Source organism: Diospyros lotus, chromosome 12 (genome assembly GCF_014633365.1).
Source record: "Diospyros lotus cultivar Yz01 chromosome 12, ASM1463336v1, whole genome shotgun sequence".
NCBI lineage: Eukaryota > Viridiplantae > Streptophyta > Magnoliopsida > Ericales > Ebenaceae > Diospyros > Diospyros lotus.
The window spans coordinates 8,887,384-8,948,972 of NC_068349.1; the positions used below are offsets into that span (position 1 = coordinate 8,887,384).

The 61,589-nt window shown below is 34.3% G+C and overlaps 4 protein-coding genes across 5 annotated transcripts; 1 reads left to right on the forward strand and 3 right to left on the reverse strand.

The window, feature by feature from the left end:
• Positions 1-3,138: 3,138 nt before the first annotated feature.
• On the reverse strand, positions 3,139-16,865 carry LOC127787414 (AT-hook motif nuclear-localized protein 8). The gene is made up of 5 exons (XM_052315453.1): positions 16,191-16,865; positions 15,705-15,757; positions 9,224-9,355; positions 3,837-3,998; positions 3,139-3,674 (listed from the first exon to the last, which is right to left on the reverse strand). Exons 1-5 carry the CDS (start codon positions 16,705-16,707, stop codon positions 3,396-3,398), a joined length of 1,143 nt encoding a protein of 380 aa, XP_052171413.1. The 5' UTR covers positions 16,708-16,865; the 3' UTR covers positions 3,139-3,395.
• A 4,122-nt stretch (positions 16,866-20,987) lies between these two features.
• On the reverse strand, positions 20,988-36,518 carry LOC127786861 (AP-2 complex subunit mu). 2 transcript variants are annotated; one of them, XR_008020059.1, is made up of 14 exons: positions 36,165-36,518; positions 33,889-34,066; positions 33,454-33,544; positions 30,302-30,396; positions 30,013-30,102; positions 29,877-29,925; positions 29,665-29,803; positions 27,740-27,856; positions 25,467-25,557; positions 25,247-25,389; positions 22,531-22,645; positions 22,019-22,393; positions 21,405-21,449; positions 21,223-21,316 (listed from the first exon to the last, which is right to left on the reverse strand). XR_008020059.1 is itself a non-coding variant. In XM_052314566.1 (13 exons), exons 1-13 carry the CDS (start codon positions 36,245-36,247, stop codon positions 21,236-21,238), a joined length of 1,317 nt encoding a protein of 438 aa, XP_052170526.1. In that variant the 5' UTR covers positions 36,248-36,515; the 3' UTR covers positions 20,988-21,235. The 2 variants fall into 2 exon arrangements, 1 of the variants encoding a protein (XP_052170526.1); XM_052314566.1 differs by lacking the exon at positions 22,019-22,393 and having other exon boundaries at positions 20,988-21,316; positions 36,165-36,515.
• Positions 36,519-43,285: 6,767 nt separating this feature from the next.
• On the forward strand, positions 43,286-50,058 carry LOC127787211 (uncharacterized). Its single transcript, XM_052315140.1, has 2 exons — positions 43,286-43,664; positions 49,711-50,058. Exons 1-2 carry the CDS (start codon positions 43,467-43,469, stop codon positions 49,948-49,950), a joined length of 438 nt encoding a protein of 145 aa, XP_052171100.1. The 5' UTR covers positions 43,286-43,466; the 3' UTR covers positions 49,951-50,058.
• A 2,775-nt stretch (positions 50,059-52,833) lies between these two features.
• LOC127787212 (late embryogenesis abundant protein 18) lies at positions 52,834-53,525 on the reverse strand. The gene is made up of 2 exons (XM_052315141.1): positions 53,405-53,525; positions 52,834-53,282 (listed from the first exon to the last, which is right to left on the reverse strand). The coding sequence occupies exons 1-2, from the start codon at positions 53,489-53,491 to the stop codon at positions 52,995-52,997; spliced, it is 375 nt and encodes a 124-aa protein (XP_052171101.1). The 5' UTR covers positions 53,492-53,525; the 3' UTR covers positions 52,834-52,994.
• Positions 53,526-61,589: the final 8,064 nt, after the last annotated feature.

The following is a 61,589-nucleotide window of genomic DNA, read 5'->3' on the forward strand; positions in this document are numbered from 1 at the left end:
GCCCCCCTCGATTGCCATGGTGGTCCACAGGGGCTACCTTTCTCAATGGCCCCGAGCAGCCTTCTCTGCCAACCTATAAGCCGCAGTGGTAGTCTCCCGTGACCTTCTGTCACTAGGTCAACCCAGTTAATTTGGGTTTACCCGTTTATTATTATTTATTAATTAATTTTTTAACATGTATTTTTTGCCATAACATATCAATTAGTATTTGGTAATGTATAACTTTTACCTTTAAGCAAAAGTCATGTCCTATTTTTCATAAAATGTAAGGCAACTTTTGATCGAACTTACAGTCATTAATAATACTCTTTGTAATTATTTCACATTTAAAATAATTATTTAATATCTTAATATCTTTTTTTATTCATTTTACATATCTACAACACAACAATAAAATATAAACTAAATACTTATTATTTATTTTTAACATTAATAAACGCATCACATTCAATTGTCAAATACTATTTTAATAATATTACTTTCATAATACCCAAAAATCAAACAAAGCTAGCCTATTTTGCTCCAAAATCTCCCCCAAATGATGATGATATATGTGTACAAAACCCCCTCAAACACACTCTGATGATACATCTACAGGGACAATCCCTTTAATATTCACCTCCCGTGAAACAATCCCTACATTTGGCCATACACCTTTAGCCATCCCGTAGAACCAGAACTAGATCAAGGTAATGATGATGCAAACTCCGATCACCATACAGCCCATTTAATCTCTATACAGGTTGGGAATCCTACCCACAAGAACTACAAGAATTCCAAAGGTGCATTTCAGTCATAAACCAAGTCATTCCACCACAAATCTGACTGCAGATAAGAGAAGATGTTTCATGAGAACAATACCTAGTCCAGTACTCTCATCCCAAGAGATACAATAAGTCCAATTGGTATATCTTAACAGAGATCCATCAACAGAATATCTTAACAGAGATCCATCAACAGAAGAGCATGCCTTTGACCAACCATCTAGTAGCCAAACCCAAGGAAATAGGTTGTCACCAAAAAATGAAGATCTTAACCTATGGTGGAAGAGAATGGGCCTCCACTGATTAGGCCCCTCCAAGCCATACTCAAAAAGGATCTAGCCAAATGGTCTAGCATCCAGACCAAAGCCATACAGAAATTCAAACAAATTGTTCCACATCTGCCACCACTCCAGATTCCGTCTGATGGAACTAGAATTCTCCAAACATATGCAAGTGATCATTATTGGGCAGCAGTTCTCTTAGAAGAAAAGAATGGGAAAACTCATATTTGTGGATACAAGAATAGTGTCTTCAAAGAAAGTGAACTCCATTACCACTCCACCTTCAAAGAAATTCTTGCAGTCAAACGAGGCATTGAAAAGTTCCAAGCATATCTAATCGGCCATCACTTCTAGATCCAGATGAATATGTCAGACTTCCCAAAACTGCTCCAATTCAAACAGAAGAACCTTCCTCCTAGTATTCTTTTAAGATGGCAAGAATGGTTTTCCAAATACTCATTTGAAGTCAAGCACATCCTGAGAAAAAAGAATTTGTTAGCATGAGGTATGCTTGGAGGATAGGTAAGGCTAGGGATGGTAGTCTGGATAGGAAGTCTGCTAACAAATTCTTTTTTCCTTGGATGTGCTTGATTTCAAATGAGTATTTGGAAAACCATTCTTTCCATCTTAAAAGAATGCTAGGAGGAAGGTCCTTCTGTTTGAATTCGAGCATTTTCAAGAAGGTTGACATATCCATCTGGATTTGAAAGTGACATAATAAAGGAGATCATTATTTTATCTGTAGACTCCCTAGACATTTTGCAAAGAACTGCCCCTAGAGCAACAAAGCAAAAAATGTCTATCTCATGTCTAGATGATTAATATTACATCTCTCCAAGAGGATGACCTGGAATCCCTCTTCTATGAAACAGATGAAGATAATCCTCAAGTTTTATTTGGGATCTCATATAAATCTGATACCAACTCTATCGAAACTGATACTAACTCCCTACAGTATGAAGTTTCTCCTCTTCAAGCCATTTTACCTACCCCTTTCTCTAACTCCAAAAATGTATGCTAAACCATTTCTGATCATTGCACTTTTTGACACTAGAGCAACCACCTCTATCCTTAATCCTATAATCCTTCCAGCCTCCTAGAAACCACATAACCAATACTTTCAAACTGTCAATAGAGAAATTTTTGCTATAAAAACCAGGACTAAGTTGCAATACAATACAATACAACTAAACAGATCCAGAGTGAGCGCCCCCCACCCCCTTACTTATAAAGTAAGGACTAAGTTAGTACCTCATGCAAATAATGTTTAAACATCTAATACCATTTACAATCCATCCGTTAACAAAGATAAATCTAAATCCCAAGGAAAATTCCATTTATAGTCTATTAGGGGCGAGACCAGTTTATGGCAATATGATATTGAAAATTTTTAAAATTAAAAATCATTATCACACTTTTATTTCCCGATAAGGAAAAAAAACGTCATTTAAATATAATTTTTAGTTTTAAAAGTTAAAAGTATAATATGTAAATAGCCCTTTTTAGGAAACAATACATTACAAGTTCTTTTTTAATACAATAAATTCAGTTATAGTCTCGTTGAATCTGATATTTGCGAAGTGGTCATGTACCCCATTTCTTGTTCAATCAAGGAAGCCACGCCAAGTCTTCTATCTCAAAATTAAATAGGTCATTGAACGAAAATGAACACAGCGCCTTTACGCGGCTTGGTAGTCGCTCTGTTCAAATACGGGCAATACAGATCAATGCAAAATCTGGACTGTTTTTTCAAACTTAAAATGAGAACAGAGCTGCAGAGCTTTTAAGGAAGGGTCAAAAGCCTGCAACAGCAACAAGATACCTTGCAAACTCTAAATATTCATCTTTTTACTGCCGCATTGTAGTCTGGTGATATTTTATAATGTTGGTGAGCTGGAATCTAGAGTTTTGAGTTTTGTGATCATTAAATTCCTAGAGGTATAATCCTGTTTTATCAAGGAAAACATTCATCTCCTAAAATCCCACCAAGAGAGCCATCTAATGGCTGAAACCAATTTGTATGGCTTTATACCAGACGTATGAAGCAAGTAGGTAGCTAGTAATGAAACACCAAAGTGCTCTAATTCATAATATATAGCTAAGACATTCTGGTAAAACATGGGTGTTGTAGAAACCAAGCCCTCTATTTTTTGACAAATTAGCCGATCTTTCAGTCAGACTGTAAAGGAAGAACAAAGGAAATGCGAAGCAACTCGCAAAGAAAACACTAAATAAGTAAGAAAACTAGGGTCAACAGATGAAAGAAAATAGATCCTATGAATTGGTGGTTAGCATTTGCAACCAACCTCTAGCGTTAAACACCGGCATCAACTTGGTCAGCTAGGCATCATCAGTTGGGAAGCATGTTCGCTGTATAGTTCACCCAACCCATATTTGAAAACATGGGCGGCATATTGTGAACAGGTTGGCTAGCATTGTTGTAGGGCCCTGAGCTCCTGTTAAAAGGGCTGCCATTACCATTCTCATCAGATGACTCACTTGAAGGACCTCGAGAGGTAGGACTCGCTGCTGCAACTGGTGCGCTAAAATTGAACATATTGGATGCAGGTACAGGAGAATTTCCAGATTTTGGTTTTTTCCCATCTGCAATGAAGCTACCGACAATAACCTGGTAGTGCATAAAACATCATTCAGCATTGGGATAAAGAAATATAATTAGATCCATAATAACTCTATAAGCTAGACATTTCTTGGAAAGGACTACAAATGTAGATGTGTACATAAACAACACAAGCACCCTAGTTTTGGTTTGTCAAAAGCACACACACACCTGTACTTGCGTTGCTGCCACTAGCATTCCAGCCACACCACCACCTAAAACTCGTCCATCTGATCCTGCTAAGGATATGCTCAGACCACCCATTCTGCTGTGGTCACCATTACTTTCTGAGAGCAAGAAGGAACCTGATAAAGAGATAATTTCAAATTGTCCCTGCAAAGAAAATTATTAACATTATGCATAATCAAAGAGAGGAAAGACATTCACCTTTGATGATCCGCAGATAAAAATTCTACTGTAGCACTAAAAAGAGTTTGTAGTAAATAGACTATATAACTTGGTACTATAAATTAGAATTACAATTAGGCATTCAGTTCATGTGCAAACTTCTGAAACATGAAGTGCCTGGGGAATACTGAGTTAACCAAGGGAAAAGGGAATTGCAATAGTATAATAAATAAAGGGGAAAGGGATATTCAAGCATGCCCCAGCATGAGCTTCAACTTGTTAATCATATCATTATCCTTCACATCCATGTCAGCCAAACGTAGCAACTTTTTTCTACCAAAATTCTATGAACAAACTGTTATGTTTTTTATATTATTTTGATGATGAAAAACTTCATTATGTTTTGTTTATGGAAAATGTTTTAATATCATTTGGATTTTCAAATTGTATAAATATATGTGCTTGAAAATGAAAAATCATTCTTTTTCCTAAGGATGTTGTCTCAATATTTTCAAATTTATGTAAAGTCGTTAATGGCAATTTCTTAAATAATTAACACTTGGAATTCAAGATATATTCGTTTAAAATCAATTAACTTGGTGTATGATAAAATTCCAAGAAAATTCTTTTAAATCATACACTTCTTTTAAAAAGATCAAGGCAAAATTGTCAACTTCTTTGAGTTATCTGTTAACCGTTTTATGCCTTTGAAATATGGGCTGACTTAAGATCAAAAGTTGTCGACTTTCTTAAGGAAACAGTCAACCATTTTTTGCCTTTGACCAAAAACAGTTGACAGTTCCCATGATCTGTCCACAGGGAAATTTAATGCTCTTGATCCAAATGTTTTTAATTCAAATTCAGTCGACAATGACTATATAATGTCTGACTCTTTTTTCAAAACTGTCAACTTCGTGTTTAAAACTGTCAACCGTTAGTTTGAATAAGTAGACTTCTCTTCTAAAACATCGAAAGTTTTTTAAATTTGAAATTTCAAATGTTTCGATGGAAACAGTAAACTGATTTTGTCGACAGTTTCTTCTCTAACAAATTAAAATGGCTAGTTTTTCAGGCATTAAATGCAGCTCAACCGTCTATTGACAGCTATTCAATGCTTGGATGACCAGAAAGCTATAAATAGAGATTGAAGCTGCAAGAGAACAGCTAATGAACAAGTGCATGTGCTCAAGTGTTTGATTCTACCATTCAAGTGTTTTAAAGCTTTCATTTTTCATTCAAAGGCAAAGTTGTATCTTTGAAATTCTTGTTGATAAGTCTTTGAATTTGTATTCTGAGCTTCATTGTAATTCATTCAATTGTAATTCTTGTTGATAAATCTCTTAGATTCATTCAATTGTAATTCATTATTGGATTGCCTAGCTTGTAAGCTAGAGGGCCTACCGATTTTTGGCAAGAGGCTTTGTATTTCCTAGCATTGAGGCTAGAGGACATACCGGTTTTGGTAGGAGGATTTAGCGGGTTTAATTCTCCAACGGGATTGTTAGGGGAGTGGATGTAGGCTAATGCCGAACCACCATAAATCTTGTGCCTCATTTACTTTCTGTTGTTATATATTGTTGCACTATTTACTTGTTTGATCAAATCATTGTTTCATTGTTTTATATTTCCATTCACTCTCGAAAATTCAAAAGTTTCAAACGTTTTAAAAGACATCCAATTCATACCCCCCCCACCCCACCCCACCCCCCGCGGGTGTGTGGTGACTCAAGTGTGCTACATCACAACACAAACTAATCAGACTGTAATCAAACTATACACCAAATTATGACTATTGAGAACAATTGCCTACTATTGTGGTATAATAAGCACCAGGTAGAGTAATTTATGGTCCTAAAATCATAGTAACTGTAGTTTTATCCTATAGAAACCAGAAACAAGATGAACATATAGGCTTCAATAGATTATCAAAGTAACACAAAGAACCTAAAACAACAGCACTTTTCTCAAACAAAAATAATTTTTTGTTTGACAACAGGCCCAAAGTTGGAGTTTTAGGCCTTCTAAAATGGGGTTTCTCCTCTACCCATACAATGTAACTGCTGCACAGTTTTTTATCTGCTTTTTCTTGATCAGACTTTTGGCATGCTAGAGAGCACAGTTAAAAGGTCTAAATCTAAACAGATACTAATATCATATACAAACATATCCTAAAATCAAAATCTTATGCGAGAATGGTTAGTAAACAGTTCAACCAACAAAAACCTGACCATCCAAGGCAGTAGCCCTTCATAGAGCCAGAGAAACCCTCAAAACTCTATAGAACATTCAGATAAACATAAACCAAAACGGATTCATCTGATCTTGGGTATATTAACAGTTCTTCTGGTCCACATTTAAATTCAAAGCAGAGCTCTAAGCAGCAGCATTTCAATGGTAATAAGATAAAGAATATGGAAATAAAAATGAAGATATAAAAAGGAAAGTCTTAAAGACATTCTGGTCCTAAGATAGGGAAATGGCATCAGAAGATGGTACAACGATGCTTGCACTCATGCAAATTGAACAAAAGAAAGAGAAAAGAAAAGGCAAAAAGACAAAACTTGTGCAAATTGAACTAGTATCTGAATGCAAAATATAACCTTGCATATGCATCAAAATTCTGGAGAGAGACATTAAATGACATAAGTTGGCTCAGTTAGTCTGGATGTTCATCAAGTTCAGATCTGTAATATTTCTGCTACTGGTTAACTGAGATGGCAGTCTCTGCCGGTGGTGGTTTAGTCATATTTTTCCTCCAATCCGTAGGGCAAATAACTAAATACAACAATATTGCTAAGATTGCCAATGATAAAGGGCATTGCCAATGCACAAAGCACCCCACTTTGCAAGGGTCATATTTGTACAAAATCTTCCCCTTCTTTTTTTTTGCATAGACTGTTTCCACAACACAAACTCATAACCTTCTGGTCAATGATGATGACTGAAAACTGCTAGATGACAAAGACAATGTAACACTACCGGGGGGGGGGGGGAATAATGAACAAAAGACATTGAAGGACATTTAACCTAAAAGCAAGTGACAACCCAATCAATCCCCCCACCTTCATCCTCAAAGCATGCACCCAAGAGAGAAAAGAGAGACTGAATAATTAAGATTAAGATTAAGATTTTACATTTGTTAAGTTCTATTGCAGAGAATCAGATTTCATTCAATCACGGATCTCTTTATCAAGAATAGAAATTAACCATGTTGATAATTAAGCCAGAAGTAATGATCCATAAAGCGTCAACATTCAAAGTTCTACCATGTAAAATACCTATGGCTTGACCCACAGGTCACATCAGAGGTTAAAGGGAAAACAGAATTCTTAACATAAGCTATATCCATATATAAATGGCATGATCTATAGCAAGATACAAGATAACATATTTCCAAACAAGACACAAATAACACAAATAATGATGAAAACAAATGTTTCAACAACCTCAGTCAAGCTCTTAGGAATTTTGATGTTGTGTTTCTCACCACATAAACATTATGATCCTAAATAATAATGTGTACACCAGACAACTTCTCATACAAGTATGCAAGCATGTCCTCGAGAGATAAGATGTGAGGAACTGAAAACTACTGATCGTTTACCATCATCAACTACACCTTACCCTAATCATGTTAGGATAACAATACAAATCCATGTAAAAGAACAATGTGGCAAAATTTTAGCCGGATTCCCTTCCTAACGCAGCCCTCTAGCAAGAGAATGATGAGGTAAAAGTTCCAACACCATCTTCATATGGAAAAGTATGAGATGATGGTGAATAAAGATAACTGATATTGTCGTATTCGATCCCATAGTTAATATTATGAAACGAACTTGTACGACATAAAAACTACTATTTAAGGCAAGAAAATGATGAAGTTAATAAATCTCAAAATTTCTACATAAACATGGGTGACAAATAAATAATAACTGGGGAAACTTTTTATTGTGTAAGAAGTAAGATGGGAAACATGCCAGGGAACAATCTAAACAAAAAGCTTACTACTTGCCTCAAAGGGAGGAGAATTCAATTGATAAATAATACCTAGCAAAAAGTCCTGGAAACTTACTACAATATTTCAGTTTGTGTGAGATGGAACCAAAAACTATTAACTTGGGCAAATATGATCATCATACATTTCTTTAAAAAGATACCAAAACTTCCTGTCTAATTACATCAAAACATGGTTAAATTCATATTATCACCTATGTACTTTTAGAGTAAAATGGTGTCTAAAGGGTAACAATGTTTATTGCCCACAGATGAGAGCATCTTATATCCTAATTAAGTAGACTTGCTAGATGCATATTCAATCAGATATGTCAAATAAAAACCCTAACATGAGTATTTTATAACCCCAAAGCTCCAAAAAAAATCACTTATTATCTATACATATTTAAAGCTTTGGCAATATAAAAACCACAAAATAGGAGTGACTAGAGGCTGTAAACAAGAACAGCAGCTTAAATCAACTGAAGAAGACCAAAGATGTTCCACATGGAACCTGCAGAACTGGGTAAACTGGATGATGAGCTCTTTGGAAGATGGAGTTTGATGGAATTCTATGGAAAAAGCTTAACCATGCTAGCAGAAAAATAAACGAGTGCAGAAGCCCAATGCATAGTCACTCCTGCAGAATGTGTACTGAATGATGACCCAGATTCACATTTGTTTAGGAAGTCAAAAGGTTCATGAGACTCTCACCATGATCATTAAGGTACACTGATTGGCTCCATATCAACTACCATTTTATCCGACACAAAATACCAGTTACAGAAATAAAATGTAAAAACTTTATCATATTTTAACAAATTGGATCTAAACTTGCCACAGATGTTTTCAGATACTTTATTAGATTTGTTAAATAGTATGGAGGGATAGTTGCTTGCGTTGAGATTTTTACTGCATATTATAAGTGGGAGCCTTTGGCATCTGCTCTCAAGATACTTCAGAAGTATATGCAAAGAAAACTGAAAAGGAAATAGGGAGGATCATAAATCCAACTGTGTTAACCAGAAGACCTCATTCTCCATATTTAGCAACAAAATTACTTAAGGGAGATGTCAATGCAGGGTTCAGCAGAAGATCTCAACACACCATAATTCATATTCAATAGATTATGCATATAAATGAACTGAATATGTTTTTCATTATCACTCATCACAATTGAGCCGAATAGCAATAACAAAAGACCAGTCTGCACAAACCTCATACGTCACAATGCCACCAGAAGTTGCTGGCTGGCGAAGGGTGACATTGCAAATGGCCCCATTTGCAGAGAGAATACAAATAGTGCGTGGTCCTTGCTTTGAGAAGGCCAAAATCTTTGACGCTACATCCTACAAATGAGAAGGGAAAAATTAAATATAACTGTACTCACAATGATAATAAAGAACAATCTAGTAAAATGTCAATATGAATTAGAGAAAAATATGTAAGCAACAAGAGCAAACCAAAGAAGAAGAAGAAAACACGCACAACAACAAGATCATATCAAGCCTTTAATCTGTAGGTGGCGTTGGCTACACAGGTTCAACTTATAGCACAAGTAATAACTTAACATAGTATCACAGTTCGAAGACCAAGAAGAATTATATTTAAGTCTCGAAATGTGTGTTTTCTCTAACTATTAATCACTGACTCATCCAAAAACTTCCAATAAATAAAAAAACTTATCTAAAAACATAGACTGCTAAGAAAAGAGGCTCAACAATGTATGTCAAGCTTTCTTACATTTCCATTAATCACTAACTCAATTTAAAAATTAAACAATTAAGAAAGAGGCTTGACGATGTAAGTCAAGGTTTTCTACACTTCCATTCACATGCAATGTAGTTGCATGTGGATAGATTAGAGCATAAGAAAAGAGCACTGCAACACAATAAAAAGCAAACTGAACATCAGTCATGGGAAACAAAAACACATAACAAAACTTGAATTCAAGAACTCCTAGACTACCACTAGTCTCTAAATTTTAATTTTTTAGATGAGATGGTCACTGATAATTTGATACCACTTGTACAATTATTTACCACCATGTCATCTACAATCTTAGTCTTTTGAAGCTAGTAGTAACTTAATACCAAATCTAAGTTTAGGTTATAGAAGGTCTGACTTCAAGTCTTATTACGTTAATTTGTTTCCCTTTACTAATCTTTGGCTATGCAAGCTTGTCATGCGTGAACTCTTAAAATACCTAAACAAAACCCAACCAACTCAATGACCATTCCACAAACTTGAAACCACCTTCATAGGTAACAATTCCTCAATTTTTAGTTTTCAAGAGATAGACCGGGTCATCTTGCCATCTTTTGAAAGAGACTTATCCAAAGCATCTTATTAGGATCATCAAGTCCTGTAACATTGCAAGAAAAAATTTCAAGATTCATAAAAAAATAGGGAAAAATTCACTTACTACCCCTAAGGTTTGGTCTAATTGCAAAAGGTACCCCTCACGTTTTGGAAATAGCAGAAACTACCCCTGCCATTAAAATTCAAGATAACTAGACAATTTTACCCCTAGATGCCCTTCTCTCTCTCTCCTCCCCTGCCCTCTCTATCTCTAAACTAGATATATAAATAAATTTTATTTAACTATAAATATATTTCATTTAATATTGAAAATATAATTCTAAATTTAAAATATATTATAATTATAAAAAAATATTTTAAATTACATAAAATAATATAAAAATATATTTCTTAATCTTTAAGTAAATATTTAAAGTTTATTTAACAAAAATATATTTAAGACATATATTTAATTTAAGACATATTATATATATAAATACATATTTATATTTTACTGAAAATATATTTGATTAAGCTTTGACCAATTAAATAGAGAAAGAGAGGGAGGCAGGTAAGGCAGAAAGCCAGTGTGTGTGTGTGTGTGAGAGAGAGAGAGAGAGAGGATATTTTGGTCATTTAAAAAAAAATTAACTAAGGTTAACTAACAGCAAAGGGTTTACTAAAAGAAGGTTTATAAAGTTAAAGGGAGCTCAATGCTATTTTCAGAACCTCAAGGGTGCTATCTGCATTTAGGCCAAACCTCAAGGGTACCAAGTGCAATTTTCCAAAGAGAATAAGATCTAACACACCCTACTAAACATCCATGGACTCAAGACCCTCTACCATAATTCAACTCACAAAATTATATCCAATGTTATTAAGACACAAGGCGCACAAGGGTATTAGAGCCTGAAGCACGCACCTAGTGGAACTAGGCACATGCTAATTAAAAAGAAAAATATATGTTATAGTTGAAGAATAAAGTATAAAATAGGTCCTAAGTCCTAATAATATATTCACAAGCATGTTATCGAAAAAATTAAAAAATTCAACATATACTAACAAAGAAAAATATTAAAACAAGTTACATACCTATAAATTCCAGCAAAGCACATCCAATCATATTTCAGCAACCGACATATAAGCATCACAAAAGTTAAAAAAAATTGTAAGAAAAGTCTTTGTAAACTTAGATTAAATCTTAAAACAATTTGTAAGTCTTAAATCCTAATTAGGATTAACTAATTAAGAATTTTAAGTAATATAAAATTCATCATCATCATCAAGATCAAACATTTCCATATTTCCATCATTAAAAGCTTCATCTCCAATATCCTCTTCTTCCACATCATATCTTCATCTTCATTAGGTTCAATTGGAGCATTTGAAGTAGCAGCCCTTCTTCTACTCATTGTCAAATTTGGAGTTGAGCATTTGATCTAGTTGCATTGTAAGGTTCTTCAATGCCAAAAGCTCTAGTATTTAGTATTTAATTATAATTGGAATTAGAATATGAAAAGTTTCCTTTTGCTATTAGGATTGGATTTTATTAAAAATTACAGCAATAAACAAAATATCAATTCCAATTTAGTGTTTAGTTATAATTGGAATTGGAATTTGAAAATTTTACTTTTCATTTTAGGATTGGATTCTATTAAAAAAACATAACAATAAATAAAATACCAATTCCAATTGTTAGTGTGTGTGGAGCCTAATTATCACCTTAGCACATATTCCAAAATTTTATGTGCAATTTTACAATAAGGGCAATTTTGGGTTTTCATACATGTATTTTTCATTGCCCTAATTTTTTCTTATATAAGGGTGTATTTTCTTGTAATCTCCTATTGGATTATAGTGAAGAAACTTACAGAGACGGTAAAGTGGACGTAACTCTCACATTGAGAGTGAACCGCTATAAATCTCGTGTGTTCTTCGTGCTTGGTTTGATTATTATTTTTCCTCTGCTATTTAGGATTAGGACTTTAATCCTAACACCAATTCCAATTAGTATTTACTTGGAATCTGAAAAGTTTCCTTTTCTTATTAGGATTCCATTAAAAATTACAGTAATAAACATTTAAAAGTTAAAACAGTTAAAATTCTATTAAAAAACAACCAGGCGCGCCTTGCTTGCTTGCACCCACCTAGGACCATCCCAGGTACCAAAGGTGTGCCTGGGTGCACCTTGCGTCTAGGCACGCCATTAATAACACTGATTATATCACAAGCCCTCCTCCTTTACTTAACCAAATCAAATAACCTAGAAGCTTTTGATTCATAGCCTTCTAGGGAAAGCTCGGAGACCAAATAAGCTTCAGCTTCCTTATCATATCCATGATCCCCTTAGGTGCCTCCAACAACTTATCCTTCAAGCAAAAAAGATCGAACTTACCAGTATGATTCAGAAAAGCAGCAATCATTAGGTATCTAAGCTACGCCACTCCAAAGGTGCCTCCACTAACTCAACAACCTCTCTGGTGTCCAAAAGCAACAGCCCTACATCCCTCCACTAATAAAACCTCCTTTACCCCTTTTAGTAGATCCACATCCCTGACATCTAGAACCCAAACCCATAAAAATGCACCATTTAGGACATATCATCCCATCCCCTGTCTCAACCCTATTTGAAGAATCATATCCACCCCAAATTCAAGAAGCCTCTACAAGGAGCACTTCCCAAGTGCTCCCCCCCCCCCCCCCCCCCCCAAAAAAAAAAAAAAACACACACACACAAGACCAAAATTTCACTGCTGTGAACCAAAAGGCTCATCAGCACACAACTAGAAGTATCCTCATTAGGCTAAAAAAATGGAGAACAAAAAGGGGGAACCTCAACTTTGGGTCACTCAAATGCCAAGATGAATAAAGAGCATATCCAAAGATCCATTTCTGCTGCTCTCACTAAAAAAGACTATTGACAAAGAAAAAGAAATTGGCTCTTTCTCAGATGCAATTCATTCTATAATGCCCAAACTCATCTTTGGAAGAAGGCCCAACTCATCTATCATGTTCACCGGGAAATCTAAACCCTATGCCTACAAGTGATGCCTTTCTCTAAAGACTCACTACGCCCAAAAGCACCACCCAACTCAAGAAATTGAGTACTACTCTGTGAATGGGAAACTGTTTTATTCTCTGTATGGCACCACATCACTCCAAGAGGGGCTAGTTACTAGCAGTTTCACAAGCTCTAATTAACCTTGTACCCCTCCAACTTGAAATAGCTCCATCATTGCCCATCTTGGAGCATCAAGAAAATATGAAATATCAACTAGAGAGACCATAGATCTCACACCTCTCCTAAAATAAATAAGTAAATACTCTATGACACAAATAAATAAATCTTCATAAAGTTTCCCGTTTATAATGGGGCATCTAAAGTAGACAAAATCAAATGCAAACCCTCCCCTCCATGATTATTTATTTTTATAGGGCATAATTTAGAAAGAATTATGTAACACAACCAAGAAAAATTAAGGTGAGTGCCACCAAGAGGAGACAGCCCCATAGGTTATATTACTTTTCTGAACAAAGCCAATTTGATGTCATTTAAGTGACAAATTCAAATAAAACAGAAAGATTAGTGTCGGGACACTTCATTGTAACTTTTTCAATATAGTTTGACGTTAGGGTGTCTAAAACTTGAATGAAGCTCGCACATAACTCTTAGATTACTTCATACAGGCTCAAGAATAAGCTTGTTGACATATGTCACTGTTGTCAAGCTTGTTCAAATGCATAATCAATATTGATTTGAATTCCAAAACTACTCTAGATCTTGATTTTATTATCAAGCTACTAACTATGGGATTAGAACTACAAAAACATTCTATGTTTAATCTTTGACAATATATGAGAACATTCACCTCAGGATATTTTTGTTGGACAACATTAGGATGACTTGCACCTTTTAGGGCAACATTTTTATTTTCACTTGGATGGTCCATAAGTAAATTACATAAGAGAAAGTTCCGTCTGTTCCCTACATCTAAAGAATGGTACATTGGATTGTCTTGCTTTCTATCATCTAGACATGATTTTTCAGAAATTATTTTGATATCAAGTGTTCATTGATGAGAAAACTGGAGTTATTTTCTGCCTGTCAAGCATAGTTCACACAGAGTTGGTAACATGTTCATCTTTAGGAAAACGAGTACTTCCCTCTATTCAGTCACATCAAAATGTGTGGTAGAGCACTTATTCTTGTGGATTTAAGGTTGATGAGCAGTTGAATTTTCTAAAATATCATAGACACTAAACCTTTAAGTGATCCAGTGTAGATTTGTAAAATTTTTGCTCTAGGTTCTGGCTTTGAGTTTAGTACATGCTAGTGTACTTTTCAATTTAATTATGATAAGCTTTCGAAGTTACTAATCCAAAAAAAAATCCCGACCTATAACTATGACTCACTAATTTTATGATGAATTCAAAAGTTTTGAACAGAAGTATTTATTGTTTACAGTAACAATTGACATGAGATCTGTCTGGCTTGGCTTAGCTTGTTTAAGCTTGACATCAACGATCCTATTCATAAACACATAAGCATTACTTGGAATGAACTAAGAACTGTCCACTAAATCTAGCAACTGTATGCAAAACAACCCATCCATCTAAATCTTCTCCCAAATGCTAAAAAGATGATAGAATACCACCAGATCTCTTTTATCACTAGCCAAACACGCAAAATATATGTATGTATGTATATATATATATATATTATTTATCAGACTTAATGAGAACTAACAATCATCCAAATGATTACTTACGTATTACTTGGCCAAATGATTAAATAATGAATATCAATTATATCATTGAAGGGAAAAGGTAAAGCTTTTTCTTTCAACCAAAAAATTTACATGCATAAATATTTCAATTCACTTATTTTATAAGTTTAGCCCCTGTGTTCCTACTATGGTCCCATAGGCAAATTTAGAAAGCTTTGGGGAAATTTCAGCCTCCTCCTTCCATTAGCACTTTGTCTTAATTTTACTTTTAGACCATCGAATTTTACAGATAAAATTTAAGATGTTGTGTGTGGTGAACAAATCTCAAAAACTGTGCTCAAAGAACTGATATCCAAATCTATAGCATTTTTTTATGACCAATAAAAAGATGTTTTTCTTGATTTCAAAAATCATAACCATAAAAAAATGAAAAGTACATGAGAACTAAAATATTTTCAAAATTCCCAAAATTTTCAGCTTCAAGAATATTGAAAACAAAAAAAACAAAAAAAAAACCGAAGACACAAGATTCATAATCAAACAGACCCAAATTTCTTTACGAGTAGGAAGATTGATTTGGTACTAGCTATAACAGACACCCCACCAGGGGCTCATATCATATTTTCTACCATCCATGAAACTGAACATCATCAATATGAACCTCTGTTACCTCTCCCGCTTTAACCAGTATAACATGCGGTGTAAAGCCAACCCCAAAGGATCCTGCCAAGAAAAGAAAAAAGAAATCAACAAAGTCAACTAACAATTAAACATTAGATAACTCCACAGCAACCATTATTAGAGGTAGTTACCATACTACGTCTATGGAGTTATTTTCTAAAATTGAGGCAACATTAAGTTTAATAAAACCCCATATAATTTTTTGACTTCATTATTGGTAAAGAAACTTAATAAAGGCTGTTGCGCCAAGTTGCCAACATAAGTTCAATATTCCACTCAGACATACATTGTTGTTTCCTGCGCAAAATTTCTCTTTTTTCACCATGCTCAGTAAAATCGTAAATGCAAAACTGCCTAGATACTCACCATTATTATCACATTGTATATTATTATATCGAATGCACCATGCAAAACAAAGAAAACATTTAATCAATGAATATGGGCAATAATAACAATAAAACCACTAATCACGCACCTAAAGCATCCAATTGCTTCTTCCCTGACCCCGGTGGCCTCCCTCGGCTCCTTTTCGCCGGCGGATCCGAAGCCGGAGTCCCAACGCTAGAATCGCCCTGACCCGTCACTGGCGACGAAAAGGGGTTAACTGGGGCAGCGGTGCTAGGGGCAGGGGCTAGTCCGAGAGCAACGTTACCGTCCGGAGAGTACTTCCTCGGCCGCCCTCTCTTCTTCTTCGCCGGTTCAATGCCAAACCCGCCAGTTCCCAGCCCCACCGACTGCGATCCGCCGCCGTACTGCAAGTTTAGAGAGTTCATCGGCTGGGAGGACGGGGAGATCACGGAATTGAAGGGAAAGCGAGGGTTTTGGACCATAGAAGCGTTGGCGGCGGAATTGGGAGCGATCATGGTGTTGGCGCTCGTGGTGGCGAAATTCGGAGAAAACGAGTTTGGCTGCTGTGCCAGCATAGCCGCCATACCCGGCGGGACAGGCGGTGGCTGCTGCTGGGGAAGCGCCGGTGATTCTCTTGAATCCATTGCGGAGAATCCAAAAGGGAAGGGCTCAAACCAAATTTGCTTTTGGTTTTTTTGAAAAATTCAGGCTGGTTTTGGCACTGTTCTCTGCTCTGAGAGAGAGAGAGAGAGAGAGAGAGAGAGAGAGAGGAGAGGAGAGGAGAGAGCGAGTTTCAAATTGAAGTGAAAAACAAAAACTGATTTTTATAAGGGTTTTGAATTCTAGGGTTTTAATGATTTTTAAGTTGTTATCAAATAGCTTATACGCCACAGTCGTATCGCATGTAACCTTGTAGGTCACTAATAAGCTTCAAACACGTCAGCAGAAACAAGAAAAAAAGGAAATTTTGAGGATTTTGATTGGCTGTCTGTCGCGGGACCACCGTAGTACCATATGTAACAGATATACATCGCAAAAATTGACAAGACACCGATTCAGGGAGCCTTGGGGATTTTGGTATCTACAGACTACAAATGCGTCATCTATTTATGCCCCCTCCAACTCCAAGAACCCCACCTAAAAAAGGGCAATTTTATACGCAGCCTTTTTTCTCTCTCTACAGTAATTTTTTACGATTGCTCTTTGCAATATCACTTTATTATTTTTTTATAGTTAACTTTTTTTTAAGTACCCTCTGACATACTATCATCGTACAAAATCATTCTACAATCACTTTTTTCTCAAATTCTAACAATTCAATTGAATCGATCACGTGCTACTTTGAGACTAAGACGCGCTTCAAAGATGTAGACATCTATCATTTTCAATTACGCATAAAACAACCAAACTCTTAGGCTACCTTCTTTTTGATTTTTAATTTTTAATTTTGAATTTTAAATTCATTTTTAATTTTCTGTTTTACTTGTCTGTTTTTAAAAAATTGAAAACACGTTCTCTTTGTTATTTTGAAAAATTATTTCTGAAAATAGAAAATTAAAAAACGTGTTTCTTTTAAAATTTTGAAAATAAATTTTTAATAATATTTTATACAAAAAAATTTGATTACTAAGTAAATTATAAATATTTAATATTAATATATTATTAAATATATATATTTTTTTTTTAAATTAATGAATTTTGTAATATTTTTTTCCATTACAATAGTAAAATATGAATAAATACATAAATAAATGTGTTTTGAGTTTAGAGTTTGTTTTGAATGAAAACACTCAAAATAATTTTTTGTTGTTTTGAATTTTCTTTATAATTTTTTTTTTGTTTTAAAAAATACATTTTTAAAAATAACAAAGAGAACACGTTTTTATTATTTTAAAAAATTAAAAATGACTTGAAAACAACAAAGAGAACGCAACCTTAGATTCTAATTTTTCACATAAAATAAAATTAAACAAATAAAAGATAAAAAATTAATGGCCATGGTGAACTCTAGGGTTCAAGAGTTTTGATTTCTCCCGAACTCTAGGATTTGGGAGTAAGAGTTTATATTTTTGCTGGTTATTCTATTTTTGTTTCTATATTTTGTGTTTTTCTTCCTATTTCTCTTGGTAATTATTTTTATAAATATAAGCATTATTAAAAAAATTAGAGAATGAAATCCCTTTGCAAATTGAGAAGTCATTCGAGTATGTATTTTTTTTTTCTTATTCGATATTAAATTCTTAAGTAATCTTATAAACATGAAGAAGAAGAAGAAGTAGTAGTAACTAAATTTTGAATTCTTATTCAATATTCAATTCTTGAGTAAGTCACTAATTTTTTCTAATCATTTCCATATTTATAAAAATAATTACCAAGAGAAATAGATAGAGGAACACAAAAAATAAAAACAGAAATAGAACAACAATAATTCATAAATACACAAAAATCAAATCTCCCGAACCTTAGAGTTCAAAAGAAAGCAAAACTCCAAAATCCTAAGATTTGAGAAAAAACAAAATTCTTGAATTTTAGGGTGTGGGAAGAAACAAACTCAGCGACCTCCGAAAACTCTTGAACTCTAGAGTTCAGAAAAAAAATAAGGTGGTGTTCTCTTTGTATTTCAATTTTGAGTTTTGAGTTTTAAATTCATTTTGAGTTTTGTGTTTTGAGTATCTATTTTGAAATTTTTGAAAACGCGTTCTTTTTGTTATTCTGAAAAATTATTTCTTAAAACAGAAAACTAGAAAACGTGTTTACTTTAAAATTTTGTAAAATGCTATTTTATGATATTTTATTTAAAAAAATTCATTTAAAGTAAATTATAACAGTTATTAATAAATTATAAATAAAAAAAGAAATAAAAAATCAAATTTAGTATTCGAAAATGAAGTAAAATGAAAATTAGGCATCAAAATAAATTTAATATTAAAATGAAAAATGAATAGATAAAAGATAAATCAGAGAAGAAGAGGTGCAAAAGGAAGATGGAGATCAATGAAAGGAGCCACGATTCGAACGACAGCGGTGGCTGGGGTGGCGGTAGGCGACGGTTGGGGTTGTCGGGCGATGGCGATGTGCGGTGGCGAGCCTGATGGTCGGCCGTTTGGAAATCGAACAGAGAGGAAACGGTGATGTTGGACGCGATGCAAAGGGAGTGACGGTGGGTGGTCGACTGCTGCTCGCACGACCGGTGGTGGGCACCGTCGACGGCGGTGGTCGTGGTGGCAATGGCTGATGCGATTGACAGAGATGGCAGATGCAGGTGTTGTGTTTTCGCTTTTGCGATTTTGGGTGTTTTGGAGAGAAGTCGGAGGAGAGAGGAGACAGAAAAGATAGGGTCTACCAGCGACGGAGATGGCGGCTTTCGACAATGGCGGGCGAGGTCGACGGAGATGGCAGCGCGCGGTGCTTTTGGTCGAGGCTTGAGAGAGGGGAGAGAGAGGAGATGCGAGATTGGAGGGAGGGAGGCGCTGTGTGCAATTGTGCGTTTTCCGTGTTTTGACTTTTTGGGCGTGTTTTCACAGAAAACGCCCAAAACAACAAATGTTGTTTTGGGTTTTCTTTATAATTTTTTTTTTTTGTTTTCGAAAATGTATTTTTAAAAATAAGAAAGAGAACGTGTTTTCAATATTTTAAAAAATTGAAAACTCAAAACGGATTGAAAATAGTAAAGAGAGCAAGCCCTAAACTTTCCAAACTCTAGGATGCGGGAAGAAGCAAACTGCAAACTATAGAATTCGGGAGAAAGCAAAATTAGATGAGTAAGTGGAAGAATAGAAAGAAAAAATAACTTTTCTTATTTTAGTTATATGAGAATATTATTGTGGAGAACAAAAAAAAGTTACAGAATTTTTCCAACTTAAATTCTCTCTCTCTCTGGTTTAATTGACAAAATTGAACTATTTTACTTTTGTAATTAATTGTATTATTTTATTTCCCCCTTTGTGTGTGTGCAGAGGGGGGGGGGGGGGGGGGGGGGGCTCCTATCCTTGCTGCTTTTGGACAGCAAAATAAAACGTTACTGCACAACATTAAAAAATAATTTTAATTTCTAAATGTTAAATTATATTGATTACAGTTTATATTGTAAAAAGAAATTAATTAAAATATGAAGTACTAAAATAAAATTACATAACTATGACATTAATCTTTTATTTAGAAGGAGATGTAAATTATGAAGAAGAACCCAAAAGAAAAAGAAGAAGAATTTAATCTCAATTTGAACCAAGATTGAGTTCTATCCAATCTCATAAGGAAGAAAATTATAAAGAAGAAGAAGAAGAAGAATCCAATGTAAGTTCAAACCCACACTGAGTTATGTCAATACCCAAGAAGAAGACGAATGAAAAAAGGAAGGCTTACCTTTCAAAGTTGTCATCTTCGCCATCAGTATTGCCATCCCCAGTCATTTGAATAGAGAGAAAAAAGTGAGATTTGAGAAGAGAGAAAAAAAAAAAAAAACTAAAAATGAAAGAAAAATTAATTAAATATAAAAATATTTTAATCATTTTTAATATCTGACAAGGGTTTATTAATAATAAAGAAAAAATTATAATATTATACTAAATCTCAAAAATATTCTCTGTGTTTTCTCAAAACATCAAACATATTTTTTATAATTATCTTAAAACTCAAAAGAACGGCAACGACAAATTTTCCCTCTAATTTATACCCCTGGGCGCGCACGAGAAAAGCAGGCTAGGATTGTATTGGAAGCGTGTTCATTGGTCTAACTAAAAATGATCCATTCTTGAAATTAGATGAATAATGGCAACAAAAATTTCATTGTCTACGCCAATATATATATATATATATATTTATTCCCATAAGATGCTCTTAGTCCCAGATGCAAGCCCCACGAATTCACTCATAAATGTGTCAAAAGGACAAATTTGTGCCAAAATCTGATTGTGCACATGTAAAGGGGAAAAAAGTAAAAATAGATTAAAATACAGAAAGCAAGCCAAAGTCCCCTGATGAAGGAATACTTCTACAAAGAGAACAAAACAAGGTTTCCGAGTACTCTTCACAAATAATTCCTATCCACAATAATCTACCAGAAATGAAGAAGAATTATACCACCTCTCATACACAGCCAATAAATGCAACCAATTGCTTGCTCCTCCCTATAGCCAATGCATCCTGGCCAGTTCTTGACACAATTTATTTTTCCTAGCACCTAACCTCATATGACCCGGCTTTGGTTATGTAACGGACCCACTCGACTGTATTGTACCCGCTCTTTTCCCATACCTGCAGAAAACGTGACCAGATGATGAAACTACATCTCCATGAGAAGGATGATATAAAACCCTTTCATAAAACATTTGAGTATAAATACCTTGAGAAATCGGACACGTAATCCAGATGCAGTGAACATAGGAACCTGCAAAAGAGAAGATATTTTTGTTACTCTTCAGTTGAAGATATACGTTAATATGGCAAAAGAAAAGGCTTTTGAGCACAGTTTACCTCAATGTCATGCAATAGAAATAAACAGTAATTGAATTACAGTTACGTCCAGGAGTTCATTATTGAAAAAAAATAAAAATAAGAAGCTAATAAAAAACGTGTCCCCTGCCTTGCCCTCAACCAAAAGCTGCGACAGGAAAAAGACTACAGTAGAAAGGAAAAATAAGGGGAGGCAGCCAAAAGTACTTGAGCCTGAGCCTAAACCTAAACCACCAATTATCTCTATGAACAGAGTACGAAAATTCTTCAGAGAAAACACAGTTCAGAATACAAGGAATCAAGTCACTGAACAGCTAGGAGCCTCAGACATTTCCAGATATGAACATATGTAAGCAAAAGAATGCAGAAAAGAAGGTTGGCCTCTAGTTCTTCAGGAAAATCTTGATTCTTGTCATGGTGTCAAAAAAACATTAATTTTCTTTTATGCTTAACCATGATTTTAAAACCCAAAAATTCAAAGTTAGCACAGAAAGACAAGGTAACCTTTAGGGGATACCGCATCGTCATCATTATCAGCACACAAACAATTGGGAAGTTGGCATCCATTCTAATGCTCCTTTATAATTCCAGTAGTCCAAGTGGCATCCACTTGGTCTACCAACCTTTGAGATTAGTGGTTCAAAAGCAAGTGCAAGTGCATAAGCACACCACCCCACCCATGCACGCACACAGACAGACACAAATCAATCTCTCACTCCATGCATGAGTCTACCCATCTGGAACCTCAAACAGTAGTCAAACTTCATCTAAAGCAGTCTCCAAGGATGGCTCAGGTGGTGATCCACCCCTCATGGTAAACATGAGGCCGTGGGGTCGAACCTTCCCATGCCCCTTAGTGTGGACAATTCTTGTAATTTCCTACATACCAAAAAATAAAAAATCATCTAAAGTCCTATAAGGTTGGTTAAGAAAACATTTTGTTTCCATGATAAAGTGAACTAATAATAGAAACCAGTTATTTAGACAAAATAGGCATGCAAAACAATTTAAAGCACCTGAAATTCCATCTGAATTGGTGGCCTGGTCCAAGACTTCTTCTCCGTCATCGTGGAAATCAACTCTACTTCTGCACTCAATGTTGTCTCAGTTTGTCCAGGAAATTTCCTTATCCTACATTTTGAAAATAAGAAAAGAACTATTAATTAAATTCAAACAAAATAGAGGATAAATAAGCAAATGCTAAGCCACTGAAAGATGCATCTAAGACTATCAAAAATGAGGTTTGTCATGCCATTGACTAAATAAAAAGATATCAACACATATTTGAAAAATAAGGTAATTTCCAAAATGCAAAAGGATCCTTTGACAATCATTGATACCATAACCAAATAACCAATACTTGGCTTTGTTGAAAGTTTTAACCACTTCCAAATTGGAGCATAGAAAATCAAATTATAGAAAAATCTGAACAGAAAGGTTTTAGTTTTGTATCTTGGACCCCATCAAGGTTGAGAAAGTAAAATCTTTCAAGGTCTCCTCCTTCAAAACTATTCTGTTGCTACATATAAAATCAGACATCAAGGTCAAATGGACCCCATCAATGCCAAAGGACATGCGCAACCTTTGAGAAGTCTTATTCCATTCTATCCTCCTTCCTGTTCATTTTCTTCCCAGGAAATTAAAAACACATATATTAACAACTAAAAGTATTGTAAGTCCAAACACCCCCAAGGTGTAACAATAGACCACAAAGTGCCCAGAGAATGGTGCAAGCTAGTATCAACCTAGTGCCATGGATTGGCTATCCGGACAACCAGTATGAGATGTGACCAAGTATTTTTCCTATCATTGGACAGCTAAGTTGAAGCCATACGCAGCTCAAGGCAACAGACAGAATGGACTTTGAAGTATGGGTGAGCTTTTGAGGGCCATTATGATTATTGGGGCATCGCCATGTGATCAATTGTCATATAAAAACGGCTCAAAATGCTACGATAAGGGAGATCCAAGTATTGACACTACCTCTTCATTGCATGCAGTGTGGGCACTGGTGCCAGGTAAGCTCCTTTTGCTGACGTTGAATTGAAGGGCTAACAGTTGTTACCACAAGGGTGTCATAGTCCCCTTAAACTTCATGCTTGGTAGGCAATGTCATGGATGGCCAAGAAGGACAACATCACTCTCCACCTAGGCGGAGGTTCAGCATGCATTGAAGCAAGGCCCCACAAGCGTGCCAAACAGTGACATGCATGCCAGGAACGAAAAAGGCTAGCGAGGTGTTGTGTTGACTATCATGTACTATGAAAGAGGCACATCCTTAGATATGACCTTGCCCTAGTATTCATTAGCTCGCTTACATGAGTGGGACTTAATAATGTGCATGCATGTGGGATTTGAATGCCATATGCTTAAAGTTCGAATATATGGCCAATAAACATCAATGCCTAGCCCATATCCGAGATTGCATAATGGACCTTACCTTTCTTGTCAAGTGCCTTACAATATATTGCCATGTGAAGGCTACGTGGGGTACACACAATGGACCGTGTTGCCTTGATCCTCGAGCTTGAAAGCAACTTGAGGCTCATTGCTTGCAGAGAGGGTAATATTGGTTGGCTAGCACCAATATATTCATTGGCATGATGTGAAATATCAACCTTCGAACATACAAGATGACTATACTACACCGCTTCAGAGCAACTGATGTGAGCACGCATAATTGAGTGCCATGTAAAGATCCTAGACAAGGATAGTATCATAGTATAGAACCATAGTGTTTTGGATAGGCATGGTTGAGTCAAGGACTTGGGTGTTTTCCTTGCATATCAACATGGCTTGTTGGTGAAAACTAGTATAATCAACCACACAAATCCTAGCCCATGACTATTGGTATCCCAAACTAGTGGCATAGAATAGTTTTCTGGCACATGTGATGTTTATTGAAAATTCTATAACTGATAGAAAATCAAAAGAATTGCTTGCCCAGAGCTGAGGATGGAGAGACCAAGGGACTAGAGTTGCACTGTTGGTAGCTGGCTCGAGGGAAAGGTCAAGAAGGAGCGAAAAACTGGAGTAGCACAGCTAATCACTAAGTCAAGGCAAAGGTTCTAAGGCCAAAGTACTGGTGCAGCTTGTGCAGGCACCAATTGTACACCTGTGATCGATGCCTTGGTATCTGGTTAAATGTCAAGGAGACCGAGGAATTAGAGTAAGTAACATGAAGGTGGACTAACCCAATGAAGGTTGGGAGGACCAAGGAACTATAACAATGCAGCTATTTTTACTTGAAATGAAAAACTAAGGACTAAGCAACTGAAGCAACTAGTATCAATGCTTGAATGCTTTTGTGTTATTAGAGAGCACTCGAGTTGAGTTCACCAAGAAGTGAAACTAGTCACATCATGTTGCTAGTAAATTTAGCCAATATTTATGGAGACAAGATAGGGCAAATGAACCAAAATGGAAAAAGATGAACTATTTGACAAAGTGGAGTGTGGAAGGTTGCAACAGACTACAATCAATCCGGTGGGAATTGCACCTCATTATTGCAATGGAGTTCAAAGTACCCAAATTCACATGCCTCTGAAATTTTCCATGTCCTCTTTAAATTAAGCATCAGATACCAGAATTCTTAAAGGTCTTGAGCATTATTAACTAGGACAAAGATCCATCCTCATAACCCGTGATTCTCTCCCAAAAAGTGAAATATTTGAACCAATGAGACTTTGAAAACAAGCCCTATAACAACAAAAATTAATTTTTAATACTCACTTCCAGACCAAGCAATCAATGGCAGCATTGTACTTAGCTTTACCAGACGTCACTTGAAAACTTGTTTTCGCTGTTTGTTTTGGTACAGGAATCTTAACTACAACTCCAAGGGCAAACATTTTCGCACCAAAGACACTCTTCACCTGAAATTAAAATAAAAATGATAAGAGAATGGCACTCAACATCTAGAAATTCATGCTTCAAGATGAAGACAACAAACCTTAACATTTACTTCCATCCGTGTCCGACCGAGTTCTTTAATTGTTGGCAACACCCGGAATGGTAGATTTACACCCTCAGTAATACGATACCTGTGAGAATAATAGATTTATAAATTAAGGCAATAATTTATGTAAGATATATCGCAGAAGAGGATTCTCATTTTATTTTAGCACCAGAAGCAAGCAATATGCACCTACATATACACAATCGAGGACAAAAGGAAAACAAGAAATAACAGGTTATGACATAGTTATTACATACAGCAGTGTAGAAAATGGTAATACTAGCCAAAAGAGAAACAGAAAGGAAAATAAACAAAATCAGAACAAAAAAGTGAATAAAAACCTTATGCAGCCTTGAAAATCCTACAAAAATGTTTTACAAATCAGATGTGTAATTGCATCACAGTGCAAACCTAGGTAGCAATCATAATGCTCCTTAATGACTGGAAGTCATGGGCTCAAATTGTGCAAATTGCCTTTTTGCACAAAAGCAAGAGGAAGGCTGTGTACAGTTACAACACTCCCCCGGCTCTCGCAAAGTGAGGAATCTTGTGTATTAAGTAGTAGGACACCCTTGCATCACATTTCCTCTTTATATTTCAACCCTAATTAATAGCAAGTGTCCTAAAATACAACCTGACCATATGCTCTCGACAGAAGAATGTCACTGAAAATCTAATAGACCTAAACTATGAGTGGGAAAAAGAGAACCTGCAGGCAATTTAAATAAAACAAACTTGATTGACTCTGATGAGAACAATGAACAAAGGAATGATGGACAAACAGTGTCTCCTTTAGACATGGACATGCCACCATGCAAGTTTTTAGAGACACAAGCCTTAGGTAAGAACGGATGAACGTGCACATATTTTTGGTCTTGAATTTAGAAGTGGCCCATACATTGATAATTTAATAATATTTCATCATAATTCCTTTTGGCCTCCAAAGCAAAAACAGTGTCTTGTATTAGAAAGAAAAATGACACATACTGTATCAACTAAGGGCTCCAAAACTTTTAACACTCCAGAACTTGTCTACAACATTTTCAGGTCAATATGATTGACAATACCATGTCCTATATAACAAAACTTCAGAAGCATGCTCGCTATTTTGATGAAGTCAGCCATTGACATTGTTTTTAACATACTGAATACAAGCACATGATAGAAAGAGTGGGAAATTATAAATGGACCCTGTTTTTTTTTAAATTTATTTCCCCTGTTTTTCTTTATTTCTTTCCTTTTTTGGGCATTGGGGTGGACATGTGGGGGTGGTGTGTGCACTGGGAGGGGGGGAATGAGTACCCACAGCTTATGCCACCATGTATTTAATCCTCTTTCCTAGCCTCCGCTTCCCCCCCTTTTCCTGTAGACACATGCTTGTGCTGGATGCGTGCAGATTAACAAAATTGTTTACTGAATTTTCATTATAGAGCCTAAGTAATGCGGAACCCAAATCAAAAGAAACAAGAGTAATCCCAATTACTCAAAATCAATATCAATGTTCAATATTCCTTAGGATTCTAGGACATAAAAGAAATTAGATACAAATTAAAATACAGAAATTAATAAAACAATATTATTTTCTACTTTTACACCTAAAATATTGTTTCCTGAAATAGAGACAATCTTCATCATTAAGTCTCATCAGATGTGGCTCAGTTTCCACCCAGGGTCATAGCTTCTATGTTTTTTTTCCCCTTCTTGTTCTGATTATTATAATAGCTGAACACAAACCACTTATTTCTATAACCCAATTTCCTGGTTCCCAGATGGCCCAACCACTTTGTAGAGAAGCCTTTTTGAAGTTTATGCTTCAATATTAAAAATTCACTGCTATTCTCCATGCCCATCCTTGAGCAATGTCCCATTTCTGAGCACCATCATCGGATGTACAGAAATTCCATAATAGCAATCACTCCAAAAAGGTGTTTGAGTAATTCAAAACAGGAGGGAATCAATGCATAAAATTTTTAAAAAGTTGGTAACATAATAACTTGACTAAGAATGCATCACCAGGATCTATCCAAAACAAGATTTACTTGAGATCTCATTGTTACAGTTTGCAATACCTGGAGAAAGCTTAAAAGAAGTTAACGCCTATAGTTCTACAGCTACAAAGTTCATAGTTCACTCAATTTCAGTTAGTGGATGATCAAGAAATAAAAACTAAAGCAATCATGATAATATGTTTTGCTGGTGCAAAGATTAAACATACTACATCAATTTTAAAGACCCAAAAAGTAACTGAAAAAGAACTGTGAGCTTACTTCATCAACTCAAATTCACCATCAGGAGGCACAAAACTAACAGTCTTTTCTGAGTTGAATCTTGTCAGATTTACACATTGATGAAAAGTAACATCATCAAGCTCAATAGTCTTTCCACTGCACAAGGTATCACGGTTCAAGATTGGGTTAGAGAGAATGCACGAGTAATTCATCAAGCAGAAACACAAATTAGAGTCACATGCTCAAGCGCCAAAACACAGTTCCTTTAAACAAAACTGATCACAATAACTGATGAATCCAAGTATAAAATCAATTTTCGCTTCCAAAAGAAATCCTGTGGTAAAGGAACAACTAGAAATTACAAATGTACCCTCCAGACATCTAAGAAATCTTGCAAAAACCCAGTCCATTAGGGAATGTGAAAGCAAATGAGAAAAATTGACCTATCCCTAACATAGCTGCAGGGAAGGCAAGTGTGGACAGAGAAGTTGAGAACACATTAACATATATATATATATATATATGTACACAGATAAGCCACATTAAGTAGTAAGTATACACATACATGTTAGTATGTGAACATAATCTTCTCAGGAAGCTTACTCACTAAAACACTGAGGGAGAGATCATTTTCTTTTGAATTTTTCATGACTTATACCTTAAAAGATTAATAAATTTACAGGGAAAATTTTTATTTTAATTTATGTCTGGCAATTGCCCCTGGATTTTCAAAAATTCATGAAATTTGTATTCAATGTTTGATTTAAAAAAGAAAAAGAAAAGAAAAACTGAAAGACCATGCTCCCAGAGAGCACAACTAAAGTTTAAGGAGCTAGTATAATTTTAGAATGACGATTGACGACAAAAGAGTTAATGGGAAACAAATAAAATATAAAGGAAAAAAATGTTATAAAAGTCCATATGGTTCATTTGTGCAATGTTTAACTGGGAGCATTAGCTTCTTTTACTAAAGCACACATGTAAATGTAAGAACTCACAATTCAAATATATGCACCTGCTTGGTGATAAAATGAGTATGCAAGGTAATGGTTTATGTAGTGATGGAGAAAGCCATGACCATGCAGCACATGCAACCCACCAGAAAAAGAAAAAAGAAGGCAAGAGATTTGCAAGGGGATAAAAGAAAAGAACTTCCTCTCTTAAACCAAAAATAATTATGCAAAATCAAACCAAAAATTAAACTGAACCACCAGAAAATCTATCTTCCCAAAGAAACATTTCCATCCATGCTGAGTGCCTGCAGCATAATGTCGCAGCTTGCCAAACACAGAACACTCTGCCAGTAGGAGACTCCTCAATTAGCACCTACAGACCTTGCCCTTTGATGCATTCATAGCCCAGTAAAAGTAAAACAAAGAAAGCAGCTGAGCTCCTAGATTTTGTTAAAAATGTGCGTGGACCACAGGTTACCAATCGAAGTCATAATTTTGTTCTCTCTGTAAATGGGTTGGGGGGGGGGGGGGGGGGGGGGGGGGGGGGGGGGGGGGGAAACAAATTGTGCGGAAGAACAGAGGTGAACCCAGCATATATCTACATGTTTGATAGGAAGAGTTGAAAATCATATGTGATGAAATAGACAAGCAATGCTCAAGGGCACTTCAACTAATTCTAACAGCTCCTTTATTTCCACACATATGAAAATGGTTACTCATCTAAAAAATTCAAGAAATCTTAAAGGTATAGGGGTCCATTTTCTGGTTAGTTTTCTAATGTTACATGAACAAGAAGAACTCATCTATGATTTCTCAACAAGCTACATGAAGAACTCATTAGACCAGAATCATTTAGAATAAAAGCATATTTGAAATTCTAGCCCCCCCCCCCCCCCCCCCCAAAAAAAAAAAGAAAAAAGATTAGTTGAAATACTACACAAAGGCAGGAATTAGCCTGTACTAGTAAAAGCATATAGGAAAAGGATGAAAGGGATTATCTTCAGAAGTTACCTCTTAGTAGGACGTGATTTAATTTGCGACTCTTTCTCAAGACCAATTTTATCATTTAAACCCAACTTCAAATCGGGCATTCCAGAAAGGAAGCACTTCATAAGAATTTTCCCAGTTACATCACACCGCAAAACACTACCTACAATCACCAAACATGCATGAGAGATCAAATTAACAGTCTGTCAACTGAAGCACTGGCTACACATTCTCACCTTTAGATGACATAAGCAGATTGACACTTTCCACAATATCCAGAAACACCTATTAAGGGACAAAGTATTATAACTTATAAACCAGTTGCATGGCTATATGACCAGAAAGGAGATAAGAGGGAAAAAATGTGATTACTTCATTCTTTTTATAAACAAGGCCCTCTCTACGCCAGCCAACAGCACCTGTAACTTGTAAAGTTGCATTGGGAACTGGTTTATCTGCAGGCTATTTTTTCCCCACAAGGAACCAACAAGTTAGAAGAATCCTTTTTGTAAAACCAATCCAAGATAACACAAGACATCATGCTTTTGACACACTTTCAATATTTGTAACAACAAAGTATCTTAAACACACTAAGAAATGTGAAAAATATAATTTTTTTGGATTACAAGGTAAAATAGAAAACAAGGAAAACATATCTAACCTTGGAAGAGAATGGAGACCGTACTCCTTCCTGAGTGATATAAAGCTTCAGGATTTCAGGAGAAAGATTTTGGGGATAACCAAAGTCCATGATCTCTGCATTTTGGGCAAGAGTATTAAGAGCTAATGCAGGCAGATAGTCACTCTTATTCACCAGTGATGACTAAGAAGTAAGAATAAAAGAACAATCTAGCACATTTAAATAACTTGAGATTCCAAAAGGGTACAGTTTACACCAAGTAAAAAGACGTCAACAAAAATAACACTAAAACGTAATCCAACCAAGTAGGGCTGCATGGATTTTACCTCACCAATCATCTCTATCACTGACCACATCTTCCATAAAACCATTATATTTCATGTCATGCATAAGAGTTACTCACCAAGTTTTCTTTGGTTTTCCTCTACCTCTATCGCAACAAACTTTTTACATTCCATCTGGCATCCACCACCCACCCTCAATGAGTTTTTTAATTGTCTTCTCACAAATGTCCAAACCATCTTAAAAACTCCTCATGTATTTTATTTTTTAAAGAATCACTCCAACTGTCTTACTGATAAGCTTATTTCTAATGCTATCTTCTTTGCAACTGCTGCACATCTACTCTAACATTGTGATATCAATTATGCTCATATCTTGCACGTGTTAGTACTTAACTACCCAACATCTTATGACATGCAACAAAGCTGGTCTTATAAGTCATCCAAGTAAACTTTTCTTTTATCTTCCAAAGGACTTTACGGTAGCATAAAATTCTTAATGCAATTTTCTACTTTAACCATCTTGTATTGATTTTTTATGTAACATTCCCAACAATCTCCTTAGGTTTTTGAATAGTTGGTTCCAGATGACTGAACTGATCCTTTCTTGAAATAATTTGATATTCAAGTATCTCTATAATATCATTTACATTAATATTTTTACTAATGAGCCACAAATGAGACTTTGGAAGAGAGTGACTAAGTAAAGATAAAGAAGAACAACTGAAGTGACTAAAACCAATTTGGTTTTTGAGCCAAAAAAAAAACAATTTGGTTTCTGGTAGGTCAATATAGAAACTATATACTTGCAAAGGCCCTAGTGGAAAGATACGGAGATAAACAAAAGAATTTGGAATTTGCATATGACGTTTATAGATTTAGACAATGCTTATAACAGAATTCCTAGAGAGTATTATGAGGATTTTTAGAGAAGAAAAGAGTACAAATTGCATATATACAGGTTATATAAAGATGTGTATCATGGAGCAAAAACACATGCCACAACATTTAGAGGAGATACTGGAGCTTTTCTAATTATAATTAGATTACATCAAGGATCTGCTTTAAGCCCTTAACAATTCACCCTAGTAATGGGTGAACAAATAATTGTATCAAGGCAGAGATGCCTAGGTATATGCTATATGCAAATGAAATTGGGTTGGAGGATGAGAAAGAAGGCATGACTAATAAACTTGAGATATGGAGGAACTTTAAGAATCTAGATATTTTAAGTTAAGCAGATTGAAAATGGAAAATGTGGGATGTAAGTTCAATAAAAATATCAACGTGAATGATGTTATGGTAAAATTGGAAGATCAAATCATACCAAGAAAAAACTAGCTCAAATATCTTAGATCAATCATCCAAAAAGATAAATAGATTAATGAAAACATTATCCATAGAATTAAGACAAGATAGTTAAAATGGAAAAGCTAGCATTTTATGTAATAGTAAGATTTTGTTGAACCTAAAAGGAAAATGTTACGAGACAACTATAAAACCAATTGTATGGCACATAATGTTGGAAAATAAAGCGCCTACACGTGTAAAATAAGAGTGTAATGAAGATAAGGATGCAAGATGGATGTGTGGCTATACAAAAAAAATAAATAAATAAAATTAGAAATGAGATCATTCATAATAAGGTCAGAATGGTTCCATTGATGATATGATGCATGAGACACAATTATAACAGTTTGATCATTTAAGAAGAAAATTGTTAGAAACTCCTATGATAAGAGTGGATGGAAGGAACCACTATCTAGCAAAAGAGGTAGGAATTGTATGATACAAGTTGTAAAGACCTCACAAAACATAGAGCCATAGGTAGAAATGACTAGCAAGCTAGAATCCATGTAGTTGACCCCACATAATTGGTAAAAGGCTCAATATGTTGTTGTACTTCCATAAATGTTGTCCCTCTACAACTCAAGCTTAATATTCAAGCATTTTTTTGTCTCATCCAGCAAAATCCCATCTATAAGTAACAATAATAAAAGCACCTCTTCTTAGACGTAACTAGTGAATCACCTATCACTAGAGCAAAAAAGGTAAGGATTCAATGCAAAGTCTCAATGTAATGCAATTGTAATTGAAAATTTTTCAACTACTCCTCCACATGCCCGTCCTAATACATGTATCTACAAAATGATATATTATCCTCAACAAGACTTATCTAAGAACTTTGTCACATGCTTTTTACAAGTCCATAAATGTGCACACATATATACCCTCAATGCACAAGCTCCCCGCTTTGCAAGGGTCAAGGAGCATGCACACATATACGTGATTATAATAAATCCAATGGCATTATAATGTATAAAGTATCTTGTTAACAATATGAATGAAAGGGGGACATCAAAGAAGCCATGCATAAATGAGAAAGACCACGGTATCCCACAACCAAGATGTTGATGGTTATTCCGATCTTGTCTGTGACAAAGAATTTAGGTTTCTATACTTGCGATAAAATTGTGTAAATCGTAAAAACTCCTGAGATGGGTCACTTTTGATTAAGCTGCTAGAAAATCATTAATTTCCCGGTGACTTAATAAGGAGTCTCATCTTTACTTGGGGTCTTCTGTGTGCTACATATTTAGTCTTTTCTCCTGTTTATCCACTCCTGCATTTTAATACTTCTGTCTTCACTTCAGGCCTTTTGAATGCCTGCATATTTAGTCTTTTCTCCCTGTTTATCCACTCCATGTGAACTTTAATACTCATTTTTAAGTTCCAAGCAGACCATTCAAGGATAAAGGCAATTGCACACACTAAGACACCAAAGCATACTGTACTGGAATCCTTATCAAATGCAGTACCAAAATAAATATAATTCTGAAGGAAATAGATATACAATGCAACTTAAAATTCAATAATTTTCATATGGCATACCATCCAACAGCTCATAGATCAAAACAAAGTTATTGCGGATAGCATCTTCATCAAAGGCCCCGCCAAAATAAGATTTGAACAGTGCAACAGCCTGCAAAAAGAAAAATGTACAGATATCAATACTAAATTAAGAACATCAAGATTTTTTAGTAAAGACCACCTGCAAGTTACACCCATGGGCCTTTCTCCGGATAGTAACATATTTCACTTTTGAAATCTAGCAAATTAAAACATATATACTAAATGCATAAAAAAAAAAAAAAGGCTCTGCGTATTCATATTGGTGTACCATAATAAAAGTAACTAGGAATCTATGCAAGCACAAACTTGCTGCTTATTGCGCTAAAGAATGAGGTTAAAAAGAAATAGTACATAGCGCCAAATCCATCAATCATAATACAATCAGGATTTAGGAGTAAGAGAAATGCTAACAACCTCCACAACAAACTTGAAAGCACATGCAACATTAGCATTGCTGCTGACAACGATCACAATATAGACATTGCTAATTCGCATGTACAAGAAAGAGCACCCTCCAATCTGCCGCACAGGACATGTTCCCAGTTCTTTTGTTTGCATTATATGCATTCGGAAGGCATCAACCATATTTCCCCTGGAGAAATTATCAGAGCCAATAAACACAAAGGGTAAATAATACACAAGATTTGCCATAAAATAAATCTGCCTTGATCCACTATGTGGCTAAGTACCAGGACAACAGAATTAATGATTAAGCTAGAATGATTACAAGGAAAAAGAAGATTAGCAATTGAACACAAGGAAAAGTGATATGGCTGTGATATCATACAAACATGCATAGTAGCTTAAATAACTGAAAAACATTTTATGAAACATATATCCAATTTAGTCACGTCCCAGTTGGAAATAAGTGTGCGTTTCAGAACTTGGAAAGGCATCCAATTAAGTTTCTTTTGGCCCATCAACAACAAAGCATCATGGCATCTAGAATGTAAGAACCTGACTGCATCTGGTATTCTACTTTTTCAAAAATAGTTTAGTTAAAATGGCATAGAAAAATATGTGTTTCCCATCACAAACCCACTGTTTACGTTTTCAGGTAGCTATTAACATGCATAACTTTCAGACAAAAAATTTGGCAAAGCCCAACATGCATAATCACTCACACATACAGGCCACCGCTGGCTTAGCTTCTCAATATGTTGAAATCACAATTATCGCATATCAAAAACAAATATATATCATGAAATCAAACTTGCAACCATTCGTTAGAATATTAAAGGAAGTCAACAATAAAAAGGTAGACCTTGTACTTAAGTGTTGTAGGTTTAATCAAGAAGTGGAAATGGAAGAAATTTGGAACACTGTCATAAAAATCAGTATGGATATGTCATCAATTAAAAATATAACTATGTATGAGAACCAGCTTTGAATTAAAAAATTTAACAGGGAAAAATAAACCCTTTTACAAAATGAAAAATGCATTTTCATCTTCTTTCCAGTTATGATTCATCTTCCTGCCATGCTGAAAAAACTCAAGAAACAATGTGATACAAATTTTTCTTGATAACTTTTAAGTGTTAGACAATTTGTATCATGCGAGAAGAATTCTTTTTCTTTTATTGATAACTCAGATGAGATAAATTAGCATTATTGTACCAGTAGTTCTTCTTAGTTATGAATGGACTGTAAACAAGCAAAGCTAGTTTAGTTTGTTGTTTGAGCTTAGCTTGGCATGTCTTCTTTTCCAACCAAACTTAAATGAGCTTTAATCAAGCTGATCACAAGTCACGAGCTATTTGTTATTTTATACAGATTTAAGCTCATTGAGTAGAGTTCAAACAGAGTGTAAAAATTAACCAACACTAAAAAGAGTTCAACTTTGGCTCTTTCACATAATAAGTTGAGCCCAACAAGCTGACAATAAGTCAAACTCAAGTATTTATATGCAAGCCCTAGCTAGGAAATCTGACCTACCAAAGACATATCTACCCGAAAATAGTCAAAAGAAGCACCTTCCAATTTTTATTGGGATCTACTGAACTACATGTTACGGGGAACACTTCAGTTCAAAATTTTCACTGCTCATTTCATCTACCGATCAATATAAGTTATATTAGCCTTCTTCAGATTTTGGCACCAGAGGCCCAAAGCCAAGTCCAATAACACTTCCCAAGAAACAAATCATCTCATAGCCTAAACAATAGCTCAAACTCCTAAATGCCTGCAGAGTTAAGATAATCGCAGATTCTTATTAAGATAACTGCAGACAAAAAATTTCCCCAAAATATAAAACAAATCTTCGCATGTAGGAAATTGAATCACAATTTCCAAAAAACTCAAAAAAAAATCCCTATTCCGTTGCATTTACAATTCTGTTTCCCAGTTTCAGTTATCTTTTGGCTGATTTCTAAACCTCAGGCAACTATTTGTGAAAACATCATAAAATTTCTTGTTCCTGGAACTGGGAGTTCTAAAAAAGTATCTTGAAAACAGTTCCTATGACCAATTTAGCAAAAGTATGTAGTTCTCTGGTTGTTTCTGCAAGCAGGAACAGAAAAGAAGTTTCAATGCCTTAAGTTCTCTAGATGTAATTCTGAATGAAAACATTGCGCATCAATCCACAAACGAAATGGTGCAAAATAACTACTGACAGCCGTAACAAATGAATTTCGATGGGACTATTTTGCATATACATGCACAAACATATGGAAAGATAGAAAGTAGGTTACCCAACGTCATCACGGTAGAGGCGATTGATAAGCACATCGCCGCGGAGATTGAGGAAGTATATGGCGGAAGCAGCCACCGGCATTTCACCGATCCGACGGATTCAATTTCCGAAAGCAAATCGGCGGAGACCAACCAGAGACGGATCGAGTCAGATCTAGGGCTTTTTGCGGTCGAGATTGCAAGGCCAAGCGTGACCGGTGTTTGGATCGCGATTCAGAGCATTGCAGATCAGGAGCTTTCGTCTTCGATTCTAGGTTTTGAGGGACCTACTAAATACGAAGAAAATGTTGAATTGTTGTTCTGTTGTAGGACTAGAAAGAAGGCCAGAGAGGACTTTTCAGTAGGAATATTTTGAGCTTCTTAATAAAAGTGCTTCCGGCTTAGGCCACGCGCGTCTCAATATCGGGTACTTAATAATTGCGTTATGTATAAGGACATTTTAAAAATATTTTTGTGATTTAAATATTTCGGTGAGTCAATTTTTTTATTTTTTTTAATTCCATTACTTAATTTTTAATTAAGTTAATAAAATAAAATTAAAAAATATTATCAAATAACAAAATATCTTCTTTAGTAAAAAAATTATTAGTGATGGCTCTTGTTTCATGATGATAACAATACTTGTTTTCTATTAGTGGTGTTAATTATCAACCACCACTACATCTATCTCATTCTTTCATCATCTCATGCCAAACACATCTTCTTTGCCTTACCTATTGTCTATTCGCTTATATTATCTCTCATCTCTCTCTCCAACAAGAATGGTGCACGACATCGTCAAAACAAGTTGACTCCCATAATTCTTTCATCTTGTATGTCTCCCTTTTAACTTTATCATCCCATTATAAACAAAGAAAAATTCATGTAATACAATCCATTGCCAATTCCAATTTTAAGTGTCTAGAATCTAAAATATATGGAAATTAATGAAAATGTCTTGCTCATTATTTTTCTTCTTTCTCAATATTTCTTTTTCATTTATAATTGTCGATAATAAACTTTATCATCTGGCCACCATCAACAGTAAGAAACATTGTTGATGGATTCATACCCATCAACAATGGCTTTCTTCTTGATTTCCCCCTTTATTTTTTTTTTCATATTAAAGTTATGTTAGTTTGATTTAGGGTGAATTTCATATAACACCTATATAATTTGTCTAAATTACATTGACCATCACTATGTTTTCAAAAATAGCATACACCTCATTTATTATCAACTGATGGAATACACGTATGGCATAGGTAAATTTAAAAATTTGTACACATCAAATATGCATAGTAGAAGTTATAAATACACACACCATACACAATTTAGTTATTTAAGTAATACAATATTTCATCCAATGAAATACAATAAACAACATACATGTAGCCCATTGTCAAGTCGATATAGAAATTGTGTTTACACTAAGATCGAATCCTTTCTTACCACGTGGAAGACCTATTTTGTCCACACCTAGTAAGCTATTTAGTACCATGTTGCGGTCTTCATCTCGTGCTAACCTGAGAACTTTGATTCACCAATACATATCCGTCTCTCTGGGCTTTCCGAAATTTTCCTCGCACATAACAATTACGTTGCTATAATTTTCTCATAATTACAAAGTGAATAAGCCAAAACTATCACTATAATTCCTCACCACCCTTCCAATTTCTCTACCTCCTATTGCCACCCTTAATTGCCAATTGATTGATACATGTAAGCCATTATCTATAACTTTGGTGGCAAAAACGATCAATCAGTTATTTAAACGTGGTCAACTAATTTCCACCAAATGGAAAAATGATTGACTAGCTGTTGACACAATGAGTTGTTTTCAAAGAAATCGTTATCCGATTCATTAACTTTTAACGAATCGAGTCATTAACATTTAATAACATTATTATGAACCACCATTAATTATTAATGATATCCAAAACACAACAGGTGCACAGTATTGATGTCAGATCTCATATTATATGGTATGTGACTTTTCTAGATTTACTGCTTACTAATTATTAGATAACATCAAAACCTATTTTTAACACTGGTCAAATTATCTTAACCTGTCACGAAAATCTCTCCATATTCTGGTGACATTCTGAGAGGTCCTGAGAAGCACATACCAGTGGTCTAGCATAATATAGAAGGCAATGAAGTCAAATTTAAAGTGAGCCAGCTACAATTGATGATTACCATATAATACAATCATTCCGTCAATTAATGTCCTGACCGAGCAAGAGTCATGGTACGATAAAATCACAAACTCAGTAACTATATATCATATTTTATCAGTATAACTAGATGACATCTCAAGAATCACTTTCTTGATTGATCATATTGCCTTGGCTAATGATTTTTCCGTCACACAAATAATAAATCACATAAGACGTTCACCTTACTAATATGATGAGGGTGACAGATCATATCCCTGAACACATGCTTCTATGCACCAGCAATACGAAACCACATAGATGAACATCCTCATTTCACCATTAGATAGTTCGACGCATTAGCAAATTTCACACACCAATGCACAAGATAATTGTGCCAGTTCAAGTCTAAGAATTAATTACACAATCACAACTCAATGATAAGATCATTATCCACAATGTCATGTGATCAGTTATCAGTGTCACATTCATTGCGTTGTACTCTAACAACCACCCACAAGTTTACTAGAGACATCTTCATGTCATATGGCATGTGACTCACCACACTTGACCATTAGTATTTCATAATAATCAAGGTAGTAAATATCGTGGTAGTCTATAATCTACTAATCAAAATCCCCATTCGATTAATCTAAGAACCAAGAATATTTAATAAATCCAATTACTAGAGAATCTCATCACGTATTCTTAACACCTTAAGAATTAGATTATTAAACAAAAAATCCAGGAATTCATTCATACAACAAAAGTGGAGAGTAATGAATGATGATAAACTTGTATTTTATTAAATATATACAAAGATATATCATATGTATTTTACACACGTTATACATCATCTAAATCTAGCATTAAAACACATCACTAACAATCTCTCATTTGCACTAATGATAATTTATATCAAATGCAAAACTAGTGCATCACCTTTGGTAGGTATCAGATACTCATATTCTCAAAATGTCGATCAAGCTGTCAGTAAGTCAAAGTCTTGGTCAGTGGGTCAGCTGCATTACCTATTGAATCTATCTTTTGCAATTGCACGTCCCCATGTGCAATTATCTCAAGAATGAGGTGAAACTAACGTTCGGTATGTTTAAACCTTTAATGAGACCATGGCTCATTCGCATGTGCAATAGCTCCATTATTGTCGCAAATACTGGTGACTGAATGTACAAAACCACACTAATTTTAGAAACAAATTTTTGAATCCAAACAACTTCCTTAACATCACATGCTGCCACATATTCGACTTCAGTAGCTGAATTCATTGTGATTTCTTGCTTGAAAATTTTCTAATTTACAATACCACCATTTAAGAGAAATATAAAACCAAAAGTCAATTTACCATCATCAATCTTTGACTGAAAATTTGAATATGTATACCCATCAATATGGATATCACCATCTCCATAAACCAATAACAATTCTTTAGTTCTTTTCAACTTTTCCCCCTCTATACCCCATAGTGCCATGCTTTCCACCATGATGCATGATAATTATGAAGTACTTTGAGTATGTATCTACAATGTAAAACAATCAAATAGGTTAAATTTTACTCAAATTACAAAACTAACAGTGTCATACAAGTATTACCTATACAAATCACATTACTTAAGTTGATTAAATAACAATATAACATATTCAATCACTTTATACAATTTATAGTTACTTTCCTGATTTATTATGTGTATCTAACTACACCAACCACTCAACAAATAATTTAATGTATATATAATAGTTTCAAACCATGAAGAAGGAAACGAAAATTTAAGCTTACCATATTTTGGTTCCATTTCCCTTGAATATTTGTGTACTCAATCCATTGCTAAAGTAGCAGTAATCGCTTTCTCCTACACCCTATTTTGATTTGCAATTTGTTTCAATGTAAACCATAGCTTTTGGGTTTGATTAGCTTAAATCAAGAAATGATACCAACAAAGATATTTTAGATAATAAAAAATTAACATAGCCTAAACAATAAGCACATACTATCAAGGTACCTCCATGTTTGCAGTAGCGATGACTTGAGGCAAATTGGTAAAGCAGTGGTAGCTAGAGGTGGCGGGTGAAGCAATAGTGATTGGAGGCGAACGGACGAAGCAGCAGAGATGGTCAACACAACGTAAGAGATGAGAAAGTGAAAGGTTTGATGGTGAGGGCAGCAACGGTAACGACGACAATCTTGGTGAAAAAGAGGGATAGAAGAGAAGGAAAAAATAAAGGAAATATGTGTTTACCAGATGTGAAGTAGTTAGAGGTGGAAATGAAGCAGTAGGTGATCGAAGGCAAAGCAGTCGGAGGCGGCGACAAAGCAATGGGTGATCGGAGGTAACGAAGATTTAGCAGCTGACCAAAAGAGGAGGCAAATCAATCATAGGTGGTAGTGAAGTAGCTATTAATCAGAGGTAGAGGGGAAGCAGTCAGAGGCAACACCGATGACTTAGCGGCTAACCGGAGGAGAATGTCGGGGGAGGTGTTGATGGCGACGGTTGCAATGGCAACGGTAGTGGCAATCTTCATCGAAGAGAATGAGATGAGAGGTTATGGGCCAGAAGAGAGAGAGAGAGAGATGGGTTTTCTGGGGTTTTGCACTATCATGTGCCAAAATCTTATTGGTTTCCATTGCACATTCAACATGTGGATTTTTTTGTTTGCCACATCAGCATCACCAACTCTGGTGGAGGGCTTGTCGAAAAATTTTAAATGTGATCATATTGCAAGAAAATTCAAACTTTATAGTGACCACATTGCAAATAATTAAAGTTTAGTGAACAAAATCGAAAAGGTTAAAAAGTTTTGTGATAGTTGGTGTGATTTATTCAAATGTTTTTGTAACAAAACTATATTAATAAACTAATTTAGGGTTTTGGAGTTGAGAGTAAAAAGAAATATAAATAATATATAGCAATTAAAATAACCAAAAGTAACACAAAAGACTCGAGCAGATGGTTAGAAAGAGAACAAGATAGCAAGAGAGTGAAATAAAAAAATAAATAATAATGTATTGAATATAATGAATTAAAACTCTTTATATAAAAGCTTAAAATTTGAACACTCAAACTTCACAAATTGTGGTACATTTGCAATTTTGTAGGGATATCATGCAAGGATGAATCTTGACAAATTGGCTCGTGAATTTCACTATTCAATTTATTGTAAATTTAAAGGGATTAAAGAAGGAAATGATGGGTTTGCAATAATTCCTTTTAGGAATCCATTTGAAATAATTGTAAAAGAAAATGATTGTGTTGTTTGTAATTTGAATTTGTGGTAGGTTTACAGTGATTTCATGAGGGAATTCTACAATTAAAAGAATTGTACATTTAAAAGGAAGGAAGAAATAAACGTCATATATGCATGTATGCATGTACGTGAGGGGTTACATGTCCTGCTAATTTCTTTTTTTACATAATATTATTATTATTATTTTAATATTAACATTTGCATGAATTTTATCACTCATCATTTTTATTTTATTTTTGTGATTTATCATTTGCACGAATTATAAGGTGCAAGAGCGTTGTGAAATTGGTCTTCTAGAACATAACAAAGACGGACCGTGATATGTCGGTATTATCTCAGTAAAATGCGAGTTCGAACTCTGATCTCCTTAAGACACATTCCATAATTTACCTCCTCCAACAAAATTAAAAAATTGAACGTCAGACACTATCACAAAAAACATCACCCCAAGAGTGTTGTGCAACTTATTTTAATGAAATACACACATATTTGAAGGGATTTCCCTACAAATGCGTTGCGCACATTTGCAGATTGGGTTGAGGTAAAAGTATTTAATTTTTTGTATATTTGTATGAGTAAATATTTATTTAGTTCTTTTGTAAAATTTTATTTTGATGAGTCTTTTTAGGAAAAACATATTTTGACAAGAATTATTTTTTTTTTACTCATCCTCAACAAAAATATAATTTGATGCATATTATTTATTTAGTTATAAGGTAAATAATAACAAGTTGAGTAAATACCATATTAAATCTAAAGAAGTTAAAAAATATTATGTTTGGCTTATTTAATACTAGTCAGTTTTATTTCTAACTTGAAATCCTCTTAATTAAATTTATAAATTTTATTATATAAAGTTATTTAAATAATTATAAAATTATAATTTAAACTCATAATTTTAAATTTACGAGACACTGTTTTTTAAACCAAACTCATAATTTTAAAAATATAACTTAAATGTATTGTAATGAATTGTAATACTACTAATGAGACTAGTACATAATTTTGTAATAAGTAATGACTAAATAATTAAATATTAAATTTAAAACTTAAATTATTATAAAAGTTATTTTATTTTTTATAATTTTTTCTTTAAATGAATTAAACAGTCTTTTAGATCATGGGTCATACACCCCTAACTCAATATAACCCTATATATTTGAATCGAGCCAACACGTCTCATTTTATAGAATAATTAAGTTGTGTTGAATTAGACTAAGAAATAGATGAGTTGAGCCAAAAATTATAAAATATTTTTTAAAATTAAAATTTGGTTTATTGGCAAGGGGTTAGTAAGGATTCTTTTTTTTGGGGCAATAATAATAATATTTTTAGGTTTTATAAGATATATGTAGCTTGTGAATTATACACGTGATGTTTAAGCTGACGTGGAAAATAAGGGGGGGGGGGGCACCTTATAACACTGAACAATTAATAATTATGGAGGGCACAAATAAAAGAGAAAATATGTAAGAATCTATTAAAGGATATTAAGATAAATTAAGAACGTATGAGATATAAATAATATGCGTGTGTGTAGTTGTTCGGAAGATAATGATAATAGAATAATAATAATACAGATAATTTTACTATTTCGGATGGGTGGATGGGATGATGGAATGGAACCGGTTCGTCGGGCCATATTCTGGACCGGTTCGGACAGACCGCACGCGGGCCAGCCGGGCCGCAATATAAGTGAGAAAACCTCTTTAAATTCTGTGTCCTCTTTTCTTGCAAGACTTGCATGCTCTCGTCTTCCTTTCTAAAATAATATCCCGAATCATTTCCCCAATATTCCAGGACGGTGTAGCCGCCGGCGCCGATCGCCTTTGCGCCCTCACGACCTTCTGCGTCATCGGCGAAGTGCAGATGTATCTCCACGTATGTAATTAGATTGGCAAGCAGATGAGGTTTTTCAAGAGGATCGCGGGGTTTCTAGGGTTTGCGAAGGCCGAAGGGGAAGACGATGTTGATGCTGATGGGAACGGAGTAGACCCTCATCTTACTCGTAAAGGCTTTAGCGTGGCTGTTCAAGTACCCGTTGACAGGCCTCAACTTGGACCGGTTCTCGTTCCTTGTAGCGTTGGCAGCGGTGGTGTCCAGGTGAATTTTTCGCTTTCCTGTTTGTTTAGATGATCTATACTATCTTGCTTTGATTTATGTGAAATTTTATGTGAGGAGCTAGCTCTTGAAGACAATTGTGTTGTTTTCTCGAAAGTTCTCACAATAAACTGTGTAAGTGTTTATGAATTGGCGGTTCAAAACCCTGGTCGCTGCAAATCCGCTCACTGGAATTTCCTAAGAAGTTATGGGGGCTTAATTCTGTTGCTGGCCTACAAAAACTGACTTCCTTTTAACGCAACTGTTTTGCAATCAGTAACATTGATTTTGAAGGATCTTAGGAGACAAGGAAGATAAGGGCATGTGAGTTGACGAATAGAAATCCTGAGGCACATTCCAGTAGTTTCTCTATTGACACCTAACTGAAGATTCAGTGGCCAAGTTGAAGTGACTTGTATGCATGGGAATCCTCCCTTTTCTGGAATATGCCCGTAACTGGTGATCATTTATGGTCCAAAACAATTTTGGTACGCTACTGGGAGGAAAAAGTTGCTAGTAGTTATTAATTAGTGGCATCAAAATATTGAAACTTTTACAGTGAACTGGATGCGAGTATTAACTATTAAGTACATTGAAGAAAGCCCTTTACTTTATTTGCAGTTAATGGGTTTAAATTCTCAAAGCTTGTTGTCTTGCCTTGTTTGTAACATTTAGCTCATAGTGGTTCATGTCTGTCTATACCAGATTGAAGTGGCAGCTGGTCTTTTGGGCTGTTATTACTTATTAGTGCTTGTTTTGGGTACAAAGATTAACATTTGTTTGGTGTTTGAGTGTTCTTAATTGTAGCATCAAAGTTAATATTCTTCAATTTTGAACATATATGCATCATGTATTGAAGTATCCCAAGTGGACTGTGGAACAAGTAGCCAAGTATCTTGTTGACTTAGAAACATTTTGAAGAATAATTGTAATTTTGATTATTAAAAAGGAAGAGGATGAAGGTGAAGAGCTTGTTAGACTGAGGAAGTTAACCAAGATTTTGGTTTGGCTTCATGCCAGTATAGGCTATCAATTAAGCTAGAAGTATATGTAGCTTAGCAATCATCACATAGCAAATATTTGGTGCAGTTGAACCAGATATTCTTCCTTTGTGATCAATGGCATGACTTTCAGAGATATTGTCTTTCTTGTTACTTCTTTAAAATTTGAAACCAGATTATGTGTATGATCATAAACTCTATGCATCTATCAGAGGGAAAAAATGGAAAATGTAGACTCGCTGCTAAATCTGTTCAAAAGGAATTTTGATATTACTGTTAATCAACTGATGGAGAGACAAGGCATGCATGAGAGAGATTTCGGCAAGAATCATGTGAATGTAGATAATGAGTTAGTGAAACTACATGCTAATATACTTTTGAGTTTTTGGCAATGTAGCATAGTTTATTAACACAGCTTCTCCTTAGTGGCCAATCTTAAAAAGTCCTCTTTTGCTCTTACCTGCAGAACTCTGCTTATGCTCGTACCCAGGTTTCTAAGTTCTACAAAAGAAAATCCTATAGTAATTTGTCTAAATTGATAGGAGGACTTGGTGAAAAGGTGTTTCTATTTAACTGTGTGGTTTAAGGAACATGGAACTAGATTGAGTTGATAACCAAATGAACTGCCTCATTGAAATGAAACAAGCAGTTGGAATGCTGTATTTTTGAAAGCTAACCATTTTGAGAGAGAATCTGTAAAGAGATTCATATTAACTGTAATAAAGACAAGTTTACCCTTTTTTCTTTTCACTTTATTCATTTGGCATGGACTTCATTTTGAACATTCAATATGGACTGCACTCTTCAATGTGTGGTTTTTATAGAATCCAGATGAGTTCATTTTAACTTTTATAGAAACAATTCTTGGATTCTAGTGCTTACCTCTTCATCTGATGCTATCTCCAATGCATGAGGCTCTCTGTTTTATGAGGGTCAAGGAGGATCATTTTTTGTATGCAGCCTTACCTTTGTTTTGAAAATGATTGTTTTCATAACTTGAACCCATGACTTTCAATCATAGAGGAGCCATTTTACCATTGCTGCCTAGGCTGGCCCCGAACGTGCTTGTCCATCATTTAAACAAATTAGAGCAACATTACTACTTAAAAGATTAAGATGGAAATTGCTCATGAAGTTAAAAAACATAGATGTAAATTGTTCATGCAGTTAAAACAATGTGCATAACTTTAAAGTGGTTTTTTTTTTTATTTTAATTTTAGAATTTTTTGTTTTAGGGATTTTGGCGGACAATTTTTTCTGTTTTCCTTTTTTTTTTTTTGTTATTTTATGAGTAGAGTTAGTGTAGAATAGATCAGTGCTATAAAAGACTCAAGGTGTACTAAGGGGCAAAAAGGTGTTGGAGTCTGAAGCGCAAGGCGAGGTGCACACTTGGTGGAACTAGGCACATGCTAACTGAAAAATGAAAAAAGAAAAATATATATTCTAGTTGAAGAATATGGTATAAAATAGGTCTTAATTCCTAATAACATATTCACAAGCATGTTATCAATAAAATTAAAAAATTCAACATATACAAACTTAAAAAAAATATTAAAACAAGGTACATATTTGTAAATTTTAACAAAGCACATCCCATCATATTTCAACAACCCGCATATAAGCATCACAAAAGTTGAAAACTTTGTAAGAAATTTTAAAATCTATTATTGACACACACATGCACACATATATATATATATATATATAATGAAAAGAACAATAAAAAATGCCAAAAGATGCAATTTAAAAGTCTTTAAGTCATCTTAAACTAAATCTTAAACAATTTATAGGTCTTAAATTTTAGTTAAGATTAACTCATTATGCATTTTAAATAATCTAAAAACATCCTTATCATCAAGATCAAACATTTTCATATTTTCATAATTAGAAATATCATCTCCAATATCCTTTTCTTCCACATCATCTCCCTCTCCATTTTCATCAAGTTCAAATTCAATTGGAGCATTTTGAAGGAGTAGCCTTTTTACTCATTGTCAAATTTGGAGTTGGAGCAATAAATATAAACCCTAAACAGTATAAAATTAAATAAAGTGATGAATAGTAAAATATAAACCCTAAAAGCAGTTAAAAAAAGCCAGGCGTGCTTAAGCCTAAGGCTACGCCTGAGGGCCTAGGCACATCTGGCTGGTCTGCACCTTCTTGGGAGCATTCCTTGCGCCTAGGCACGCCTTTAGTTACACTGGAATAGATATAAGCATTTCTCATTGGTACTTAGTTCATGGCATATATTATTTGAAAATTACTATCTTAGTTTTGATTGGTAGGATTTATGTTTTCCGCTTTTATTATCAAAAATTTGAAAATTAGAAATAGGCAATTGCATTTGATTGCTTTTAGAAAAGGAAAAATTATTTGGAAACACCAAAAGTTGTTCCCACGTTTTTTATTTCATTTACCTTCCTTTCCCATATTCTCGCAATGGGGAAACTCAATGGCCACCCTCTCCAGTGAATTCTCCAATTCTCCTCCCCCCCCCCTCCTTCACCCGCATCTCTAGCCACTTCTAGATGTGTGAGTGACTGCCATTAGCAATTGAGTTGAGGAGGAAGGAGAAAAAGAAAAATAAAACCAAAAGCAAACTTAAAAATGAAATAAAGTTATCAAACGCAGTTTCTACTTTTTAACTGAAATAGGAACTGATAAAAAACTAAAATTGAACACAAGTTACACGGTAACAAAGTTTCTCACTTCTCAAACATGTTGCTAAGTTTTTAATTTCTAACTAAAAACATAAAGTGAACACACACACACACACAAGATAAAAAATAAAAAATAAAGAAAGCTGAAACCAAATTTAAAAACTAAAAACTTGGAAATGGTTGCTTTCTATCATTGATATGAAATATAAATATATTTATAGTAAAAAATAAACACAATTTATGTATCAAAAAAATAAAATTAAAGACAAAGACTATACTGAAAATTGAAGAAATGTGTATAGGATATTTATTGACTTGACTATACAGTATTGTATTTGTTTGTTTGTTTGTTCTCAACCAACTATATATCAAGCCTTAATCTTATTATGTGGGGTTGGCTACCCGAATTCTAGCTCGACAATCCTCAAGTCCTCAAAATGATGAGATTTGCTGCTACCACACATAGAACTTCTTCTCTAGCAAATAAGAAAAGGAAACAAACCATATAATCCAGGTGCTTGGTCTGTTTCTCTTCCCTTTTGGTAACCATATAGTTACAGAACTCCCTTTTTTACCCTATTCCGAAGAATCAGAACTACCCTGTGTTATCTGTTCATTGATTGTCCTATGGGGAGCAGTTCAGGCAATTATTCTGTTTTGAGCTTAGACTGATGGTTGTACACCCAGCTTTCTTATAGTACCTGGGATTTGATGGCCAGCCCTCATATCAAGCGAACCTGAGCTTTTGGGTTGTCTCCAGGCCATTGCAGGATGGTGGTGTTAATGCTGTTGCCTAGGCTGGTATGAACAGACTGAAGTCTCAGGCTGTTAATCTTGTGCTCTGTACCAATTGGCCACACACATTGCCCTGAGCTGGAGTAAATAAAGATGGTAAAAGCCAGTATTTATAGAGGTATTGATCTATTAGGGGTTTGGTGACACAGGTGAGCAAAATATGATTCTTCAAAACTCTGCAAAAAACTTTTGGAAGACTCTTAACATTTTTGTGAGCTTTTAACAATTTGTTGACCAAGAAGGCCGTTCACAACTCTGCTTCTGTGACAGGCCCTTATGGCCTTATCTCTGCCAACGACTTTCTGAAGTTTGGTTCACAACTTCAGAAGAATTGACATTTTTGTGAGCTTATAATGATTTGTTGACCAAGAAGGCTGTTCACAACTCTGCTTCTGTGACAGGCCCTACCTCTGCTAACGACTTTCTGAAGGCTGTTCACAACTCAGCTTCTGTTTGGGACCTGTGCACTAGTTTTTGGCACCAAATAATGCTGAATTCAATATGGCATTATTTCTACTAGTACATGATGTAAATGGTATCATAGATCTTTTCTTGGTTCTTGTGCCTAGCTCTCCAGACTTAGTAGATTGGCCTTTTGACCTGCCCAACCGTTACTAGGTTACAAAATGCATTTAGTTCCATTAATGGTCAAATGTACATGTATATCAAGTTATATTTGTTATGCTTTAAAATGTTTGAATGAGTGTGATATCAGGGTTCTGCCATGGGTTGAGGATATCAATCCCTTGATTTATGGCAGACTGGCAGTTTCTGCATTTGGATAGAGGTTTCAGGGGCCGTAGGTTTCTAAACAACCTGGTATGATCAGTACTTTTTACACTGCAGGTCTCTAAAGTATTTTACAGATACCACTTGACTCCTCAAACTATTAATTACGACACCAAAATCCTTACAGTATCACATATATAACGCGTGCAATCTTATTCTACTTTTCAGTTTTCACGTTTCCATCCATTTCCATACAGAGTGAGATTATGGAACCTGCATTAATAACAGAGTAATTATGATATTTTAATTTCACAGCAGATGTCGTATGACCAAGATTATGGCAAAATCACATTTTTTTAATGGATTTATGATATCATCGTTAGTAATTGAACAGGACAGTAGAGTTATACTTCGTGTTGCATAGACAATAGTTTAAAGACCTAATGGTTGTATATGGTAGTTTAAGGAATTATCTGGTTTTAGAGGTAAATAAGTTATATATTTATTTAGACAGGATTTGAAGATTTGCCATCTTCCTGGCAAGAAAATTGAGGTTGAGGATTAGGCACATGGTACTGATCTGCAGTTCCTAGCATGGATTCTTTTTGACAAATTGATTTCCTCTGTTTGGGAAGATATTAGGCATTCTTCATTCCTCTAACCTCATTCTCTTGCAATTCGCAGCATCCTGGAAGGCGTCTTGTTTTCCTGTTGTGTCACCGATTCTTTTCCATGATACGGTTTTTAAGTTATTTACCAGCTTTAGGATGTGCTGTGACTAAGGGTTATTCTGGCTGGACTTTCTGAAGTATTCGCAATTAATTGGCAACTATTGTGTTTGAATCAGTAGTGCTTTTTCTTCAGGGTTTGAGATGGCACGCAAGGCGTCTTAGGATAGATGAAGATGGAGATGTTGCAGACGAGTTCCTTGATGAGATTTTGCCATTGCCAGAGTCGTTGCCTGGGCAAAATGATCAGCACCAATCATTTCCGAAATTTGAAGTGAAATACAATGCCAGACTAGCCACAGTAAAGAAGCAAGAACTTGCCGATGGTAGAGTCCGACATAGAGTGGAGTTCCAAGGCAGATTGCAGTGGGTCTGATTGACATTAGATATCCATTAGATTTTCTGCGGGTATTTCTTCCTGTTTTGTTTCTTGGTAATGTTTTGTGTAATCCATCTGATTCTGACCTTGTCCCCCCCCCCCCCCCCCCCCCCAAAAAAAAAAAAAAAAAAAATCCAAAAAATGTTTTGTAAACTGGCTTGAAAATGTAAGTGCTGAAACTATTCACCATTACAGTCATCATCATCTTAGGGACTTCCTTTCGGAGTTTCCCTGTCTATAATGGATTAGAAAACTCGTCATTTGTTAAATCTCTATGATCCTAAAACTTCGTGGTTCTGCTTTTACGGGTAGCAGATGATTGATGGAGCTTATGGTAGCCTCTTTTGCAACCATTAAGAGGCTGTTTGGCTTAGCGATTTGATCGCTTATAAGCTGTATAACTAGCTTTTCAGCTAAGCAGCGATTTTGGATGAAGTGTTTGGCAACCTAAATTAGCTTAAAAGTTGGGTAGCTGAAACGCCACTATAATAGCATTTTGAGGAAAGCTGGTATCCCCCAATTTCTGCGAAAGAAGCTATTGTGTTGACTAAGAATATTATTATTTTACCCTCAAACATTTTGAATATGTACACCTTCCCTTTCTTCTCCATCTTCCTTCGTAGATTCGTCAGCGCCCCTCTTTCACAGATTCACCCTCGCAGTCGTCCCTTCTCTAGATTTGTTGTCGCCATCGTCCCTCCTCCAGTTCCATCGTCGGCGTCGTCCAGCATAGCCACTTCAAGCCGTCGTCGATGGGTCGCGCCATCACCCTATTCTTCTCGCTGGTGCAGGTATGTATATATATATAATATATATATCTATATATAAAACAACAATAATATATGTTATATGTATATATATAACACAAAATAATATATATTATTATTATATATAACATATATAATATATATATAGTAATATTGTATTAATATATTTTTAATAGTTATGTAAATTTAATAACAAAATTTTACATCATTTAATATCATATCTATTTTGGTTTTTTTATCAAGTTTTAATAGCTTATCAACTTTTTCAAACCAAACACATAAATATTAATTGATAACTTAAAAACACATTTATCCAAACACATTATCAACTTAAACACTATTTAACTTTTAATTTGAAAGTTAAATAACTTAAAAGTTATGAAAAAAATGGCTAAGCCAAACAGCTCTCTTAGTTCAATATTTAGTTTTTGAACAGAAGCTTACATATAAATTTTTGTATATACAGTTGGCAGGTTATTAAAGTGTGCGAGCGTGCGTGGTAAATTTATTGGGGGTATGTCTTTTAAGGGATGGGCGGGGGATTCATTCTCTCTCCTCTCTCTCTCTCTCTCTCTGTGTAAAAGTCGCCATTTTATATGAACAGTATCTGGCTTGTAGTGTCTTTACATGCAGGGGCTGATTCAGAAATGGGGAAGGTTAAAATTTTTTTTGAGGTATAAAATTACACATTACAATGGATTGTAATTTTTTTAATTAAATTATTATTAAAAATAATTTTTAATATTAAAAAATTAATTTTAATTGTGAACGGCTGGGACTCATGCATGGATCCGTCCCTCTTTACATCTGCCTGCTTATCCTTGTCACTCTGATATAGGGGCTGTTTGGGGCAGTGGCTGCTTATAAGCTAATCGAATCTTAAACGTTATAAAGTTTATTTAATTATATATTTATTAAAAATTAAAAAAATTAAACACTATTTTAACATTTATTTTTTTTAATTTTTTTAAAACGTTATTATCAATTTATTTCGTTGATTAAATGTTTTATAATTTTATTTTTTAAAAACTCTAAGGTTATGTTTTCTTAGCTATTTTTAATTTTTAATTTTTTAAAATAATAAAAATACGTTTTTTTATTATGTTTAAAAATAAAAAATATAAAAAAAATTTAAAATAACAAAAAATTATTTTGAGTATTTTCATTCAAAATAAATTCTAAACTTAAAATATATTTATTTATTTATATTTTATTATTTTAATGAAAAAATATTACAAAATTTATTAATTTTAAAATGTATATATTTTTAATAATATATTAACATTAAATATTTTTAATGTATATATTTTAAATATTTAATAATCAAATTTATTAAATAAAATATTATTAAGAAGTTATTTTCAAAATTTGAAAGAAAAATACTTTCTAATTTTTTATTTTAAAAAGTAATTTTTTAAAATGACAAGGAGAACTTGTTTTTAATTTTTTAAAAATAAATTATTAAAATAAAAAAATAAAAAAAATTAAAAATTAAAAATTAAAAAAAATGCAGTATAATATTTTCAATTCTCTATCTTTAAACATTAAAAACATTAAACGTACAAGTCTCGTCTCTATTGCCATCTCTCTCCATCGCTGCCTATTTCGACTGTTGCCTCCAACTGCATTGCCGTTGCCTCTATATCTCCTCCTTTGTTACTTACATCACCAGCTCTCTCTCTCTCTCTCTTTATAATATTTATATATTTTAATATTTCAACATATATATTTAATATTTTTATAAATTAAACTTAAATTTAAATATAAACTATTATATTAATATATTTTTTAATAATTATACATAATTTATCAACATATAATAATAATAATAATAATAAAATTATTAATTAAACATTAATTTATAATTATTTTTTATTAAAATTAATATTTTTATAAATTTTATTTATATTATTTAATCTTTCTTTTAATTTTGTTTGTCACATTCTTATAAATTATCATTTTTTTTAAATTAAATACATAATTATACAAATAACATACGTTATCAAGTTCAATACTAACTAACTTTAAAACTTTACATAATTTGCAAGTAGAAATGCTTAAAATCCATCTTAAAAAAAAGGGTAAGCCAAACAGCCTCATAAAAGCACCGCCATTCAACAAACAACGTTTTTGTGTTGGTACAAAGCAAAACAGACCCACAAATCACAAACACAGCAAGGGGAACTGCCCAAACAAACAAGGGGAACACGGTCGGCTGCTAATCTCTCTTTTCTCTTTTCATGCCTGATGACCACCTATATATATATTTAGCTACTATATATGGTGTCCAGGAGCGTGACCTCCTAGTGGGTATGTCGAAGCTGTGGTTCCGGTCGCCGGATCCACAGATCCGACAGGCTGGTGGTGGTGATGGTGGCGGCCATGGGCGCCGACAGCCGGCGGGTCATGGTGACCATGAAGGGGATGATGGGGTTGCAGGCGCTCGGCCGCGTGCTCCGCCTTTGCTTGATGCAGCTCCATCTTAGCTTCAGCTTCCTTAGCTTTCCTCCGTTCTTCAGCTATCTTTTTCTCTTCCTTGGATGTAGCTGTTGCTTTCTCAATCTGCAAAACATCCCAAAAAACCGAAAAGGTTCTCAGTTTCTCATTCTCTAGCTTAGCTAGGCATTAGGCAACAGAAAACGAACAAGGAATTAAGGAAGGAAGGAAGGAAAAAATGCTGCAACCTTCTCTTGTACTTGGGCTTTGGATTTGTCGACGTGCTCCTTGGCCGCACTGGCCTTGTTGCGTAGCTTCTCCTTGGCAGAATGCATATCTGATATTTCTTGGATCTCTTCCTTAAGTACTTGGCTGGCTGGCCTGTAAATTGAGTTAGTTTAGGTCCTCCAATATGGGGGGAATGTCCTGTGCCAGGATTTTTATTTTATATATATATAAACGAGGAAGAGGGCGGCCACGCTTGCGTGCCACTTGTATGACATGCACGATCGATGACAAGCTGTTGTGCCCGCCACGTGCGTCCACTACCCAACTCATCAGGACTCGCTTATCTTATCCCTCTCTTCTATTTTTATTATATTATATTATATTAGTATTATCGTATGAAATAAAAATAAACACCAGACTGCAATTGCCTTGCATTTAAATTTGAATCCAATTTAAAATAACAATTCAAACATTTCACGTCACTATAATACTCTTTTAAAAAAATACATAATAATAATAATACAGTCGGCTGTCCTTTTTTACTTGCTTAATTATTAGATTCAAGTAATAGTTTAGTTCATACTTACAAATGCGCACATACATTATTACATCTGAAATAAAAGAAGAGCTTGTGACGTGGAATTCGGAGCCCAAAGGCCCGAATCGATCATACCCACTCTTGGAAACTAAGCCCACCCAAACCGTTGGAATTCCTAAAATGGATTTCCATTTTGTGGATGGATTCATAAACTTGATGGGTTTTGGATACCATATATATATTATGTTTGATTTTACATTCATAAATTAAACCTGCAGGTGGATCTTTGAGAGCTTTATTCTGTATACATATATATATATATGGTAAAGTAGGTTTAATGATATCATCTACAAGAAGCATGAATATTGGTGGGTGTTTAATTAGTTCATGTTTAATTTCTTACTTTTTGCGCTAAGTATACATAATAATTGCTTTATGTTTAGTTTTGTTAAGTAGGTAGTATGTAACAAAACTAAATTAAATAAATTATATATACATTTTTCATTAAGTAAATACACTTGACATTTATTATAAATACAATTTTCATTAAGTTAACTCATTGTTAATCTTACAAAAATTTGTCTAAGGTTTTTTTTAATACAGATTTTATAAAAACAGTCGGTGTGTAAGCACCTCCGCCCGGATATCCCAACCACTGGGTCTATCCGAATGAAGGCTTTTACGGAAGAGAAAATGAATGAAACACAAGACGAGGAAATTACCCTGGCATGCATACATAAGAAATATAATAGCGGAAGCAAAAACGATATACATGCACGCATATAGATATCCCGCTAGAACAACGGACACGGAGTATATAAAAATATATATACAACACCTGTGCCAACAAATAAAAGATACAAGGAACAACCCGGCATAGTAAAAAATAGAGAAACAAAATCCTGACAAAATATTAGAGACTATGGGGGCAAGCTAACTGTACTCTCTACCGATACGGCTGGCTGCTAGGTGGAACGATCATCGCCCTCGGACTTCGCTTTACCCTTACCTAGAATGATGGAAAGCAAGGTGAGTCGCAAGACTCAGCAGGTTATAAGAAAAGAAAGGTTATAACGTGAATGGAAGATGAGATCACCCTAAACATAGTCTCACACATACACACAAATCATGAGACACTACAACACAACAGTATAGCATAAAGAAAACACATACCGGTCCTTGGGGCCCACACAATACACCCGGCACCCAAGTCCCATACCAACCTACTGCTGCCTTGAAAGGCAACCAATGTCTTCAACAAACTTGTGCGCACTCCTCGGGTCGGTACTCCTGACACCCGAGCCACTAAATAACCAAGCTCTAGGCTCATTCGGAACGGTACTCCCGTCCGAGATCACTGTATATATCGTAACCATGCAATGCGCACATAAAATGCAAGGCGTAGTAAGCATTAACTAGATACATTGACGCTCATACATCCAGGCATCAGGCTGATGCTTTGCCCACATAGTAAATCACACGCGATGCATATGCCCGTGCAAAATGTAATTAACAACACTAGGATGTCTATGGCCAAGCATAACTAGATCATGAAAATCCCAACATGTAGCTCGTACCTATGTGCATACCAAACTATGTAACAAGAATAAAATGTAATCAGTCATGCTATAACCACGTAATGGCAGAGTTGAACAACAGTGCCTGGCACCAGTCAACGGTCAGTGACTAGGAGTGTTCAGCCGACGGCCTAAGAAAAATCGTGCAACAGTCACTCCAATGTCACCGAACAGTCGACCCTTGCCCCCACTGCCCAACCGCTCTAGCCTATAAACAACCAAAATCCATAATAATACCCGAACAACTAAGAACCTATCCCCTGGTGAGTAGGACATCATTCCCACAGGCATGGGGGTGGCACAAACCCCCGTAGGCAACCAACAAATATAATCCACGAGGCCGGTTTAATAAATTAAATTTAAAGTAAACCATTTAAAATTCCATAATCAATTAACGGCCGAAACAAACGAAGGGAGGTCAAGTAAATTGACAACAAAATGAACGTTGTAGAGGGTATAAAGAACTTATCTTTACGAAGATATCCTTAGGCTTGTTTTGACCCAACACGGTAAAAATTATACAAATTGTAACACCCACATAATTTGTCAAAATCAACAAAATTAGACTCTAAACGAAATTCCAACCGCACAGAATATTTATTACTAGCTTCTCTACTTACCTGACTAATTAAAACTTCGATTAAACTTGATTTAATCTTGATTTTCCTCACCAAAATCTCCTAATTTCTTCGCACACGCGCACTGCCTTTTTCTCCAATTGTTTGCTGCTTCTGTTGTAGCAAAAGCGCCCGAAATTGGGCTTAAATTCGTGCAAAAAGAAGCGGACGAAAGGGAGCCATGTGGCAGCTGCTGGGAGGCCACCGCCTCAACCGAAACGGCGTAGTTTCGGTCGGACGCCTATAGTTGATTAAAAATCAGGAAAATCCCTTGCCTCACGCGCGCACCCGCAGGCTCGAACCCGCAACCAGCTGCCTCCCCCACACACCCACAACCACCCACGCCACACACGCCTTCATACATATACCATGCTGCATTAAATTTAAAGGGACCCCTAGTCCCTTTTATGGAAATCGCACCAACCCCGCCCCAACTTTGAAAATTTACACACACACCCCCTATAATATTTACATTAACACCCGGAACTTTCAAAAATCACACAATTTAATTTATTTTAATTTTTTTTCTTATTCCCAAAAATATTCTAGAATAAATAATTAATCACCCTAATTTCTTATTTTCTTAAAATCACATAATTCATTATTATTTATAACAACAAGTTATATTAATATTCTTTTTTAAATTAAATTATCCCAATAAAAAATAATTAAATTAAATTATGATTCACGGGGCGTTACACAGTGCACTTTCCAAAAGTTAATAGAAGTATTGATAAATTTGCAAGTTTAAAAATAATTATTCAAAAGGTTTTAGATATTAAAAAGTTAACTATGAGGGATAATTTAGATACTTAAAACTCTTCAAATAAATTTTTTGAATTTGTGATTTCATGAACATTTTTATCTACAATTGAAAGGTGCATTGACTATTTTTGCAAATTTTTTCTCTTTAAAGACTTATTATACCTTACGTATGTTTATGTTAATTTAAAAATAATTTATGAAATTGTAAGATTAACAAGAAGTTTAATGAAAAGTATATATATTATAGAAAATCTTAGTTATAGCACTCAGATCTCCTATAATTTGAGTTGTTTGCATACAGACCACTTGTAGTTTAAAAATTGTTTTGGAGGTCTTTTACTACTTAGATACCTTCTTTTTTTTTTTTCAAGTAAAGACAACATTAATTAAGTTATATTTTATCTAATTTTTTTACTAATTTATCTTTAATCATAATAAATAAAAAAGAATAAGAAAGAAATTACAGACATTACCTATAACAAGAAAGGTCACCACGAACAACGTTGTAAAAAAAAGAAAGAGAGTGAAAGGGAACTCCACCCACCACAAAATATGCATATGATCGCTTCTCAATTGAGTTGAAACAAGGAAAATATGGGGTGATTGGCAAAGCTTTGGTCATTTATTTGTCATATCTTTGTCCTTTAGCTATATTGACATCCTTAAAATCAACAAGTTCAACCCCCATAAGGTCAAGATTGAAGCAACCAGGTAAGTTCACCTTCACAAATGTTAAGATTAACCAATTCACCTTTACTCTTTGGCTTTGGTTGAGATAGGTAATAAGTTAGAGTAAGGGCTTTTATGGAGAATCAAAAAATGGGATGTTGGCTGAGGAAAGAACAATAAAGGTTTTGATGTGTGTGGCAAGGTTGTTTTCGATGGTGGTGTGTCATTTTGTCATGCACAGTTGTTAGGGGTGTGCACGATGTAGTTTGGACAGTTTGGGAATGATTATGCACAGTTGTTAGGGGTGTGCACGATGCAGTTTGGACAGTTTGGGAATGATTTAATAAGCCAAATCGCATGTGCGGTTTGGCATTAAATCAGACCACGTGGTCTGGTTTGGTGTGCACAAACTGCACCAGACCGCACCGCATTCGCGATGCGGTCTGGTGCGGTTTCCGCGGTTTGGTGCTTCTTTATTGTTTCATTTGGTGTTTCCTCTACTAACTTATAAATTTTTAATTAAAACATAAAAATCAATGCATAAAATCATAATTTTTAAATTTTTATAGTATCTTGAAGTTTAAAACTAAAATAAATTACTATCTAATAAAAAATACAAATTTAAAAGTTTTAAATCTACAACATAACCACATGCTCATAATATAAAAATAACACAAAAATCCACAATATAATTCATGGTCAAGAAAGTATATATTTTTAATTTTTAAATTATTAGATATTTTTAATTTTTTTTATTAATATACTACTTGGCCGATTTGGTTTTAATCGAACCAAAAAAATCACAAACCGCAAACCGCATGGTTTGAGAATTTCTCAAACCGTGCCGAACCGCACCCCCAAAAAATCGCACGATTTGGTGCGGTGCGGTTTGGTACGGGCAGTTTGATGATTTTTTTGCACACCCCTAACAGTTGTAGATTAGTATCTGTTGAGCTAAATTGCTTCAATCAACCTATTATGTATTTTGATATTTAACAAAATATAATTTTAGTAAAATTATTTTTAGTATATTTAAATCCTCTAATAAATTTTTGATATATCTTGTTGTGGAAAACAAATTTTAAGTATTATAGTATTTTGTATATGAAAATGAATCAAAAAATACTATTTGTTCTAATTGGAAGATTAACGCATTATAAGGGAACATATAAGAAAATATTTTTATTTTAAAAAATTATCTCTCGGTATTTTGATAGCTAATATTCATTGTTATTAAAATAATTTTTAATAAATTTTTCAAGAAATAGAAGGTATATATTTTAGAAGTAGTAAAATTGTCAAATCCCAAATTTATACTATTACCAAAATTTTATTTTCTCATTGTTATGAATTTTGATTTTGTAGATATTTTTATTGAATTCAAATGGAGAGTATTTTCTTATTTACATTTATATATTAAAGTAGATGAAATGTAACATATAAATTAAAGAAAATGTGAATGTTTACTTTTCTAAAAATATAAATATGTTGTAATGTATACATGTTATAAATTGTATCATCAAGCAAATCTAATTTTTTCTAAAAATCTAGACTGAAAGTCAACTCCCGATGAAGGATAATCGATTGTGGTTTATGCAGAGTTGAGGTAGCCGAGAGTAGGTTTTGGTCAGTCGATTGTATGCCAATGAGAGTTTACTGTCGACTCCGAGAGTCGATTGTAGGTGTCGCGGAGTTGACAGCCGGTTAAAACAATCGATTGTGAGATTTCAACGGTTAGATTTTTTTAGCCGTTACAGATTCGTTAGAAATTTAAGTATATATATCAATAAGAGTTTTTTGGAGAAGATTAATGCACTATCAAGATTTATTATTTTAAAGCACGCCAAGCTCTCAAGATCTCATTTAAAGCAATCTAAGACTCAAGCTCAAAATCAAATCTTTGAAGCCTAAGGCAAATGAGATATTCTCTTCAAGTATGGTAAAAATTGTATCATTATATTTGTTCATTTATCTTGTATATTTTTCATTATACTTATATCCATATTTGTCTAAGATTGTTGGACTTAGGATTGCATTGTAATCCCTTTAGTTGTAGATTGTGAGTGGCCTCTTAGAGCCCAAATAATCTAGGTGTATTGTTGTAATAATTTTCAGGGTGAGTTAAGGGGAAAATCTTGGTGTGGTGTAAAAGTTTCATAGGTGAATTTGTTGGAAAACTTAGGTGTGGTTATAATGAAATATCAAGTCTCGGGTTGATCTTGACAGAGTAGACGTAGGTGTTGGAGACACTGAACTACTATATATCTTGTGTATTTATATTGCTATCACTCCCAAACAACATATATATTTATAACAAGTATTTTCTTTATACAAGAAAACCTCAAGAGTTTGAAAAATGAAGAATCCGATTTAATAAGTTTTTTAACTCTCAATTCACCCAATTTTCGAGCAATCAAGGATTTTTGCTCATCTTTTTCTTCTTTCTTATTATCTTTCTATCTCCTTAATTAATTTTAGATAGAAAACTTATTAGTGTTGACGTGTGATTGATCCAATCGTTGGAACCTATAGTTGATCGTCGACTACTAATAGTTTTTAGCGATTGGACCATGGCCTACCTAATTTATTTTTTTTTGTTTCTATTTTATGTTTTGATTAATTATAACTTTAATTTGCTTAATTTTAAGTTCATTAAGTTTCATTTTAATTAATTAAATTTATTTAATGTTGTCTCCAATCAAGACTAATGAAAAGGGTACCCAAAAAAAAACCCACAGATACTTTTGTAATCATCTTTAAACCACAAGATACGTACGTACAAACCACCCAAATTATTTTTAAATTATAAGACAACCGCATGCATTCAATTCAAATCATAAGGGGTGTGGGAGCAATTTATCCTAAATCTTTTTATTCATACATTATTTGATGTCTTACAAGTTATGCATGTAATTTCCAAAATCCAAAAATGTTGTTTTCAAAAATATTCATTTTCAAAATTAAAGAAAGAAAGAAAAAAAACCTTGAACTAATTGAAAAACTAGTTATATTTTTAACTTAACATCATGGTTTGACCAAATTTTAAACTATTAAAAAGTTTTGAAAAAAATTAATATAAGCACATCTCAATTATTCGAACCGACCGAAATTAACAAACCGAATAAATTTAATCATAGAACTAAATAGAATCGAATTAACCGATTAAATCCAATAAACTGAACTAATTGATAATCGAAAAAACAGAATATAAACCATATAAAACTAACCGAATAAACACAAAAAAACTCAATCAAAATCGAACTAACTGATAGACTGAACAAATTGGAAAATCGTGCAAGGGGCTGAAAATGGCGTTGTTTTATAACTATAAAAATGCCTTCGTCTTAAAGTTCGGTCGGTTTGATTAGTTCATTTATTTCTAACAAAAAAATCGAATTGAAATTAAAAAATTAAAATTTTCAAAAAAATTAATCAAACTGAACTGAATTAAGAAAAAAACCCAAATTGAACCGACAATTTCAGTCGATTTGGTTCAGTTAGTTCAGTTAGACCGATATTTTGCACACCTCTAGGAATATATACAAAGAAAAGAAAATAATTAGTAGGTTTCTTTTTTTTTTAAGAGAATGATCAAATTAACTCTGTTTATTTGGTTCAGGCCAAATTAGGACTTTTGTACTTGGATCTCGTCAATCCTATCAATGGATATTGTCTAAATGCTATCTAATAATGTTTATATTTTCATTAATAAACATTAATGGAATATAAATCGTTGATTATACCCAAATTAGATTGTTGTTGGGCTTTTGCACCAATTTAAGTGAGGTAGGATTATTTGATTACGAATAATTTTGTAAGTATAATTGTGAGATTGCAAGTCACGATACAAGTTGGGCTCGAATTCGAGTTTTTGAGATCATTATTTTTATACATAAACTATCTTCGACCTTGAGTCTAAAAAGATAAGGGTTTATGAACCCTTTTATAGGTAAATAGGTATATTCAATATTTAATTTAAAATACAAGTAGTTATTTAACTATTTTAAAATTTAAAAAAACTAATTTAGACATTAAATTA

What these genes read in the sequence shown, in the direction of transcription:
- LOC127787414 (XM_052315453.1), bottom strand. Translation starts at nt 16,707, where the DNA reads ATGGATTCAAGAGAATCACCGGCGCTTCCCCAGCAGCAGCCACCGCCT. An exon ending in GAAGCAATTGGATGCTTTAG is followed by an intron (nt 15,758 to 16,190) that starts GTGCGTGATTAG and finishes TTTTCTTGGCAG; the next exon opens with GATCCTTTGGGGTTGGCTTT. An exon ending in TACTGGTTAAAGCGGGAGAG is followed by an intron (nt 9,356 to 15,704) that starts GTAACAGAGGTT and finishes TCTCATTTGTAG; the next exon opens with GATGTAGCGTCAAAGATTTT.
- LOC127786861 (XM_052314566.1), bottom strand. Translation starts at nt 36,247, where the DNA reads ATGCCGGTGGCTGCTTCCGCCATATACTTCCTCAATCTCCGCGGCGAT. An exon ending in TTGTTTATAAAAAGAATGAA is followed by an intron (nt 29,926 to 30,012) that starts GTAATCACATTT and finishes GTCCCTTAATAG; the next exon opens with GTGTTTCTGGATATTGTGGA. An exon ending in TACGTGTCCGATTTCTCAAG is followed by an intron (nt 21,317 to 21,404) that starts GTATTTATACTC and finishes CGTTTTCTGCAG; the next exon opens with GTATGGGAAAAGAGCGGGTA.
- LOC127787211 (XM_052315140.1), top strand. Translation starts at nt 43,467, where the DNA reads ATGAGGTTTTTCAAGAGGATCGCGGGGTTTCTAGGGTTTGCGAAGGCC. An exon ending in TTGGCAGCGGTGGTGTCCAG is followed by an intron (nt 43,665 to 49,710) that starts GTGAATTTTTCG and finishes CTTTTTCTTCAG; the next exon opens with GGTTTGAGATGGCACGCAAG.
- LOC127787212 (XM_052315141.1), bottom strand. Translation starts at nt 53,491, where the DNA reads ATGCATTCTGCCAAGGAGAAGCTACGCAACAAGGCCAGTGCGGCCAAG. An exon ending in AAGCCCAAGTACAAGAGAAG is followed by an intron (nt 53,283 to 53,404) that starts GTTGCAGCATTT and finishes GATGTTTTGCAG; the next exon opens with ATTGAGAAAGCAACAGCTAC.